The sequence below is a fragment of the Phaseolus vulgaris genome, chromosome 10, assembly GCF_000499845.2.
Source record: "Phaseolus vulgaris cultivar G19833 chromosome 10, P. vulgaris v2.0, whole genome shotgun sequence".
Lineage (NCBI taxonomy): Eukaryota > Viridiplantae > Streptophyta > Magnoliopsida > Fabales > Fabaceae > Phaseolus > Phaseolus vulgaris.
In genome coordinates, this window is record NC_023750.2 from 4,941,183 (window position 1) to 5,011,228 (window position 70,046).

The 70,046-nt window shown below is 29.9% G+C and overlaps 4 protein-coding genes across 5 annotated transcripts in view; all 4 read left to right on the forward strand.

The window, feature by feature from the left end:
• Window positions 1-6,268, forward strand: part of LOC137812656 (uric acid degradation bifunctional protein TTL) — a 16,603-nt gene extending 10,335 nt beyond the window's left edge. Inside the window, exons 5-6 of one of the 2 annotated variants that reach the window (XM_068614791.1) lie at window positions 4,031-4,181; window positions 5,561-6,268. In XM_068614791.1, the coding sequence (XP_068470892.1) occupies window positions 4,031-4,181; window positions 5,561-6,018 (609 nt within the window). In that variant the 3' untranslated portion in view covers window positions 6,019-6,268. The remainder of the gene's footprint in view (window positions 1-4,030; window positions 4,182-5,560) is intronic. The other variant, XM_068614801.1, reaches the window with a different exon arrangement.
• A 10,361-nt stretch (window positions 6,269-16,629) lies between these two features.
• On the forward strand, window positions 16,630-28,189 carry LOC137819595 (heavy metal-associated isoprenylated plant protein 4). The gene is made up of 4 exons (XM_068623491.1): window positions 16,630-16,795; window positions 17,600-17,781; window positions 26,953-27,040; window positions 27,770-28,189. Exons 1-4 carry the CDS (start codon window positions 16,675-16,677, stop codon window positions 28,138-28,140), a joined length of 762 nt encoding a protein of 253 aa, XP_068479592.1. The 5' UTR covers window positions 16,630-16,674; the 3' UTR covers window positions 28,141-28,189.
• Window positions 28,190-40,225: 12,036 nt separating this feature from the next.
• On the forward strand, window positions 40,226-41,548 carry LOC137812887 (uncharacterized). The gene is made up of 3 exons (XM_068615128.1): window positions 40,226-40,245; window positions 40,362-40,635; window positions 41,093-41,548. The coding sequence occupies exons 1-3, from the start codon at window positions 40,226-40,228 to the stop codon at window positions 41,546-41,548; spliced, it is 750 nt and encodes a 249-aa protein (XP_068471229.1).
• Window positions 41,549-44,486: 2,938 nt separating this feature from the next.
• Window positions 44,487-50,530, forward strand: LOC137819354 (MLO-like protein 1). Its single transcript, XM_068623167.1, has 13 exons — window positions 44,487-45,038; window positions 45,550-45,815; window positions 45,964-46,080; window positions 46,160-46,220; window positions 46,749-46,843; window positions 47,776-47,850; window positions 47,934-48,022; window positions 48,153-48,202; window positions 48,579-48,619; window positions 48,731-48,940; window positions 49,490-49,557; window positions 50,009-50,069; window positions 50,167-50,530. Exons 1-13 carry the CDS (start codon window positions 44,852-44,854, stop codon window positions 50,368-50,370), a joined length of 1,524 nt encoding a protein of 507 aa, XP_068479268.1. The 5' UTR covers window positions 44,487-44,851; the 3' UTR covers window positions 50,371-50,530.
• Window positions 50,531-70,046: the final 19,516 nt, after the last annotated feature.

A 70,046-nucleotide genomic window follows, 5' to 3' on the forward strand; every position in this document is an offset into this window, starting at 1 on the left:
ATGCAAGCGGACAACGTTGGCTACAAAATCCCGAGCTACACTTGAAGCAGTAAATGGATGCCGCATAGGTACAAAGTGAGCATATTTTGAGAGTCGATCTACAATCACCATTACCACTGTAAACCCGTTAGACGCAGGTAATCCTTCCACGAAATCCATGCTAATGTCTTCCCAAATTCTGTCTGGAACTGGAAGTGGCTGTAACAAACCAGCAGGTTGCATGGTGTCTGTCTTGGCTCGTTGACACTCATGACATTCTCGGATATATCGTTTCACAAAATCTTTCATGCCCAACCACCAAAAATTGTGCTTCACCTTAGCAAGAGTTTTATGAAAACCAAAATGCCCTCCTTCGGGAGAGGAGTGACACATAACCAGCACAGTGGATAAAAGAGGAGAATTGGAGCTCAACAATATAGCATCATTTCTAAACCAAACTCCATCATGTTTCACAAGGTTACCCTTAACTTTAATAGGCAAGGATGAAGGTAAATTCAAATAAAAAGGGTCTGTGTGTACCTCCTTTTGAATGGTAGTCCAAATGGTGGAACAAGGATGTGAAACATTTAAATAATGAAACTCGGGCGTACGAGAGAGTGCATCTGCGCCTTGGTTCAAACTTCCCTTCTTATATTCAATTTTGTAGTCGAATCCCAAAAGCTTGGGTAGCCATCTGGACTGAGCTGGGGTAGTGATTCGCTGCTCCATTAGATACTTGAGACTGACATGGTCTGTTTTCACCACAAAAGATCGACCCAGTAAATAGTGCCGCCATTTCCGAACTGCCTTTACAATAGCTAACATCTCCTTCTCATATGTAGACCAAGATAACATGGTTCCCTTTAAGGGAGCACTGAAATAAGCCAAGGGTCTTCCACGTTGAGTGAGAATAGCTCCTATACCCACCCCACTCGCATCACACTCCACCGTAAATGGGTGAGACCAATCGGGCAAAGCCAAAGTAGGAGGGGTTGTCAGGGCAATTTTCAACTCCTGGAAAGCCACTTCTGTCTTTTCATCCCAAATAAAAGGGCCTTTGCCAACTAGTTTATGCAAGGGGGCAGCAATACTTCCAAATCCCTTGATAAACTTTCGATAATAACCCGCCAACCCCAAGAAACCGCGTACCCCTTTTGCGTTAGTTGGAGTAGGCCATGAAAGTACAGCCTTAACTTTATTTGCTTCAACCGCCACACCTCCCGATGAAATAACATGCCCCAAATAGTTAACTTGAGAAACTCCAAAACAACATTTGGAGAGCTTGGCAAAAAGTTGATTAGTATTTAATAATCTCAAAACAATACGTAAGTGTTCAAGATGATCATTCAAGGTCTTTGAATAAATAAGAATATCGTCAAAGAATACCAATATAAACTTACGTAGGTATGGCCTGAAAATGTCATTCATTAAGCATTGAAAAGTGGCTGGAGCATTGGTGAGGCCAAAAGGCATAACAACGAACTCATAATGTCCGTCATGCGTTCGAAACGCTGTCTTTGGAATGTCAGTTTCCCGAACCCGTATTTGGTGATATCCAGCACGAAGGTCAAGCTTAGAAAAGATCGTAGCACCATATAATTCATCTAGTAGCTCGTCTATTACTGGAATTGGGTACTTGTCCTTCACAGTGATGTCATTGAGAGCCCTATAGTCCACGCAAAAACGCCAAGTGCTGTCAGATTTCTTCACTAACAAGACCGGCGATGAGAACGGGCTATGGCTGGGGCGAATTAACCCATCACGCAGTAACTCTATAACTTGTTTTTCAATTTCCGTCTTCTGCAAATAAGGTTGGCGATATGGCCGAGAGCTCACTGGTTTGGCTCCTGGAATTAAAGGTATGCCATGGTCATGGAAACGCCTTGGGGGCAATTCTTTTGGCTCTTGAAAGACCTGCTCATATTCAGTTAAAACCTGTTGGACGGCTGGACAAGGACTTGAGGTAGAAGAAAGCTCAGCTTCGACCCGATTAACCTGGAGAAGTAAGGCAATACCCTGTATTCCCATCAACTCGTTAGCCTTTAAAGCAGTCAAATCCGACCCCTGCAACCCCTGTAACTTATGTGCTGAACCAGCATGATGGAATCCAAGAGTGAGATTCTGGAAATCGATTTCAATAGGCCCCAAAGTCTTCAACCACTGAACGCCTAAGACAATCGGACAAGCTGCGATTGGCAGAACAAAAAAATCAGTGGTTATAGTGAAACCTTGAATAATGATTGTAAGTCCTCTCACTCGTCCCACACAAGCTAACTTGTCACGGTTTGCGACGACCACTTCCAATTTGACCCCATTATCCACCGTTAATCCGAACCGCTCCACTAATGATTGCTCCATGAAATTGTGGGTACTACCACCATCAATTAAGACCACCACATCTTTGTTATGAATTTTTCCCGGCAACCTTAAGGTTTGGGGAAGGATAGTGCCGGAAATTGCGTGGAAAGAAATCTCAGCGGAAACCTCATCAGGAGGGTTCTCATTGGCTTCATCCTCATGGCTGCTGCTCTCTTCAACATCATCGACTTCACTGATCATGAATAGTTGGGGCTTGGTGCACTTATGACCCGGAATGTAGCGATCATCACAGTAGTAACACAACCCCTTTTCCCGACGTTCTTTAGCCTCTGCTCCTGATAAACGGCGAACTGGGCTTGAGGCAGGTAAAGCTAGGCGTTGAGATGGTGTTGGGCCTAAAATTCCAACAGAGTGTGGGCCTTTAGGCAGGGAATTAAAACTGGTAACCCGAGTAGACGAAGTAACCCGTCGTTGCAAGTTCAATTTCTCCTCAACCAACCTGGACAACCCCATTGCATCTGTCATGGTGCGTGGCTTCTTGAGTTTCACCTCCAACCGTATCTCTTCCTTCAGCCCACCTACAAAACAACCAAGTAAGAAAGACTCCGGTAGGTTATCAATACGGTGTGACAATCGTTCGAAGGCTTCAATATAAGCTGCAACTGTGGTGATATGTTTGAGTCGATGAAGGGATTCTGAAGGGTCATCATAATCAGTCGGGCCAAAACGACTCAGCAAAGCTGTGGTAAATTCCCTCCATGTCATCGGACCTCGTGATTTAGCAAACCACCGGTGCCACTGTAAGGCAATACCGTCAAGATGAAAAAAGGCAAGATTGACACGATCTGTATCAGCGACGTTCTGAAATTCAAAATATTGTTCAGCCTGAAATATCCACCCCGTAGGATCATCACCACTAAACCGAGGAAAGTGGAGTTTCAGGTAGGGTTTCCCTTCATTACCGATTGTGATTCCCTTGCCAGAGCCAGAAGGTTTATCAGAATCCTTCTCCTTAATGTCCTGAACGTCTGTCACTAACTTGTGGAACATGGCAGTGAGCTTTTCGAGAGTCTCATTAGTGTTTTGCTGGAATTGTTCGAGAGATTGTTTACGTGTTTCCATTGGATTAACACCGCTCTGATACCACTGTTAGGTGGTCTACGGCTGAACCACTGGCCAAAGGAAATTAAGAAAAAAAGATGAAGGAGAAGAAACAAGAGAGATTGAGGCAATTTTGTCATATATCTTTCTGAAAGCAAACATTACAATTTAAAGGGAAAACGTAAACTACTTCTAATAACTGTAAATGCTAACTAAATGAAAACGTGGCCTAATAACTGTAAATGGAAACGTGGGCATCCCATTATCTCCTTTACTTCAGCACAACTAATTCTAAGACTATTTCAAAGAAGTCCACCACTCATTAGTTAGCATCGTAACATAAAACTATGGATTAATTACTTTTAGAACGCTGAGCTTGTATGTGTGCATGGTAGAGCTTGTGAGCTTCTTATTCAAAGGGTGGGGAACATTCCTTCGTTTGGGTTTTTCGCCTCCTTTGTTATCTCTTATGTGCAAAATTCAATCACTGCACTTTCCTACATTGGTTAAGAATCCAAATTATTATGAAATTTTCACCAGCAAAAGTATTTGAGTGATAAAGACAAATGTTGATATAAAACTTTTTATTTAAATTTAAGTTAATTTATTTTACACATTTTACACTGTGCAGAGACGATATACAAACAGGCCAATTGTTGAATTTGAGATTGCAGCTCAGGAGCAAATGAAAATTACAGAACTACGCCTTGCAAAGCTCTTTTCGAGTAGAGAAGACATTTCTTCTAAAACTGGCAAGTATTCCACTGCTAAGAAGGCAGAAGGTACTTCCATATTATTTCCTATTTTATGTTTGGTTACAGTTTAAGAATGCCTTTTGACATTCAAATCTGCTTAGAAAAGATATAACTTTCTGCTCAACTATTCAATTTGGTTTTGCTTATTGTCGTATTTATTAATTAAAATGTAGCATATCATCGACCTTTCATCACGAGTCATGACTTTTTGCTAGAAGTAGCATGATCAAATATTTGAGTTTTTCCAATTCTTTCAATATATTAAAGGTTGAGTTCTACTATATTCAAATCTGAGATACAAGTGATTTAATGTTAACTATTATCTCGTGTCAGAATCATGTGATTGTGACCTGTTATTAACTGCTATTTGAATGAAATAAAGGATAGGATAGAAGAGGTGATCTGCTTAAGTCCAATTGTAAGTATGTAATAAATAATATGATACCGTGTTTTGCATAAGTTTGAGATGTAATAGGTGTGTATTAGTGTTACTAATTCTCTGTGTAAGATTTATTTTCAAAGAAGGAAAACACAACTTGTATGTTTTTTTATTATATCTGCTAAGCAGTGTTTGTTTAACTGCATTAGACCAATATAGTCTAACTTGATTGCATTTTTTTTACCAGATTGAATTATCATTTTGCTGCTACTTGATCTTCTGTTTTCTGAAATTAATTTCCCTTGAACTTCTTTCAAGTTGCTAATTTTGTGCATATATGAAAAAACAATTTATAAAAATGTGTGTTTGGTGCTGATAAATAATAGGCAGACACCAATTGTGAAAATCCTGACTCATTTTATTGTCAAGTGGTGCATGTTATGTTCCATCATTTGAAGTGATCCCTAAACCATAAACCCTCATCTCATCTCCTTAATTTAAAGAAGTATGAAGAAGGAAGTCTGATTACATCTTATTTACTACATATACAAGAAATCATTGATTATTGCATGACCCAATTATTCTCTTTATGTTAGTTGTAACTTCTCACTTCCTGCACCAAACTCTTCCTTCGGAAATTCAAAATGCATACACTGTGATTGGTTACGAAAAAATTGTCGATTCTGTTTTTTTTCATGTTTTTTTTCATGTAATGTATGTGTTGAAGGACAAAATCTGATTCTAATACGATATTCCTATAATTATAAATATCCTGATTAAATAAGAGAGAAAACCCTATAACTATAGTAACTTTCACCTAAGATATTTCTTATATTTCTAGCTGTGATGCATGTGTTATCTGTGGATGGTGTTGGTTACTGAGTGCTTAATACAACCTTCCTCCTCCTCCTTTATTGTTTATAATATGTTGTGGTATGAATTTTCAAAACTCTCCAACTTCTACATCATGATATTTCCTTGTTTACAACAAGTTAACAAGCTTGGTTTCTTATTCTCCCAATGCTAGAAGATCGTATTAGCATCATCAGTAGTCATGTGATTGCTGCTCCAGAGAGTTCATCAGGTAAACCAATTCACCATCCTGCAAGAACCCGCCCTCCCATTACCACTCATGTGTTGGATGTGTCGCGGGGCTCTCCGGCTGCTGGTATCGATATACTTCTGGAGGTGTGGAGGGGTGATCAGTCTCGGCCGACATTTGGGGCCACAGGTGGTGGCAATTGGGTGTTTCAAGGGTCGTCGGCGACGGATCAAGATGGCCGGAGTGGTCAACTGCTGAGCATAGTTGACAATGTGAGTCCAGGAGTATACAGGATAAGTTTCAACACTGGGAAGTACATCCCAAATGGTTTCTTTCCTTATGTGTCTATAGTGTTTGAAATCAAGGATTCACAAAAAATGGAACATTTTCATGTTCCTCTCCTTCTTTCTCCATTCTCATTCAGCACTTACCGTGGAAGCTAGGAATGTAGGAATAGTTGCCAAATGAATGCCACAAATTTTTTTTGTGGGGTTTCTAGAATGAATCTCTGAAGATTTGATGAAGTGAGCTTCATAGAACTTTGGTAAAAAAAGGTACCAAATTTAGATAGGTAATAAGTTTAGTGCTGTTCAGTTAATGCATGTTATGTAAGTTCTTTTGAACTAATAATGGAGACTAGCAATATTTGAGACATGACTTCAATATTTAAATACCACTTTTTATTCAGTTCCATTCTAATGAAATTATATTTAAATTGTCTGCATAATTTGTAACTCAAAACAAATTACAGTTAAATAAAAAAAATCTTTATTTGAATAATTATTAATCACATGTATCTCTATTATTAGAACCAATAATTCATATTAGTGATTGACTAAAAATTATTCAAATTCTAAAGGTCTTAAAGTGAAAGTAGTGTCAAATTTTATGTACCCATTAATAAAAAAAATTCAATAATTTTCTCTCATCCCATCAAATCTTCTACCAAACAACATCACACTAAATTAAAGTTTTGAATTCTTAATTAATACATTTTAATTACATATCTTTTACTGCTTATTTTGTTTGGTCAAATTACTGCTTATTTAAATAGTTAATTATCATTTAAAATATTTTTTTTAATTTATTCCAGATAGATTCTTACATCAATAAAAAAAATAATTAGTTATGCACTAACTCTGTTTTTAAATCATGCAAATGAATTTCTTATTGACATTGAAAGATATTTAAAATTTTAAAAGAATAGGTTACAACTTTGCTTTTGAATGAAAATTGTTAAGACTGTTTTTTAGAGAGAAAAAAACACTTAAAAGAACATCATGGATAAGAATTTATGATAGGCATTAACGAGCTATGTTGGAGAAGAATTTTTGAGAGAAAAGATATTAACAAGCTTTTTAGTAGAATTTTTCTTTGATTTCAGTCACATATCAAATGATATATTTTTATTTCATTTTTTTTAATTGACTGTTACACATTGGCTTCTGTATGTTGGTCTAATAAATTTCTATACCAGGGTATTTTTATTTTGATAAATTCTCAAGAAATTACATATTCTTGAGTTTGTTGCATATGAAATGTGTATGTAACTTTGTTGATTTTAAAGAATAGTATAACAATCTATTTCAAATTGATTAAAATTAAAATTAAATATAAATTGAGAGAGTAAATAAATATAAAAAATCTTTAAGTTTTTTGATCTTTATCTTTATTCTTTGAACTCTTTTATTTATTTATTTTTCATTTCGTAAAGGTCTTTATATCAACTTCTTGTTAAATGCCTTAAGAAAAACTAAATGAAAGTTAATTGTTGTTTATTTGTTCTGGTAAAAGCTAATTGTCCTCTTCATTCTTAAAGTTTTTGCAAAGCTTCCCTCTCTTAGGGCTCTTTTGCTTATCAAAATATCGAATAATTAATTTTGAAGACATTTAATTAGTTCTACCTCTTGCAGATATATATTAGAAAGTCGCAATTCTTTTCCTTTATTATTTTTTAAGGATTATTTGGATTTGGCTAAGAGCAAGTGATACACACGATGAGGAGGAATATATATTCTTCTAGTCGAAAATAGCTCCCAAGTGGAAAAAAGTGGTTCATTTTATAAGTTAAGTTGTGATTCCAAGATATGATCATCGAGTTGATAAAAAACGATGAGAAGATATTTATCTAATGACGATTTTCCAACATTCAAATTAGTAAGATAATAGGAAATTATAAGTATATAAGTGAGTGTGAGAATTTGAGTTAGTACTCCCTGCGAAATTGATCTGTATTTATAGGCCTTTTTGGTTTACCTTTTATGTAAAATAAATAAGAGATATTTATAAATATGTCATTCAATCAATTATTACTATACGAATATCCAAGTTATGCATATGATTTGATTGGATTATGTTTGATTTTAATGGATTGCACTTTATTTGATTGGAATTTTATATTATTATTATTATTATGTGTATCTCCATACATTTTGAATGTGGGTAGGTATATAAGCCTCCGAAGCTCAGAATCTAAAAAGAGGTATAGATGGATTAATTTAAGGAATGATCAAGTTTGTAGTTTTAACCCATTTGGATATTTAGAGATAACCATTGAGGTCAGCGTTTGCATGACTATCATGTGACCGTGTTGGTTTTCTTTTTAGTCAGTATGACATGGGTCATAATAGTGCGTGTTTAAACATTTTCCAATACACATTAATGAGTACTTTTGGGTTTTGGGGGAGGTAGTTGCTTACTTGTAGGGAATTTGTAGAAGAGTTAATTTCTTCTTTCAACATATGTTCTTATAGTATAGGCGAATTTATCATTACCGAAGCTTGCGACCTTAGCTATAAAGCTGATATGAAACCAAGTACCAATAGAAAGGTTTTTTTTTTTTTTTATGTGTACGAGTTCTTCTTTAAGGAGCTTGACATACTCTTTCCTTTTTCTCCTTTTGAGTGTCAGATGTTGACAACCATGAACGTGACCCCAAGTCAACCCTATCCCAAAAGTTGGGCTAAAAGCCTTTCAAATACTTTGTCACTACCTCCAAATTTCTCCGACCATAAACAAGTTCATGTATTTTTACTAGTTAAAACATGACTCTGAAGTCGGCTAGGTATCTTTGAATAGTGTCCAACATGGTTCCCCATTTTCCATTTATATTTCTTCCTTCAAGAACTTTAAAAATCAAATTTTCAAACTCAAGACTTTAGAAAAAGAATATTTTTCTATCCTAACCACACTCCTCGGTTTCCTTGTATTGGTAAATATTTGACAAGTTTAAATCAAAGGTCGAATACCTTCTTAATGCCAAGGATATGATAGATATTAAAATCCTAAAGACCTTCCAAGGTCCTTAAGCAACAAAGGTCTCCTTAACATGCCTCTTGCTAAGGATCATATTTCCCTCTTTTTGGGTAAGATTCTTATTCTCAGTTTTTCTTGCATGATATTTTTGTAGTTGACTTATTTTTGTTGTTTTCATGGAAAAAGATTTTGATTACAAGAAGCTTTGTGCTAAAGCAAGTGCCTCTACTCTTAGAAGGATTTACTAGTTGACTTCCAAAAGCTTTCCAAAAAGAACAAGAATGGCACATTTGTATTGTTGAGAGCTTAATCGTTGCTTTCACTTCAATGTTTGCCTCGATTGTAAACACTCAGGCCCTAACTATTAGTTCACTGGGTCAAGTGCCCCCTTAGGGTTCTTCCTAATATATTACTCGTCTGCCATTGTTGCTCGAGAGTAATCCTTCCCCAACATATTGATAAGGAGTAAAGAGAGCCTCTAATCAGAGTTGACCATGTGTCAACCTTGACCCTGACCCTGAACTTTAGCTCCCTATGGCACATAAATATGAAGGAAAATCAATTAAGGGTTGGTGGGGGTAGTGATTTCCATATTCCTTATGATGCCGAACTCTTAGTGTTAGGGGGGCCGACTGGTTTTGTAAATTCAGATGAGATGACGATGGTGAGGTGCATGACTATCATTCATTATTGAAAGGGGGCTACTGTTGATAATGTTATATCAATTATCAAAGCTCAAGATTTGGAGCACAAAGTGCAAGATCTCTTAAAGGAAAAAAAGCAAAGTCTGATCTAACCATTTCAGCCCAATCTTTGAAAATTACTCAGAGTTAAGGAAAGATAAGGAAGCTAGAAGTTGAGCTAGGGCTTTTCAAAGAGAATCTTGAAGTTGCCAGTGAACTTAAAAAGAAACTAAAAGAAGCTTGTGAAAAAGAGAATCTCTTTCAAGAGAAGTTTGAGCAAATGCGTTAAAAGGAAACATATACTAAAGCCGAAAATGTCAAACTTCTTAAAGCGGGGTTGGAAGGATCTGTTGAGGGCTTCAAGAAGATTATGCGACAAGCTTTATATTTTTCTCTTTCCATTAATGTAGGTGAATTTATTTTAGAAACAATCGCTTTTGATGGAAAATTTGTTGATGACTAAAATATGGAATTTTATGTTTTATGTGTTATGTATTGTGAGTTAAGTTAATAATTTTTTTGTGTGACTGATTTGCACTATTTTGTATGACTTTCTCGATGTTTTTATCTCAAATTTTGTTGATAACTATTTGTACAACTTTTTTAGGTTTGTGTGGTAGACTCTATACCCTGTAAATTGAGAGTTATTTCTTAATATAAACTAATAAAGAAAGTTTATTTTACATTATTTTTTAGATAAGACTATGTGTTAATATTTGATAGGATATACTTTGTGGGTTATGACTCACCTTTCCGTTTTCTTGTCATAATTGGGAGGTAAATTGTCACAATCAATTGCAATCAATGGGAGGTTAATTGCCACAATCAATTGCAATCAATGGGAGGTTAATTGCCACAATCAATTGCAATCAAAGGGAGGTTAATTACCATTAATTGTATTTATTATTGTTGTCCCCTAGAACCACTATATATAGCGGCTTCCTTCAAGCAATGTAACACACAACAAACAACAACACACATTTGCTTTCTCTCTCTCTCTTTTTCCTATACTCTCTATTTATGCTCTTGGGTGTAAGTGTTTAACCCATATAGAGAGGATTTGTTTTAGGGCTATTTATCTATTAGTCTGAGAGGAATTCATTGTACTCCCAATACCATTATAGTGGAAGTTTTGGCTCTCTCGCCGGTGGTTTTTTACCTCTATTTAAAGGGGTTTTCCACCTAAAAATTCTGGTATCATTCTCACTTTACTTGTTACTTTAATTTCTCATAATCTTTTGTTGAAATTATTACGTTTCCGCACACGATATCCCTACAAATTGGTATCAGAGTTTTTCGATAATTCAACCAGGATCTATTGTTCCATAATGTCAAAATTGGATATTGAGAAATTTGATGGTAAAATCAGCTTTGCTATCTGGCGAGTCCAGATGCTAGCTGTTCTCACCCAGAATGGTTTAAAGAAAGTTTTATCAGGTAAAATGATGAGACCAACCACTATGACGGAGGAGCAGTGAGATGAGATGGATGAAAAGGCATTGTCTGCAATCCAGTTATGCTTGTCCCGTGAGGTGTTGCGTGATGTCATCAACGAGAAAACTACAGCAGGCATATGGAGTAAATTGAAGTCTCTATACATGACCAAAAGTCTTGCAAACAAACTCCAGTTAAAGGAGCGACTCTTTACACTTCGAATGTCCGAAGGTACTCCCATCCAATCTCACCTTGATGAATTTAATTCCATCATAATTGATTTGGAAAATTTGGATGTTAAAATTGATGATGAGGATAAAGCCGTTCTACTTATTGTTTCTCTACCACCATCGCATCGACAATTCAAAGAAATTATGTTATACGGTAATTATCATACCTTAAGCTTTGATGATGTCAAGACTAATTTACTAGCCAAAGAAAAATTTGATACTCAAATTCATTCTGAAAGTTCTGGTGAAGGATTAGTAGTTAGAGGGAGAAACCAAGAGAAAGGTAGGAACACTAAACATAAATCTAGGTCAAAATCTAGAGGCAAGAACTCCAAATATTGTCGTTATTGCAAGAAAAAGGGACACGAGATCTCTAAATGCTATAAATTGAAAAATAAGCAAGATAGAGAAGATAAGGGAAATGGTAAACAACCAGAAAAATTTGCCGAAGCTAGTATTGTTGAAACTGAATCTGATGGGGATTGTTTTGTAGCTTCCAACACTGAACAAAGGTCTAAAAATGAATGGATTCTTGATTCTGGTTGTACTTTTCACATGTCTTACAATAGAGATTGGTTTACCACATATGAACCAGTTTATAATGGTCTTGTTTTGATGGAAAACGATGCTCAATGCAAAGTTGTTGGTGAAGGAACAATCAAAATCAAGACACATGATGGAATTGTTAGAACTTTAACAGGTGTCAGATATGTCCCTGAGTTGAAACGGAATCTCATTTCCTTAGGCACCCTTGAATCTCATGGGCGTAGATACTCAGCTGAAGGTGGAGTTTTAAAAGTGTCTAAAGGAGCTCTAGTGTTACTAAAGGCAATTCTATGTGATAGTTTGTATGTGCTGCAAGGTTCAACAGTTACAGGTTCTGCAGCTGTTGCCTCACCCAACAAAGATAACACCAAGTTGTGGCATATGAGATTAGGCCACATGAGTGAGAAGGGAATTCTAATCCTCAAGAAGAAGGGTCGCCTTGGTAACCACTGTACTGGAAAGGTTGATTTCTGTGAACATTGCATTTTTGGTAAGCAGAAAAGGGTTAGTTTTTCTAAAGCCATACATAGAACCAAAGGTACTTTGGATTATATTCATTCGGATCTTTGGGGTCCGTCAAAAGTTCCCTCCAGAGGTAAATGTCATTATATGATGACAATTATTGATGATTTCTCACGAAAACTGTGGGTGTATTTTCTCAAACATAAGAATGAAGCATTTTCCACTTTTAAAGAGTGGAAATTATTGATTGAGAATCAGACTGGCAAGAAGATAAAGAGGCTAAGGACATGCAATGGCCTTGAGTTCTGTTCAAATGAATTCAATGACTTTTATAAGAAAGAAGGCATTTCCAGACACCTCACCATCCCAGGGACTCCACAACAGAACGAGGTTGCAGAAAGAATGAATAGAACTATCCTGGAGAGAGTTCGTTGCATGTTCTCCCATTCTGGTTTGAGCAAATCTTTTTGGGCTGAAGCGGCTTCAACGACATGTTATATGATAAACCGCTCTCCTAACAGATCAATTGATTGCAACATTCCAGAAGAAGTTTGGTTAGGTAACCCTGTTGATTATTCTAATCTTAAAATATTTGGTTGCCTTGCTTATTCTCATGTAAACGAGGGAAAATTAGAACCTCGTGCTAAGAAGTGCATTTTCTTGGGTTATGGCTCAGGGGTTAAAGGCTATCGTTTGTATGACCCAGAATCTCACAAAATAATTCACAGTCGGAATGTGACCTTTAATGAAAATGCTATGCTCTCTTCTGTAAAAGATACTGTCATTTCCTCAATTGATACAAGTGACCAGGAAAATGCTCGAGAGAAGGTGGAGTTTGAGATTAAAACACCCGCTCATGAGGAAGACGCTCCCAATTCTTCCAGTACTCAAGGTGATCAAGTCACTGCTATTGATGGTACAAATGAACATTCGAGTCCACATGAGCAATGTCCACCTAAACGACGAGGGTTACCACAGCCGTGGTCTATGGCTCAAGAACTTCCACAACATAGACCAAGAAAACCGACTCAAAGATTAATTGCAGAATCTGCCAACATTGCTTATGCTTTAACTATTGCACAAGTGATGGGTGAAGAAGGTGAACCCAAGAATTACTCTGAAGCTATCTCTGGTGATGACTCAACAAAGTGGATTGCTGCTATGCAAGAAGAAGTTGAGAGTCTTCTCAAAAACGAAACATGGGAATTGGTGAAGTTACCAGAAGGAAAACGAGTCATTAGTTGCAAGTGGATCTTTAAGAGAAAAGAAGGGATCCCTGGTGTTGAAAGTACAAGGAATAAAGCAAGATTTGTTGTAAGAGGTTTTGATCAAGAAGAAGGTATTGACTTTAATGAAGTATTTTCTCTTGTTGTTCGTCATACTTCAATGCGTATATTACTTACTTTAGTTGCCTTGTATGATTTGGAGCTGGAACAGTTAGATGTGAAAACTGCTTTTCTTCATGGTAATCTTGAGGAAAAGATTTACATCCAGCAGTCTGAGGGCTTCGTTGTTCCTGGAAAGGAGGACCATGTATGTCGTTTGAAGAAATCTCTCTACGGCTTGAAGCAATCACTAAGACAATGGTATAAGAGGTTTGATTCTTTCATGGTTGGACATGGATACTCCAGAAGTAGCTATGATAATTGTGTTTATTTTCAAAAGACATCTGATGGGTCATTTATATACTTGTTGTTATATGTTGATGACATGTTGATTGTCGCAAGAGATAAATCTTTAGTTAACAAGTTAAAGGCCCAGCTTAGCAATGAATTTGATAGGAAGGACTTAGGTCCTGCCAAGAAAATTTTAGGAATGGAGATCAACAGAGATCGTCAAGCTGGAAAACTTTTTCTATCACAAAAGAAGTATGTTCTTAAGATGCTTGACAAATTTGGAATGCGAGATTGCAAAGTTGTTAATACTCCAATTGCCGCCCACTTCAAGTTGTCATCAGATCAGTGTCCAAAATCTGACGAGGACAAAAGGCGCATGTCACATGTCTTGTATTCAAATGCAATTGGAAGTCTCGTGTATGCTATGGTATGTACTAGACCTGATTTAGCTTATGTTGTTAGCATTGTTAGCAGATTCATGCATAATCCAGGCAAGGCACATTGGGAAGCCGTTAAATGGATACTTCGTTATGTGAAAGGTTCTTCAGATCTTGGTTTGGTATTTGATCAACATAGAGTCGATCCCAGGGGAGCAGTTGGCTATGTTGATGCTGACTATGGTGGTGATTTAGATCGGAGAAGGTCACTTTCAGCCCACATTTTTACCCTATGTGGGTCTGCTATCAGTTGGTATTCTTCACTTCAAGCCATTGCGGTTTTGTCCACCACTGAAGCAGAATATATTGCTGCTACAGAAGGTATGAAAGAGGCTATATGGCTTCGAGGCTTGGTAAGTGAACTTGGTTTTCAACAAGATGTTCTTGTTATATTTTGTGATAGTCAGAGTGTTGTCCACTTAACCAGGAACAACAAGTATCACTCAAGGACCAAGCACATTGAAATTAAACACCATTTTATCCGAGACATTATTGATACAGGAGATATAATTGTTGAAAAAATTCATACGGCCGAAAATCCTGCAGACATGTTGACCAAGCCACTTCCATCGGCTAAGTTCGATCATTGCCTGAACTTAACTGGTATTATCCATACTTAAGCAAGGCTTCATGGCGAGAGAGTGCTCCAGTCAAAGGCAAGTCAAGGTGGAGATTTGTGGGTTATGACTCACCTTTCCGTTTTCTTGTCATAATTGGGAGGTTAATTGCCACAATCAATTGCAATCAATGGGAGTTTAATTGCCACAATCAATTGCAATCAATGGGAGGTTAATTGCCACAATCAATTGCAATCAAAGGGAGGTTAATTACTATATATAGTGGCTTCCTTCAAGCAATGTAACACACAACAAACAGCAACACACATTTGTTTTCTCTCTCTCTCTTTTTCCTATACTCTCTATTTTTGCTCTTGGGTGTAAGTGTTTAACCCATATAGAGAGGATTTGTTTTAGGGCTATTTATCTATTAGTCTGAGAGGAATTCATTGTACTCCAATACCATTATAATGGAAGTTTTGGCTCTCTCGTCGGTGGTTTTTTACCTCTATTTAAAGGGGTTTTCCTAAAAATTCTGGTATCATTTTTACTTTACTTGTTACTTTAATTTCTCATAATCTTTGGTTGAAATTATTACGCTTCCGCACACGATATCCCTACATACTTACTATAACTTTTTCGCAAAACATTAATTAATATTTTATTTTATATATCCATTTGATACTTAGGTCTATGTATTCATTAATATTTTATGTTATATATCCTTTTCATACTTAGCTCTATCTATGAATTAATATTTCAGTTTATATATCACTTAGCTCTATGTACTGATTTATAATTAAATAAATGGATTAGGATTTGTTATATTTATATGCATAGGACTTATTTATGAAATTGATTTGGATATAATTATCTTGTATTTTATAGTTTACTTTTGTTATTTGGAATTTATAATGATTATGCTTAGTATAGGTTGCATATTCAAGAACTAAACCTGAATAGATATTTCTGTTTCTAGATGAATTTAAATATATTATTTTGAAATACTTGTATACCCTCTCTTAAATAATACACAATATATTATGAGTGTGCATACTATAATTATTTTTTCTCTCTAGAGCTCTTTTTATTTATAAAAAATATCGAATAATTAATTTTGAAGAAAATTAATTAGTTCTACCTCTTGCATATATTAGTATAATTGACATTTATATTACAAATCGCAAATTTATTATTCTTAAGGATGATTTGTATTTGGCTAAGAGAAAGTCCCACACCCACACATATATAAAATTAAAAAAAATAGTGTAATAGTATAAGAATGACGTAAAAAAAGTGAAGAGATAATTAGATTGTAAAAATAATATATTTACGAAATTTATTGAAGTACACCCACTTATTTTCTTTTAAATGAGTAGTATTAAGAAGTTATATTAGAATATATTTAAAAACTTGTTAATATATAAATATTGAATTGTTTTTCTAAAAGTAAATTAACAATTTATATTCGAGTGTATTTTAAAATCAAGTAGTTACAATTTGTCAGTGTATATACTTTCTAAGAAAATCAATAGATGTAATGTGTCTACATCTAATTAGCTTATTTTTTTTAATATAAAGTGTAATTTTCTTAAGCTAACAAGAAATTTGTATAATTGGTATTTTATTTTATAATATTTATACAACTATTTCAACAATTCCTCAACTACTGAAACTTTCAATATTCCCAACTAACATTGCCAAATTGGGTGAAACCATGTAACAAGTTTCAAGAAATTGGTGAGCTACCATAAGCTAAACCAGCAAAGAAATTTTGTTAAGAAAACTTGTGGCTTTAAATTTGAATATGTAACATTGAAGTGTTCTTGCTCCACTTTTTTTTTTCTTAGGGTTTCTTTCATTCTCTCCACAGAAGAAAATGGCAAAAGAAGAAAAGAAGAAAGAAGAAGAGCTTGAAGTGATCACTGCAATTTACAAAGTTAATCTTCATTGCAAGGAATGTGGAAGCAAGATCAAGAAGCATCTCATGATCACCCAAGGTAATAATAATTAACATGTTTTAACTACACACTAATTTTGTTTAAGTTTAAATTAATTTAATTTCATGAGTTTTTATAATTGTCTAATATTTTACTCTTTTTTTCCTTTTTAATTTGTCTCTAAAGTCTTTTTAGAAATTTAAAAACATTATATCTTTTCATGGTTTTCTATTCTACCATTTTTGTCACTTGTTTACATTACTTAAAATTCATCATTCCCATCTCACAATAATTACAATTTAAGGTTTTTTTTTAATACAAATTAATAACAACAATCTTACTAAAATAACTTTTTTAACAAAGTTTTACAGAAATAACTTCACTCACTCAATGTAAATGCAAATGTTAATGTAATGTATTTGGAGAAAATTAGAAAATTAATTTTGTTCTTTAACTTTAAAATTACAATTGAATAAACTGAAACGGAATTTAAAAAAAAAATAAGACCCTATAAAGAGATTGAAAGAGATATTCTTGCAAAATCTCCTAATTCCCTACTTTTTACTTTATAAAGATAGTATTAAATGAATAAATGCATTTAATTTCTCAAAAATATTGAACAAAATTAAAGTATAATGAATTTCCACTAGAAGAGAAGAAAAATGAATTTATTTTGTAAATTCAAATTATATTTTATATATACTGAATAAAATTTAAAAGAGCTTTTTTACAAATTCACTCTTACTAAAACTATTGCATTAATGAAATGAGAGATAATAACAAAATTCAAATTAACTTTTCTTCAAATTTTTGCATTAATGATATGAGAGATAATAATTTAATTTCATGGTAATTATTGAACAGGGGTGCAGAGTGTGGAAATAGAAATTGAGAAAGGAGAAGTTAGAGCAAAAGGGAAAATAGAGCCTTTGAAAATATTGAAACTTATAGAGAAGAAAAGCAAGAAAAAGGTTGAATTAATATCACCAAAAGTTAAACCTAAGGAGATCACTACTATGGATAAAAAGCCAAAGGAAATCAAAGATGTAAGTTATTCTTTCTTTTATCATGTGCAAACAATTTTTTTATTTCATTATACATAAATTAATAAATTTAAAATTGAATAAACATTGACTAAAAGAAAAATAAACATTTAATAAAATAAGAAGTTTTTTTCTTTCCATAAAACTTAAATACTAGTGTTGTTGGCATTTATTTTTAAGAGTTAGAGTTTTACCTTAATAATAATAATATGTATAGTGAATAATCTTGTTAAATATCATCACATATTATTGAGATAAAAAAATATATTTAATTTAAAATAAAATATCAACAATATTCACATTGTTTCATGTAAGTATTTTTTTGTTTTCTTCTCCTGTTTCGTTTTTGAGAGGAGCATTTCTTTCTAGCTTTTGCTTTCTGCACCTCTCATTTTTTGACCTATCACCCTCTTAATTGGGTGAAATAACCCAATTGTCCTTATGGGTTTTTTACATTTTTCTCTTTCTCCTTCCTTGCTCTGCTTCACTATTCACTACTGTATGCGTTCTCCGTCTGCATCTTTCTCACTGCATCACACAACTATTGTTGTTATCATTGTTGTGTTCTAGCACCATTATCGTCGTAGAAGAAGAAGAGATGGAGAACATTGGAAAGGAAGAACAACAGAGAGAACATTGTTCTAATTTTTTTTTTCAAAATGAATAATCTAAAAGTTATTTTAAAAAAAATGGTTATTTTGAAAGTTATTAATGTGCATGAAGAAAAAGTGGCAATTTATCCGGTAGTATATATTTTTTATATCCACTCAACATAAGTTTTTAAACTCAACTTTGTCCTGGTCACATATTTGTGTACTGTCAATATTTGAAAATCACATATTTACTTATAGATATTCGCATCCAAAAGTGTCAATTTTATCTATGGATATTGGTATTCAAAAGTGTCATGTTTGCCTACGGATATTATCATCCGAAATTGTACTCTTTGACTATTATCTGGAAGGTACCATCATGCTTTTGGATATACATATTCGAAAGTCAATCATCCTCACCTTTTTTTTTGGCAGTGTGATGATTTTGGTACAGCCGCACATAAGCATCCGGTATAGTCCTGGATATGCACATCCGAAATAGAAAAAACACATATAGATATCTTATCTGGAAGTTACAGATTTTGCGAAAACTTATTGCACTGCGTATCAGTTCCCACAACTACAACTCTTCTCCTCCTCCGTGAACGACTACTCTTCTTCTCTTCTGTGAATGACGACTCTTCTTCTCCTCTTTATCGTGTGCCTTAGGAACTCAGTGGTGTGTGTTGAGTGTCATCGTGTCTTAGGTAGTCAGTGAATGCTGGATACACAAGGTTACATGTAGGGAATGCATTGTTATAGTGAAAATCTAACTTTCATTTCATTAAGGATACAATAGACATTTCCCATAGTTCATTAAAAAAAAAATATATATTTCACATATTGCTATTGGGTAGGTCAAAAATATATGTTTTGAATATGCGAGAAAAAGCCTTTCTTTATTGATTGTTGTTTATCATTGGGCTTTGAGCCCATTATTCAGCAAATACAAAATGGTAAAATAACATAAGAAATTTTGTTATATTATTACAGTTGCAAAGTGATAAACAAGCTATATATTATTACAATTGCAAAATAAATTTAAAATAATACTAGAATTTTTTATTTTCAATTACGATTAATTCTTTATTTTTTTAATAATTTGATGAAAAACAAATTTATAACACAAAAGTTAATTTTTCAAAGTAGTTGTACTATACATATGCGTGCAGGGGTGTTGGCTTAAATTAATTTAATCAACTTGGAATATAAATTAATTAGGTCCAACCTAAACCAAATAAATCCAATTGTAATTTGTTAGGTATTAGGTTGGTGGTTTGCAAACGAGATTTTTCCTTTTTAATAGAACCTTCCACACACTATTTTCCCAACTGGCATAAAAAGTTGTTCAAGGTGAGAATTCGACTTCGAAAAAATGGAATTCTTATTTGGTATCTATATTGTAGTAATTTTTATATTGAGGAAAGTGTCAAAGATTCTGATTTTGAGATTTTTATGGCATTGCAAATCTAGGTTGTACTTGTTTGTACTCGTATGTAAAGGTTAATTTCACGTGCTTAGATGTTCTTTCTTCAAATTTGAAAATGTTTCAGTTTGGAACTTAATTTTGTATGAAAATTTTAGTCATTATTTTTTTTTAGGCAAAGTGTCCTCCGTTCCTCCCCCTTAGTCTCCAAGCTCAAGGCTATGCCTTGAAGAGCCTCAAAGTTGTATGGGGTTCTCAGATCGTGAATTTTTCTTTGATGGGGATAAGTTGATGTTTTCGTTTTATTGGACTGAGAACCCCATCTATTACCATAGTTGATTGAGGTATATGAAGACCTCAAGAGACAGTAAGGTTTTTGAGGTATTGGATAAGTTGTCGTGAAGATTACCCACCTGAAAGATCCTTGCCATTTACCTTTCCTCCAATGATGGGTTGACCTTATCGATATGAATAATTTTTTTTTTCTTAAACTTTTATGATCTGCCTTAACTTTGCTTAATGCTTCGTTGAATTTTAGGTGTTCTAGATAACACTACCTCAAATTCAAGCAGGTCATTCGACAATTGCACCAACAATGCTACAAGAATGGCAAAAAGTACCAAAAGAAGCTAGACCATCCCTAACATTAGGACTTGTGCTTGTCATTGACTTTATTCCTCCCTAGCTGATAAAGAAAAACATAAGAGGAAGGACAAGTCTTCTAGGAAACACTCTTCCTCTCCCAAAAGGTCTCAACCATCATCATGCCAGGACTAGTGTGGTCATGCCTCTACTTAGTGGTGACTTGTAGTTTGTTAAGGGACTTGACATTTCCCTTACTACAGTTGAGAAGGAGGTTGTGAACTCGGTTGTTGTGCTAAAGTCAATAGTGACTTGCATGGAGCTCCAAAGTTGGACCCTTGTACTAACTCAAGTCATAAGAACCAAAGAGTCCAAATGTCTGATATAGAAATGAAGAAATTACAAGAATAGTTGGTCAAGTTCACCAACTCTTTGAAGGTTGCCCAAAAAGCGCTTGTTCGTAAAGCTTCCTAATCCATTTCCTTTTTTATTTGGGAGGGATCAATGTGAATCTTGCTAAGACAACCTGGTTGTTAGGAGGGATCACATTGAAACTTCATCGGTCAAAATGTATATATCATAATCAACACATAAGAAAGATAATGTATTTATGATCCATTGTGCCTCGTTAAAACCTTTTCGACAAAAAAATTTTCGCTTCTCATCCTTAAAACGGATTTCTTTGGTGGAACTTTCTCGGTGTTACCTTCAAATTGTATTTTCTTGATGCTCGAACCTTGAAAGCTTTTTTTCTTATCCGAAATTTATCCCTGACTGATTAAATCTAAGTTGGTCGTGAGACTCTCATTATTGATGTTCATGTCAAACAATTGTCTTCTTAGTAAAGGTTCTCCTACATCCATTGATATCATTGCATTTGTTCCATACGTTAAGATGTATGAAGTCTCTTGCGTTGTCAATTGGGTTATGCACCAGTATTCTAATAGGACCTCGAGTAGCTCTTCTATCCAATTACCCTTTAGCCACACCTAGTCGTTTTTTCAACTCATTCAAAATGACTTTGTTGGCAGTCTCAGCTTGTCCATTCGTTTGATTGTGCTCAATTGAAATCGTGATATGACGAATACCGAGATCTTCACAAAAACTAATTATTCCTTGGTTAATAAACTATCAATCGTTATTCAAGATGATGGTATGTGGGATGTCATATCGACATAAAATGTTGTGTCATACGAAATGTTGGACGTTCTTGATCGAGATAGTGGCAAGTGATTTAACTTCGATTTATTTTATGAAGTAGTTTATGACTATCAACAAAAATTTGCACTATCTTTTACCAGAAGGAAAAGGTTCCACGATATCGATCCCTCACATAGGAAATGATCAATGGGAGCTAATATGGTGTAACTCCTCAAGCTTGGAATGTAACATGTTCCTATACTCTTGACACTTCATGCATTTTCTTACATATTCTGCACAATTACGTTGAAGTGTCAGCCAATAGTATTCAACTCTAAGAACTCATGCCAACATGGTTCATGCTTTTGAATGGAATCTATAGACTCCTCGATGGAGCTTCTCTAGAATGTAGGCAATTGGGTCTATGGATATGCACTTCATATATGCCTCTTCCTTGACTTGTTGCTGCACTGGTGTCATGGTGATCTCTTTTAAAGGATTGTGTTTGTTTGTCTCATGTTTAAAAGGGTGGCAAGATACCAAGACACTCTGATGCTTAAGTTAGTTGAGTGTATTTATGAGTAGTAAATGCAAGTGAATTTAATGTTTATTTGTTTCGGACTAACCTGTCCTATACTAACCTATATAGGATTTGAATTCAACTTATGTGCGGATGAGCCTCAATCAATACAAACAAGATTGTTAATCTTGTATTACCAATAATACGAATGATTAAATATGTTTAATTGAAGATTATTGATATTCTTAATTAAATATTATATTAATTTCTCACATAATATTTTCAACAATGTTTCTAAAATCTTTTCAACCTTACAATATGTAGATTTCTCTTATCAAATTGCAATCAGTCATAGTCATATATAGGACACAACTAATAAAATTAATTAGTTAAAATTTTTGTGTGAAAATTTTCACACCCAACTTTTTTTTCATTTTTCATTGGAGAATTTATATATATATATATATATATATATATTAACATTATAATTCGGTCAATCACAATCATGGAAGAAAAAAAGTTTTTTCTTCATTTTTTATACATGTTGTGGGTTTAAAAATGACTAGATTGTGGACCCAAAAAAGAATTGAAGAAAACAAATAATAATTATTTACGTTTTGAAAACTCCATGTTTAGGCGTGCTGAAAGGTGTTTGAAGGATGTGGATGCAAATAGAGAGTGAGATAAATAAATAAATATTCCAAAGTCAATAGGTAGAATTAACTTATTTTAAATAGGTTGTGACTCTCGTATTTAAATTTTTAAAAATATTTTGAATTGTTTTTAACATTAAATTAAAAATGATAAAATTTTGAAAATATTAAATAGATTTTAGTTCCTCTTTTTTATTTGTTTAATGTAAAATAATATTAGAAAACAAAAATTAAATAGTTGTTGTAGAAAATTAACAGTTTATATACCTGAAATGGAAGAAATAGTTATACTTAAATGATAATATTTTAACCCATTGTACTGTTATAAATAATCAATTGAATTAAATTTCATAATAAATTTTCCTATCCAACTTAAACATCACATTCTAAAATTACACCGTTAGGATATAATCTATTAAAAACATTATCTATACAACAAGTCATTCAACAAATCACACAAAGAGAGAATATATTTTATCTAATGATTTGGAATGTTTTATGTGTTATGTAATTAATTAAATACAATTAACTATGTTGTTTTATATTTAAAAATTAAAAATACTTGTTAAATAGAGATTGATAGAGACATAAAATAGATAGGAATTCAGGACTATCTAATATATATATATATATATATATATAATTTGTCATATTTATCATAAAAATATTATTATTTATCATATCTTTATTATTTTATTATTCTTATTATTATTACTAAAATTATAATAATAATCACCATTAATTTATGTTATTTGAGCTTTTGGTCTCATTTTATTTGACCTATTTTCTAAATTAGCTACAAGTTTTTGGTTTGATCTAGTTTTATTCAAGGACCGTCAGTAAAAAAAAAGTTATTAAATAATAATTAATTTAAATTATAAATAGTTGATCGTATATTAATTAGTAAAATTATTATTATTACTATTATCAATTTGTTCTTTACTACAATTATTATCACGTTGATTATCTGCACTTTCACTTTTCAATATGATCCTTTCGTGTTTCTTTATTCTTTTATGAAAACAAATTCTAAAGTTCTATCTAAATATCTACTAGTCCAACCTATAATTATTTTATCTAACTATCTACTCGTCTAACCTATAATATTATGTAAAAATAAAGAGATTAGACAAAAAAAAAAAAGGACAATGATACTCTTCCTATGATTAAATGCTTAAGTAGACTAATAATTTTACATATATTATTTTATTTTAAATATTTTTTTATGAAGTCTTAGCTTTTTTAAAAATTATTTATTTTAAAAGTTCAAAGATTTATTTTAATTTATTTTTAATTATACGTGTAACACCCTATTTCACTAAAATAACATATACATATTATCATAATTTTTTCTATATGCAGTTTCTTATACAAATCCTTATGTACAAAAATATATATAGATGTACTAAGTACAATCATAATTTTCATGTAGATATCAAACAAATAAAGTAAAGATAATAATATACAAATCATTTTTTAAATATTTTTTATGAGCACAAATCAAATCATATATATATATATATAAACAATTCTAGAATCCAAACTTTCATTCAATTAATTAATCATAAATCAACATAAACTCGGTTTTTTTTATCAGCAACACAAACTCAGTATCTAAAGGATATTCAAGAAAGAATATTATTGACACTTCCTAGAATAATTATAAATTATGTTTTACTACTTTCATATGTTATTTTAAGTTTAAAAAATCCAAAATATAAACACATACACGTTATTTAGATTTCAATCAAGTTATCATATATCTGTTATATGACATGTTCCTCTAATTAATACTCTTAAATGCAACCAAGGTCAATAAATAATTCACACATATATGTATAATTATAACCAAAAATACTCATGAATATCATCAACCATATCACTATTAGGTGCATAACGCTTGAGCAACCTTGTTTTCTTGCTAGAGCGATCTTGTTTCCTCACTTAAACGACCTTACTTTCTTTGCTTGAGCGACATCTACTCTATAAAAGAGAGAATTGATGCGATCTGACTCTCGCTAGAACACCATTTTATCATTTGAGTCACCATCCTTCTCTAGTATTGATCAAATGTTTTAAAACGTATCAATTTCATCATATAAAAGTTGCTTGAGTGAAATTAAATAAAAGAAGAGAAAAAATTGGTTTATGATTGAATTTCTAATTTCAGCAAGAATTTCTAGTTGAACAAGAATATATCAAAGAAAAAAAAAATCTCTCTACCTAATCTTCATTTGAGTGAAAATGATAAAAGGAATAAATATATTTACCTTATTTTTGCTTAAGCGATAATGTCTCACTTTAATGAATATATAAAAAATGAGCATTATGCAACAACTAAAAATGAATTCAAAACTCTTCCAAAACTTTTTTTATTAGTTTAAATATTCTTAGTAGTTCATAATACATAAATGTGATCGTATATTGTCCAAATTTCATGTTCCAAACATTTGAACTAAACTGACTATTCAAAGCTCAATATCCAATTTAATAAAATCCAATTATCTTTAAACACAACTAAATTGATCACAACTAAAATTATTTGTCCTATGTTAGGGTAGTTCACTGCACTTACTTTATAATAACCTGATGCATAACCTGCCTTCAATTTTTCACCACCTATGTCTTAATCTATGTGATATGGACCATTAATAAAGTTGTGATATCTCATTTTTGTAATAGGTTCATGTACTTAATAATATGACTATTTGGATTATAATACCAACTTAGGTATTCTCCACATAACCTCTATAGGCCATAATACTATCTCAAGTACCCACACACAACCATAATAGCTCCACGATATCATACATATATTCACATACAATATATAACAGTATGTATATCATACAATTACATGTAACTTGCATCTCATCATCATCATCATCACCATCACACACACACTCACACACATATATGTATATTTATAACCAAAATACTCATGAATATCACCAAACAACCATACCACCATTAGGTGCACATCGCCTGAGCGACCTTGTTTCCTCACTTGAGCAATCTTGTTTTCTCGCTTGAGCGACCTTGCCTTCTTCACTTGAGAGACCTTGCTTTCTTCGCTTGAGCGACATCAACTATATAAAAGAGAGAATTGATGCAATCAGTTTATTGCTAGAACACCCTTTTATCACTTGAGCCACCACCCTTCTCTCGTATTGTTCAAGTATCACATTGAAACTTGAGTGAGGAGCATTGTTTAATCCAACAAGTTTCAAACACATCATTCACCACTATTACCTCAACGTTTGAGAAACCACTTTGTCCCTTGAGTGTTGGATTGGAAGTCATAGAGGAGAAAGAATTTTCACAATATCTTTCGCACTCAAGCTTCAAGTTATACCTTAAACGACATGTACTCTTGCTTTAGCATCGATGATGGTGTTTGAGTGATCTTGAGCAATGGATGCAATGATTACTTATCACTTGAGTGATATTTCAACACTCTAAGTGATAAACATCCATATTACTATAACCCAACAATATGTTTTAACTCTCCAAAACACTAATTTTACATTCAATAAGCGTATCACTTTAGCTCAAAATAATTATCTCAAACTCTAAATGCAACTTAACATAAGTTAATACAAACGTCATCATCATTCCTAAATAATTACCACATCAATAAAACTTCATCTCAACTAACAACATCAACACGGTCTAAAGTATTTAAATCAATTTGAATGAAGTAGATGTAAAAATTGATTCACCTTATGGAGGTAGTGTGTTTTTTAAGTCAAACAACTCCATTATCCAACAATTTCCTTATAGATAGATAGAAATTCAACTATCACAATAATCAATAATCCCTCCTTAATCAAACCAACATTAATTTTAGGTTCCCAATCCCACATAAAAGAAAAAAAAGAAGATTGAATCAATTAAAGAACTGAAAACTTACTCTAATCAAAATTTCAATCAATTTATCTTGATATGTTCTATGAAGAGAATGAATGACTTATCTACTTAAAATTTGAGAGAATATAGAAAAAATATTGTTTTTTATAGATAAAATTTCTAATAAAATAAATAATAAAAATGTTACAACTTATTGATTTAAAATTACACTACTTATACCATCTAATTGAATTCTTTTAAAGTATTAGTAGAAGTTAGTCAGAGAAAAGTTGTCATTAATAAAAAGAATGGCAAAACACAAATTACTATTCAATTCATTATGTAAATATTTTTTGAAACTACTTGGCAACTACATTAATTAATTGATTATGTTTCATGTGTGGTTTCAAGCCAATTATCCGCATCATCGTGGTGAAGGTTCACATGCATTGTGACAAATGTGAAGCTGACCTAAAAACTAGGTTAATAAAGCACAAAGGTACATACCTCCACAACTCCTACTGATGAACTGATATTATTATAATATATATAACATTTTGAATAAATCATATAATCACACACTACTAAAAATTTATTAAATAAAAACTAATTTTAATTATAAAAATAATTAGTTATTATATTATCTAAATTAGAAATTGTTTTAAAGACTAAAAACATTATTGATATCTAAATTATTCTAAAGTTGATAGTTAAAACTTTCACTACAAGAAAATCATGAAATAGAAACCAATTTTTAGAAACCAAAATAATTAGTAGCAATAATAACTAAATTAGAGACCATTTTAGAAACTAATAAAAATTTTGGTTTCTAAATTAGTTTTTAGTTAAAACTTTGGTTGCTAATTAGATACCAATTTAGAAACTATTTAACATTAATAGAAATTAATTTAGAAACCAATATTTTTTTTTAGTTTCTAAAATGGTCTCTAATTTAGTTACTATTGCAACTAATTATTTTGGTCTCTAAAAATTGGTTTCTATTTCATGATTTTCTTGTAGTGTTTGGTAACTAATTATATACTAATTTAAAAATTATTTATCAATAATAGAAATTAATTTAGATACCAATAATTTTGTAGTTTTTAAAATAATATTTAATTTAGTTAAAATAAAAATTAATTATTTTTGTTGTCTAAAATTAGTTTCTCTTTAATGATTTTTTTTTTATACAAACTAAAGTTTAAGGTTTTTGATTTGATGAATGAAGGTATTTTCGATGTGAAAACGGATCAGAAAGCAGAAAGTGTAACAGTGGAAGGCACCATTGAAGTGGAGAAATTGATATCATTTTTGAGAAAAAGGGTGCACAAGAATGTGGAGATTGTTTCCATAAAGGAGGTGAAAAAGGAAGAGAAGAAGGGCAAAGAAGAAGGGAAATCTTCAGAAACAACTAAAGAGAAGGATAAAGGTGAATCAACCAAGAAAAAAGGTGGTGAAACAACCAAAATAATAGAGGCTCGTGAAGAACACCAAAAAGAAGAGGTTAAGATTAAGGACAATGTTCCTTACATCATTCACTATGTCTATGCACCACAACTTTTCAGTGATGAGAATCCAAATTCATGTTCTATTTTATAATTGGAGTAAGACTATATACAAATACACAAATGAATAAACGATTTAGTTTTCTTTTATGTATTTTCAGTGTAATTAATTTTCTATCATTAATCAATAGAAATTTGTTGTAATTTATTTTTTCAAGATAATTATTATAAAAATAATAAAAATTACTGTACATAATTAACAAAACACAATATTTATTCATAATTCATATATGATCGTTGATGAAGAATATATAATTCTAAACAGTTTCTTTGTATTTAGAGATAAAGCATCAATTAAGATTAGTTAATTAAATATGATATGTGTTGGGTATGAAGTCAGAATCAAATAGGTTGAACTGATTAGACATCAGGTTTAGTGAGTGAGCTTAATCATTGTGTCTCATTTATAATTTCTATTTAAAGAGATAATTGTACTTGTAATTGGTGTAGATGTAGGTTGCAGTTGAAGACCGAAGCACGTTAAATCTTGTGTCATTTGCAGTTGATTTGTGATTATGTGTGTTGGTTCCGGTGCGTTTTTCCCTTCAACATGTGGATACTAAATATAATTTGGTTTTATGTGAAAAATTCTCTCATAGTTTTGGTTGATTACTTCTTTTATATTTAAAAGTTTCAAATTAGTTGAGAAATGAAACTAATGATCGTTTATATACATATTAATGTATTAATAGATGTCTTTTGAAAAAAATTAACAATTCACTTTAAAATAGATTATAATTAAATACAATGATTAACCATAACAATATATACCTCATCACACTTAAATTTAGAACATAAAAAAAGCTAGGACGTTGTTTGCTATAAAAGAATTAATTAATTGAAAAATCAACGAAAATAAACGTTGATTCACTTAATTAGTGAAATTTTGGTGTGTATTATTTGAAATAATGTATATATTCGACATTTCAATATGAATATTATAATGTATATATTTTTATACAAATTAAATTAGATTTTTATATTAATATTAAAACTTTTTGTTAAATGAGGGTGCTTATAATTCAAAATACTACATGTACACTTGAATTATTCATCTGGCTGATGTATCATAGCATTATTTATTCAATAATGTGTTCGGTCAATTCAAAGGAGTAACCATGTAAGATGCAAATAATACTGTGCATTCGACTTCTTAATTTGATTGTTCTATAATCAAATTTTTTAAAAAATGAAATACTTTTTTTCTAAATTAAAATTATTTTATGCATAAATTTAAATAAAGAAGAAGATTCTTGCATCAAACTTTCTAGAGTGTGTTGAATTATTAAAAATGTTTCTAATGGGTTATGTAGTTCTAGTGTCAATTTTAAAATGATTTTTTTTAAGAAGTCAAACTACACACATGTATTAAGTATGTTACTTAAAGACAAATACTTGGTTTATCATAAACACTATTGGTAATAAAATCTAAAATTTCTATATTAGGAAGATTATTTATACTTACTCTATAAAGTTTTATGTAAGAACTTCCTTCAATATCTTACTGCTTGTTATCTTTGTAGATTTGATTTATACTATCATTGAAATCAAAATGTTCTCTTTTCTTAATGGATTCATTTACTTAATACCACAATCACAATTGGCCTTAATACCATCATAAGTATCAATGCAATATACAATATCATGTATATTCATTTATCATATCTCTGAATCTAAATAATCTCATCACATGCATTCATCTATTTATATGAAAGAACATGTTAGCTTTATAAATGGGGCTTTGAAAAGAGTTGGATAAAACATTTTTGGAAAACCTTTTCACAACTCACAAACACTAATAGGGGGTCAATCATCTTATGGTTTTATAAAAATGTTCACAAACATTTTCAAAAGGAATTACCAACAAGATATATTTGTGTGATAGAAGGTTAAGTAAAAACACGACTTTTATACTAGATTATCCCAACCTGACCTGTGTCTATTTCTCCAAAGACAACGATAAAGAATTCTACTAAACAAATTAGTTTACAAGTATCATTATTATCACTTTTGCTTACAAATAGTACATAAAGTCTCTTCAAACTATCAAAGTACATAATGTTTCTTCAAGATAAGTACATAAAGTTCATAAAAAATGTACACTTAACTCCTCGTGAATTTAAGCACAAGTGCACAAGGCCTTTCTAGGAAAAGTACACAAAACATCTTCAGGCTATAGAATAAAGAATTGTTGTTTGATTATAAGGTTCAAATTCACACGAGTGGTTGTGAAAATATACACTCCTTGCTATAGAAATTACAACTTCAAAATAGTGAAAAGTTTACAATAATGACCAGTCTCTAATTCTACATCGTTAAGAAGACGGACTACAATTATAATAGTTGAAGGCACATCTATAAGCACTTTTCACATACACATGTGCATCCTTTTATATATAGAAGCCTTGCTTTTTTTTTTCATGGAAATCCTTCCTTATATATAGACATCTAGAAAGAATCGTTATTGGTTTCCTTATATAGGTATCTAGAAAGAATCGTTATTGGTTGCATTCTTCAAAACATCTTAGGTTAGAGCTTTTTCAGAGGTTCATGACCTTTTGTTGGCATCTTCTGCTTTGTAGTATGATGAGGTGGTTAGATCACACTCTTTATCTTTATGATGTCTCAGTATAACTGAAAATAGCTAATAGAACTTACACACATAGATGAATCTTCCTTTGTGTCAAAGTCTTTATAGATAGTCATTTTGAAAAACTCTTACAGAATAGGCAATATGGCATGTCAAGGATGCATCTAGTGTTAATCACTTTCATCAAGTAACTATTCTACATTATTTGAGTTGTTTGTTGATAGGTGTTTCTTATAAAGTTTTATGTTTTTTATTCTCCTTAAAAAATTGTCTACTCTTAGTTCTTAGGTTTTAATGTTACAATTGTCTTATTGTTGAGAAGAATATTTATTTGTTTCGTCTTACACATGTTACCTTGCAACTTCTTTATATAATATTATTTTTGAGTAACAAACTTCATATCTTTTAATCTCTCGTCTTATGACATTTACATCTCATATCGTATGAGATTAACTATAAGATCATGCAAGATAATCATATGTTAATAAAGATATATATCATAGCATATGTCTCCTAATAACATGGTTGTTTGAACTTGCTAGAGTTGTTTAGAGCTTCTAAGGAATTGATCTATTTTTTTGTAACATATGTAAAAAGTTTATTCACTTTTTGTTCTTGTACTTTAAACATGACTTGTATCTTTATCAACGACTTGTTCCTTTGTGAAGACTTGTTATTTGCTCATGATCAACATTTTGACTTTTGTAACGCTTGAGTGAACATACATTATTTCAGTAATAACAACTTTAGAGGAGAGAGAATTTGTTTGACATTTTCCTTCCTCAAGTGTCAAACCAATGTCATCCAATACCTAGAGGAGAGAGAATCAACATTGATTCTCCCTTACTTAAGCATTATACTCACACTCAAGTGACATGTCTTCATATCTCAAGGCACAACTTCCCCCTCAAGTTTTTGAATTTTATTACTTGAACAACCATGTATCACTTGAACAATGAGAGTTCTAAATGAGAGATAATTGTTATATTATCTCTCTTAGTTACACTCCAAGAAAATCATTAAATAGCAACTAAATTTAATTATCTCCGCTTACTTAAAGGTAATTTAATTTGCAAGAAAAGCAACTCCTACACCTAAAAGCTTACAATTCAAGCATATAATTCTTCAAAATTTCAACCTAAATAAATCAAAACCTTCACTCTTCTGACCTCAAGTCCAAGAGATAGCATTGCTAGGGTCAATCACCGCATCCAAGATATTGTTCACTTTGGAGATCGGTGCAAGTTCGATAGATAGCATCGTTAGGTTCAATTAATGCATCTGAGGTATTTTCCGCTTTGGAAATCGGTGTTTCGTCACGATTTTATCCTTAAAAGGTGTCTGGTGGGTTGTTGGATGAAGGAGTATATAAAATGTCATTGACATCGACTCCTAAGCGACGTGAAACTATATTTTTACTTATTCAAATTACCAAAAATTTATATTCTTCAATTGATTCAAACAAATATAGTATAAAACACCAATAACCTTTTAAAAAAAAAGATAGAATCAACGGCAGAGAATAAGAAACTTATCTACATCAAAATTTTGATTAAACAATCTATCTTATCTATTCTCTATCTTATCTATTCTCAACTTTCTCCTCAATTGTGTAACCTGAATTAGTACCAAAGCGTAACGAGAGTTTAAGGATTTAGAAAGATGGAGTTTATAAAGAATTGACAAATAAACTATATTTTTCAAACTTATTTATAAAATTTTCAAAAAAATATTTTAATTCTCCATTTACTTTAATTTCATGATTTATTTATTTAAAATTAAAAATAAAAGCGTCTTAACAAAAATACATTTGAAGAAGTATACGTTAGAATGGGAGGTACTATTATTAATATATAATACTTATAAATGATAAATAAATGTGAGAATAACTATTCCTAAAATTGAAGGAGTGTGGGTATAAAGACAAACAAGTGCAACAAGAGAAAATTAAGGTTATATATTGAGTGGAGGATGTTACATTACAATAACATGAATTTGAAAAAGAAACATCTCAAATTAATGTTATAAATGAGATCAATCATTGTTTTTTTAGTAGGGAAACTAAATTATTATTAACAAAGAAATGTGCATACTATGAAACCATGGATACATTATTTCTAGTCACATGCAATTTTACAATTGTGGTAAGTTTTCTTGCTCCATCAGATGAGGTCGATGGTTTGATTTTGTTGGTTAAATATTTTGTATTTTTGCTCTTTGAACTTCACTTGTAGAACACTTCAAGAGAGTAACGTAAGGGTAGTGACAATTCCAAAGTCATTTAGATAATTACTTTACATTCTAAATAATTTTCAAGGTCCAAAAAATCATACTTTTTTAATAATATTATTTATTATTAATTTAAGTCATTAAGTGATAAATGTTATTATGATATGTGATATATTAGTAGTTTTTATGAGTAGAACTGTCAAAATTTTATGAAGATAATGTATTAATTTTGAAAACAAATTTATTTATAGTAAGTATTATAATGTTATATTAATATGTAGTTCCAACCATCAATTTCTCTCTGTTTTTTTTTCAATCGAATCATATATTTAATATTTTTTTAAAGTATCATAAATATAATATATTCATTGAGAAATAGCTAAACATAAAATATATATATATATATATATATACATATATATATACAAAATATACAAAATCGAAAGTTGATAAAAAAATTGTGAATTTTTAAAAATTCAGAAACTAAAACCTAAAATAATAATAATAATAAAACTAAAATCACGGATAAAATATTATGGAAGGCCAAAATTAAAATTTATTTATTTTTAAGTAATGAGTTATTTTTCCAAAAAATATATTAATAACACTGATTGTTCTAGGAAATAATCACTTTGAAATTAAAATTACTAAAATAAACTGATATTAACTATCTTAAATGTGTTAATTGAATTTTTCTTAATTTATATATTAGACATGAAATAATATAAATACTAAAAAAAATTATTAAATATCAATTAATTTAGAGAAAAAAAAAATAGTCATTATATTAACTAAATTAGATACAATTTTATAAAATAAAAAATTATTGGTATTTAAAGTAATTTTTATTATTAATAAAAATTTATAAAATACTTTAAAATACTTTCTAAATCAGTATTTAATATTAACTATCAAAATTTTAGCTACTAACTATTTTAGATTAAAAATTAATATTTAATTAAATTAATAATTAATTTAAAATTTAAAGAAGTTAGTGGTTAAAATCTTAGTAGTTAATGTAAGATACCAATTTATATTTTAAATTAACAAATATTTGTTGGAGTGAAATATTTAGTTATTTTATATTTTTTTATACTTTTTCTTTCAATACAGAAATTTTACAATTCATATAAAAATATGTAAAAAATCCTTTTTTATGAATTTTAAAAATAAAAATTATTTGAAAAATCCTACAAAATATAAAAGATTAAGTAGTATATGGAGTGATAAACCTTGAGAATTGAAAAGTTATTAAAATTTAAAAAATACATTCTTAATTGTTTTGAGAGGCCTTTGTGAACTCTGGGACTTTACAAGCATGAGATTGTGAGAAAATAAGAGTTGTGGAAAGATTGTGTGGGAAACTAATATATTCACATGCATCACTATGTGGACTTATGCATCATTGTGACTGCTATCAAACAAAAACTCAAGAATTTTGAGTGGGAAATTGAAGAAATAGTTTAAGAAGTTTTCTCACAAGATCATTAATCACCTTGTCTTCTTTTTCTTTCCTACCACATGTCAAAAAATAATTTCATTTGTGATATTTTGATTCAATTTGTTGAATAAGTTTTAATGTATGATGAATTGTGAATTGGTATCATTTTTATATATCAAACTATAACATGTTAATTTTTAGTATCCAAAAATTAATTGTGAATTGAAGTTATACATTAGATAAAAGTAGCAAAGATTAAATAACTATTTTCTAGTGAAAAGCTTTGTTTCATTTTGTGCATATAAAATTTAAAGCATTAATTATATATATATATATACATATATATTATTCAATTAAATATTTATTAAAAAAATTAATTTATTGAATGTTTAAAATATTTTTTTTTCTATATATCATTTCATTTTATCTTTATCAGAATGACTTAATTGTTATTTTGTTTTCCTATTTCAAATATTTCAAATTTATTAAGTGTGTTTTTCTTCTATAATCTTTTCAAACTCACTAGTTAACTTGCTCTTTTCCTTTTTAATAACAATTTGACTAGTAAATTGAGATAAATTAGAGAAGAAAGAAATAAGTTTATGGATGAGTTAAAATTAGGAAGACAAAATAAGTTATGTCCTCTATCTCAATAAAAAAATCAAATCATAGGGTATTTAGACAAAAAAAAAATTGAAAAAAAATAAATTTATGAGTTACTATTTTGAAATGGACTTTAAGAATGACAACTCATATGTGAAATAACATATGATGGATAGTCCGATAACGAGTATCATGATAAATTCAACAAATACTCATTAAGATAGACTCGAAATGACTCTATACCATATTATAAAGTGACTTTTAAGTCTAACTCAACATCATCAAATCGATTTGAGGTTACTTATATACAGTGAATTATACCAATGTCATAGTCGATATAGGATTTCCAACAATTATTTAAAATTTAATTGAAACAACATAATGGTTATTTAAATATTTATAAATTATTTTTTGTATTGTATTTCATTTTTAATTTAACAAATAAAATAATAGAGCAGTTTTTCCATTCACTCCATCTTTCTTCCTCACGAAATTTCTCTTTCAGTTATGTCAATTCCATCTCTCATGGTGTGCCATGTATTATCAACTCTAACATAAACATTATTTAAGTGAAGCATTATAAAGTTTAAAAAATAAATATAAATAATAAACAAATTGAGTTTCACATTATTTATAAAAGAATTGAGTCACTTAATTATTTATAGTGACAGTTATTAAAATGATTAATTTTGGTTGGTTGAAAGAGTAACCAAACACGGAATATACGCGGACAGACTCGTTCCAATTTGTGGGTACAGATAGTTAACTACACCACATAAGTATTCACACATACGTCAATACTTATACAGTACTTGACAACCTTAATTCATTCATACTACTTGCACCAATAAAAAAATAAAATATGACAAAATGACATAACTTTTTGAAAAAAATCATATTTCAATATTCCATTTGTCAGAAGTATAGTCAAAATAATAATATAAAAATCATTAAATAAAATTTAATTTTAAAAATAAAATAATTAATTATTGTATTAACTATTTTAGAGATTAAAAAATTATTAGTATTTAAACTAATTTTTATAATTAATTAAATTTATAAATTATTTTTAAATTTGGTATATAATAGCTATAAATATTTTAGCTACCAAATCTAAAAATTAATTTATAAATTTTATTAAATAATAGAAACTACTTTAGATAACAATGATTTTTTTAATCTTCAAAATAATATCTAATTAATTTAGTATAGTAATTAATTATTTTTTTTTCTACAATTAATTTATATTTAATGATTTTTGTAAAGATATAAATGGTGTAAATTTTATTTTTTTAAACCAAATTTTATAAGATTAAGTTAAATTTAAATATTGTATAATAATATAATATCATAATTACTAACTAAGATCAATTGAACTTATCATATCGTCTACTCTTTATAATCAGTATATAAGAATGTATTTTATGAAGATATTAAAAAAAGTTAATATATAAATGAGTAGAAAGTTCACTTTAATAAAAAAATTGAGATTGAATAACCTTAATATATTACAATTTTTTTATAAAAAAAAATTTAATAGGTTAAAAAATTATAATATTTATAAAAACGCTTTTTCTAATTTTAAATAATGAGTTTTGATGAAATAATATAAAATAATATTTTTTATTATATTTAGTTAATATTTCTAAAATTCAGTTTCATTTTTAGCATGACATAGTTTTATAAAGTAAATAATAAAAGGAATCGTTAATTCAACTTTTAGTAATATTTTTTAAAACTTTTGACAAAGTATACTTAAAATTTTGTTGTCATTCAAATATGGTCGTATTTTTTCTCTCTAAAATATGATTGTTTTATTTTATCATTATATTTTATATTTTGATTTAATATATATTTAGTTTTACTTTATGTAAAATATTCATTTATTTAGCCTATATGACCTTAGTTTCAATGAGATTCATTCAAAATTGATAAAATATTATAGAACTAAAAAATTAGCAACTAAAACAAAATAAGAAGGAAACAAAACTTTTACAGAGACTAATTTTGAATATAGATATTTTTAACTTTATAGACATTATTCCTTTCATTTTACCCTAACCTTTATTGATAAATTTTATTGTATTATTATGTATATTTTTATTTTCTGAATTTTTATATTAAATATTTGAGTAAAATTTATAGTTGGGTGATTTAAATGTACCAACAATTATTTGATCCAAATAAATGAAAAGGTTAACCGAAGTTATTAATTGGCAACGGTGCGGGAAACGTACGCAAGACGTAAGATTGCGGGATATTGAGGGAAAATGTTTGACAGCTTTAATTAAAAGTTTTCTTCGTGAAAAATTAAGGACATTTTTAAATAAAAATTAATAAAGAAAGTGTATTTATTTTTTTTATCATTCAGAAAATAATGAAGTTTACCATTTTTTTTTTAATAAAATGTTAATATTAGGAATAGTAAAACGGATCAAATGCTCCATTTTCATCCGATCAGTCATTAATTAATAAAAAAATGAATGGATCAAATTGATATGCTAAATTAACATGGATTGAAAGAGTTAAAAAAATTAATTTGTCCTGTCTAAATGATATATATATATATATATATATATATATATATATATATATAAAATTTTATTTAAAATTAGAGACATGAATTTCACATAATTTAAAGTCTTTTTTAAATTTGGTTTAGAGAGAATAGATGAGGAATGCTTTTAATTGGTGAAGGATATTATAATATTTTTTTTTAATTATTAAAAACATAATATAGAATAGTAGACTTTTTCTTAGGATGTAGAAATGTAATCATATAATCGGATGAATTTTTTTGTATTGTTCTTCTATTTATAGTAAGTAAGAAAATATGATTGTTACATGATTTAATATTTAATACATTGTTTGGATAGGGGTGACATTATAGTTGAGGACAGATAAGACGATGTCATTCCATTTGAATCAAGGAAGAATGAGGGTGAGGGAGCGAGGGAAGAGAAAGTGGCATGGTTCAATGATCTTCTGAGGGTTGAAGAGAAAAGAGAGACGAGTGAAGAGAAATCACGTTATTTTGTGTCGAATACCATTGTTCCCTTTCTTTTGTTTACTTTTTTTAGCGTGAATTGATTTTACAGTGCCTAATCGATTATCACTGCAAAAGAGCACAACAATTAATCGATTATGTTATAAAAAATAGTTGATAATCGATTAGGTTGAATACATAATCCATTATGTGTTATTTGTTAGATGCATAATTGATTATCTGATATGTGTAAATATGAGGTTAATTGATTATGCTATAGCATAATCAATTATGTTTTGTTTTCTAATTGAAAACATAGTCGATTATGCTTCTGAAATTTTTGGCTAATCGATTTGGTAGTGTTTTTAAGACATAGGATAATCGATTATGTTCATATATTTTTTTTCAGGTTTTTTAAATTTGTGTTTTGCTTCATTTTTGCTTTGTTTTTTAATAAATTTTGTTTGACATCATTTTAAATTACTGATTTGTATATGTTTTTTTAAATTATTATTATTAATATAAATTAATTTTGTCTTATTAATCAAAATTAATTAAATACATTATTCAACATCAGAAATATTAATATATAATCGAATTTATGTTATATTATTGATAATTAAATTCATAAATTAAATATATTTATTATTGAGAATCTATTTGAATGATTTTTTTAGAGTGTTAAGTTAAATTCCATTTTAAATATACAATTAATTATTGTTTTTTAATTGATTAGTAACAATTCATTTTAATATTTTTAATATTAGTTAGAACATATCCAATTTTCTTTTCTGTTTAACATTTGTTTTAAAGTCTTTATCTCTTTCCAGATTAAATATAATCACTTTATATATTTTTGTTTTCAATTATTGACTACTTAATATTCATTTTATGCTTTAAATACTCATTTATTTTTTAAAACATATTAATTCTTTTTTAATAATAATAATAAAAATCATGATTAATATTAATTTATATATATATATATACTTAATATATAATATAATTATATTTAATATTTTAAGTTTATTTATTTATTTTAATTTTACATTATTTTAAATTTTTTATTTATAATTGAAATTTTTACATTATTTTAATTAACTAAAATGTGCACAAAATTAATTATTATTTATTTTATCTTTTTTTATACACAAAGGTAAATTTGTAATCTTACATTTTACACAATTAAAAATAATTCAAAATATCCTTACAACCATCACATCAGTCATATAATTCAATAAACTTTTCTCACACATTCATTCTATCATATCCCAATCAAAACACCCTATACTTTCTTTACACTTTTTTCTCAAATCTTCACACTTTCACTCTCCCACACCCTTAATTTTCCACTCCTTAATCCAAACAAAACATAAGTATAAAAAGTTTAATTTTATAGTTATAAATTTTGTTAAAAGATATTAATAATATTAATATGAATGAGTATATATATATATATATATATATATATATTATGCCTATATATTAATTTGATAATTATTTTAAATATTCTAATATTAATTGTTAAATCAAACATTTATTATTAAGTTAGGATAAGAGGCAATTCTTTCTACGTAAAAACATAGCAGTTAAAGTCACAAATTTGAATTTTAATGGAACAACTAGAAAGAGAGAAATTATTAGGTTGTATCAATTATCTTATATGATATAATTGATTACATTCTTTTAAACAAAAGAGAGTTGCATCGTGAACATATTAAATGTAATTTTTAGCTTAATAGTAAATGTTTCATTTAACAATATCAATATATTAAACAATTATATCAATTTTTTCACATAATAATACTAATAATTAAATCAAACATAATATTTTTAATTATTTAATCAAAGCACCTACATCAATTAAAATCAAGTTCACTTAAGATGATGATAATTGTCCATAAAAGTTTCAAGCTATCATAAGATTGAATACAAAATCATTCAAGAATTTATATAGCCTAACAACTTTTAAAACTACATTGAATTCAAACTTTTGGGACAAACACCTAATTTATGAATGTACATGTTACCCAAGTACAATTATTTTTATCTCAATTAAAAACCTAGACAAGATCAAGGTTTGCACACTCATTCAACAAACTAGATCGTATTGTCTCTACGCTAGAAAAAGGTAATTAGTAAAGTTATTGATTTGAGACAGTCAGCTTTTCTTGAAGGTAGGGGTTTGCTGGACAGTGTGTTAGTAGCTAATGAGGTGTTGGAGGAATATAAAAGAAAGAGGAAGAGTTGTGTGTTTTTCAAAGTCGACTATGAGAAGGCGTATGACTCGGTTAGTTGGGAATTCATTTATTATATGCTTGATCGGTTGGGTTTCTGTGCTAAATGGATTCAGTGGATAAAATGTTGCATATAATCTCCTTCAGTTTTTGTGTTAGTGAATGGTAGTCCTACTAGGGAATTTACTCCTAGGAAGGGTCTTCGCCAAGGTGATCCATTAGCTCCGTTTCTCTTCCTTTTAGTTGCAGAAGGGTTGGCTGGTGTTTCTAGGATGGCAGAAGAGAAGAATTTGATTGATAGTTTGGAGGTTGGAAGAGCTAAAGTAAAGGTGAATATGTTGCAATATGCTGATGATACTTTATTCTTCTGTGAAGCTAATACCAAAAGTATCTTCAATATTAAGGCGATTTTGCTTTGTTTTGAGCTTGCTTCTGGGCTTAAGGTGAATTTCTTAAAAAGCAGATTGGGCGGGTTGGGGATGGATTCGAGTTCGCTTCAAAGTTTTGCGGCTATTCTCAATTGTAATGCGATGGTAACTCCATTTGTTTACCTGGGGCTACCGGTAGGAGGGTGTCATAAGCGCAGTGCTTGTTGGAACGGGGTGTTAGAGAAAGTTCAGAATAAACTGTCTAGGTGGAAAGGTAGGTGTCTGTCAATGGCAGGGAGGATTTGTTTGATCAAGTCTGTTCTCTCTTCAATCCCGTTATTTTTTATGTCTTTATTTAAACTGCCTTCTGTGGTGACAGACAAGTTATTTCGGATCCAAAGGAATTTCCTTTGGGGGTGGGGCTCTGATGGAAGGAAGATCGCTTAGGCTTCTTGGGATAAGGTGTGTGAGCCTCGGGATTCTAGAGGTCTTGGAATCATTGATCTTAGGAAATTTAACTTGGCTTTATTAGGAAAGTGGAATTTGGAGTCTGGGTACGGATAAAGGAGGTTTGTGGAAAGAGATTCTTGATTCTAAGTATGGTGGTTGGAGAAGTTTGAGAGAAGGCGGTAAGTCTAGAAGGGGCTCTCTCTGGTGGAAAGATTTGAAGGAGGTGTGGGATTCAGAGGGTTGGGGTAGAAGTTTTGAAGATGGGTTTAAGTGGAAAGTGGGGGATGGTAAGGAGATTTCTTTCTGGGAGGACAGTTGGTTGAGCTGTGGTACTCTGAAGGGAGTTTTTCCGAGACTTTTCTCTCTAAGCTCGGCTAAAAACGCAAAAATGGCTGAGCTTGGGTATTGGTATAATGGTGAATGGGTGTGGAATTTGGTCTGGCGTAGATCCTTTTTCGACTGGGAGAAGTCTTTGGTGGAACAGCTGTTTCAGAGTCTGCAAGAGGTGAAGTTGGTTTTTGGGGAGGCGGACAGTTAGGTCTGGAAGATTGGGGAGAGTCAAACTTTCTCAGTCAACTCTGCCTATGTTCAAGTAAGGCGGGTTAGAGGGGAGTATTCTCCTGTGTATAGTAAGTTGTGGAGGTGCAAAGCCTTGCCATCTGCTTTGTTCACTGCTTGGAGGGTGTTGGAGAATAGGATTGCCTCTAGGGTTAACTTGGTAAGGCGCGGAGTGGCGGTAGAAAATCTCTTGTGTTGTTTGTGTGGGGAGGAGGAGGAGGAGTCTTGTCACTTGTTCTCTGTTTGCAGGTTTGCTTGGCGTGTCTGGTGTCTGTGCTTTAAGTGGCTTGGTGTGTCGTCTGTAATTCACAAGGAACCTAAGTCAAATTTTTCACAATTCAAGATGAGTCAGGCTTCTGTTTCGGTTAACGAAGTTTGGGGTACAATTTGGGTTGGCATTGTGAGCGAAATCTGGAAACATAGGAACTCAGTCATCTTCAATAGAGGTGTGGCAGATGTGTCTGAAGTGTTCGCTTCGGTGCAAGTAAAGGTATGGTCTTGGATTTATGCAAAGTCTCGTTCTGCTTATTTCCCTTATTCTAGTTGGGTTTTAAATCCTCTGGCTTGTATGAGGTTGATTCATTAATATTGGTTAGTGTTGGTATGATTATCCCTTTGCTAATTTGGTAGACGTTCTAATAGGAGATTGGTGTCAAGTATTTCTGTATAAGGGTTGGATCACCCCTGAAGCGGTCCCTATTTATTTTATTTTTTTTATTGCTGATAAAAAAAAAATGAACCTCTATCAACTTTTCATCACTTAATACATTTATCTATATGATTTAAGTAATCAATAAAACCTAGGTATCTCGTATCTTGAATTCCTAACTCAATATATACCCACACCCAAACATTACTAGTATTATCTCACTAAGATGTGGTAAATTAGTTGATAATTATTAATTTTAAAAAATTGAGTTATAATATATTGGTCAACTTATATATATAAAAAGTCTAATGGAAACAATACTCAAAATATCAATTTATAAAAAAACACTAGTATTTAAATTAGATAAAACAAAGTAATAGTCAAATAAGACTAATGAACAACTTAATATAAGGGATATGAGTAATATGTATCGTCTAAAACTAAATAAATAAATATCTCTTCTAGATGGAATGAGATTTTCTTAAGTGAGGATTAACCGAATCTTTCCTCACACATCTAAAAAATTATAATTTATGAAAATATTTATTTGATATTAAGAGTTGTATAGATTGTGTATTTTTCACATAAAAAAAATGTATTATTGGGAATGTGAAAATGAAATTGCTATAAAGAAAAATAATATTGAGTGAATATTAGAAAAGTTTTTCAAAAAGATGATATTAGAAAGAAACCCACTTAGAAGAGTGATGTTCACATGACCGTTGACCGTAAGCAAAAAACAAAATTAATGACCGTTGGTTGCGGATAAAGTCAGGTTCTTTTCGTATTATTATCGTTATTTTTATTTTATATTCATATTTTTAAGGTTTATTTATTTTCTTTCCAAAACAAGTCGTTTTTTCTGTTGAAAGAGTCTTCTCGGAATTTCAGACATAAACGACAGCATCCAGATACAACCTCTCAAGAGTTGTTCATAGGTACACATCACTTTTCTTTTTTCTTTTTAATGATTAATACATCCATTTATAGTATATATTTTTAATATTTATTGAATTATCTTAACATTTCAGTTATTTTTTAATTAAATTATTTCATTGTCATGCCATCAATATTTTTAACTTTGAATACAATACAAAATATAAATATTATTTTTAAAAAAATTCCGATTGTTGAAAAGTAGCCGTATCTAATCCCTTTTCCTAGATTATCACATCAGAATCATCTACCAAATATAATGGATTAATCTCCATAAAAAGTCTTTTTTTTTTAATTCTGTTTTGTTTTTTAGGTAAAAACATTTGATAAGAGAAATTTTTAATTTCTTAGGAATATGAGATTAGAAGACTAAAGTTTCCTAAAATGGTTTTTAGTCAAGTTTTTCCAAAAGAGCACTATCATAATAAACGTTTTTCGAGTTGAAATGAAAATTTTATTAAAAATTGACTGAAATTATTTTTTATAAAAACTTTCATGCTAGATATTATTCAATTTAATTTTTTAACTAAACCTTAAGAAACAACAATATTATATATAAATATAATATATATATATATATATATAAATATGAGAAACTATACTAAAATTTATATGTTAATAAAAATATACATAAGTACACTATGTTTATTTATAAAAAATTATAAAATCAGACTAAATGTATTGATTTTTTTTAGTCAACCAAACCTATTTTAGTTATTTTTAAAAAATTATAAATCTCATAAATAATGATTCTCATATGTATGAATAAATTTATTTTGTAGAACCCCACACAAAAAAAATAATAAAAAAAGAATATATATATATATATAGAGAGAGAGAGATAATTGTCCATTCCATTTATACTTACATATTTTTAATGTTTAATATTATTGAACTTAAAAAATGAAATAAATTCTACGTGTTTAGTACACGTTTTGCTAGTTAGTATCATAAAAACATTAGCTAAGAAATTAATATTTTTTTTATAAAAAAGTAACATCTAAAAACTTATAAAAGAACACCCTTTATGATTTTAATAACAAAATACTTTTAACTTCTTAACCGATTCTTTAAGGACATGTATTAAAACTTAATTTATCCAATGAATTTAAAGCCCCACTAATTTAAAACCACTTTTAAATTAAATTTAACTTATTTATTAAATAACTTTAATGCATACTTAATTAATTAATTAATTTGAGTGATTCAGAGTGAAAAGACAAGCATACCCCCATAAAATTTAAGATACAGAATCAATCAACCATGTTCCTAGAACTACGTCACACTGTTCTTTTTCTTTGTAATATAAGGAAGTTAAACAACGTGATGGACCAATCACTTAGTCTTTTGTACTAATTGATCAAGAAGCGCGTAAACAAGGTTTCAGTAAAACTATAAAAAATGGAAGAATTATGAGATACATAACATAACATAGAATTGAATCTTGAGAGTGTAACACTTGCAAATTGTTCATACGTCAAAAGTTGCCAACAAGAGTTTTTAAGGCATCATGTCCCAGAAACAATAAAGTCTCGAGCTTTCGAAGTCCAAAACTCAGCACAATTAATTTTGAATGTGACGAGTTATTGAGCCAAAAGGGTCTTCGATAGTTGTTTCACACAGCAAATTCAAGAGAGAAGAAGGGCTATAAATAGGGAAAGAGAGAAAATTTTCAGAAGGGGTGAAGAGAAAAACAAAATGGGTGGTGGTGGTGGTGAAGAAGGGAACAATTTGGAATTCACTCCCACTTGGGTGGTTGCTGTTGTTTGTTCTGTGATCGTTTCTGCTTCATTCGCTGCAGAACGGTTTCTTCACTATGGAGGGACTTTTCTCAAGAAGAAGAATCAGAAGCCACTCTTTGAAGCTCTGCTGAAGATCAAAGAAGGTTCTTCTCTTCTTTCCCTTTCTTTTTTATTGTCTTGGTTAACAGATAAAAGTGGTCAACAATGCATGTTTCTGTTGTTCTTTCGGTGTGGCTGTTGTATTAGAGTTTTGCAACACTAACTCATTGATGATGTCAACAGAAGATATTGAATATGTAGTTTTGATTGGCGAGTGTGTCCAATGGTGATTTCCTAAATTTTATCTTAATGTCTAATAGGTATGTAGATATATTTCTGATAAGAAAAATGGAATGTGATCAATTTTTTAGGCTTGAATGTGATCAATTTTACAACAAAATTTAGGTTCCTAGCCATATGCTTTTGGGGTTTTGGTGTGGTTCTCAAACTAGAACTCCACCACAATTTATAAGTAGGGATGAGTTATCGAGATAAAACTCTTATTTTGCTTCAAGAATGTTCCTGTTTTTGCTTAATGTGTAGGCAGGGATTTCTGATATGAAACATGAGATGTGATTAATTTTTAGTGTATTTTTTTCTCTGTTTTTGTTTCAGAGTTGATGCTGTTGGGATTTATTTCTCTGCTACTGACTGTAACACAAAATGGGATTATCAAAATTTGTGTTCCTGAGAGTTGGACTCGCCACATGCTTCCTTGCAGTCTTAAGGACAAAGAAGAGTTAGAATCAGCGAAACTCACATCACATTTTCAGACTTTTTTCTCTTTCACTGATATTCCAGCCACTGTAAGGCACCTTTTAGCTGAGAATGAGAATGAAGATCACCAATCTGGTGAAAAACTTGGACACTGTGCTAAGAAGGTATTAAAGCTGTAGAATAAAATGCATGTTATGATATGATCATTTATCTGTTTCTCAAAATTATCATACTCAGTTCCTTTTGGCAACTTTTATCAGTTCTTCACTGCATATATGCTTAACCAAAGTTGTATGCAATTTTTTTTTTCAGGGCAGGGTTCCTCTATTATCTGTGGAGGCACTGCATCACTTGCATATCTTTATTTTTGTCCTAGCCATAGTCCATGTGACATTTTGTGTTCTCACTGTTGTTTTTGGAGGGTTAAAAGTGAGTGCATAATTTGTTTTTTTTACAAGATGTGCTTTTTGAAAGCTCTTTTATACTAATAATTTACTCTACTTAACAGATACGTCAGTGGAAGCACTGGGAAAACTCTATTGTAGATGAGAATAATAGAAAACAACCAGGTAAGCAGAGATAAGCCATTGTATAACACAATAAAGGAAGAATTTGTTAATTTTATTCAAAGGGTACTTTACAGTGTTCCCAGTTGAAATAACATGCACATAATTTGTTACTCTCACATCTTCAATTATTTTTCTAACCTATGATGTATTTTATAGCCATCAAACTCAATATGCCTTTCAACTCCAATTTCAGTTGGTGTCACTGTGAATTATTAAAACATCTATTTATCATCATCATACATAAATTCCCAATGTGAGTGAAATCTCACTTGTCCAATCAGCTTAAATTTCAATCTCACATTGTTAACTCGATATATTCCTTGATTTGTGCTTTTATATTGATCTCTCAGTTTTCAGTTGTTTAACATCTTTAGTACATGTTTTTTGAATGTCAAACATGAACCTTCAAATGCAAATATGAAACACATTAGTTTAGATAAGCAGAATATGCTTGGTATTGAACATCATGAAAGCTATTCATTTTTTTTCCTCTGCTGAGTTCTTTCTGTGCATATTGGCTTCCTGCAGTTTTGGAATCAATAGTGACTCATGTTCACGAACACGCTTTCATCCAGAATCATTTTACTGGTTTTGGCAAAGATTATGCTGTTTTGGGTTGGCTGGTAAGTTATTTACAAGTATTTAATAGTCTGATGTGTGTGTTCCGATACTGCCAATAGTCCACTTAAGAAGTGAGGTTAAAAGAATAATTTAAATACACTTTCACTCTTAATCTTTTGAGATGCCTTTTAGAGAAAAATTGTGACAGAACTTCGAGTTTCAAAGCGGACAATACTTCATATACAATGATTGACCCTAATTATGTCAACATACTTCAAAATATTAACACAATCCTCCCTCACCGAAGGCCAATAAAACCCTGCTCGAATCACCTTGGAAGCCAATGATCTTCCCCCCACGTGACTTCCGCAAATCCCCTCTAAAGCCCCTTTTAAACGTTTAAAGCTTTTAAAGCGTCTTAAAGCGAACTTGTGAACAAAGAGAAGAATTAGGTCGTTTCCATCAAATGATAATGGATCATGTGGGGCCCTCAAATGCACATTGCATGCAACCAGAGAGTGTTATTGGATCTGTTCTGAAAACACTTACACAAGTAGATTCATATGTGGTTTGTATCCAGTCAAGGAGGCACGTCCAAAAAGGAAACACGGAAAAAGATATAAAGAAGAAAAGTCAGGACGTTCTGTTTTCGGAAAAACAAGTTTTCCAGTTTTGTTTGCTTTCGGTCTGGGACTTATTACTCCTTAGGAAGTTGCCATTCCTTTTGTTTTTGGCAACTTCTCATAATATTTCTCTATTTGTTGTTGTACTTGTTCTTGAATCCTCTCGTGCACTTTTTTATCAAATTCTGGTATTGAAAAGAGGTTCCAAAAGCGACCCATGCCACATTTGCATTACAAGTTATATAATTCAACCACACACATGCTACTTTGGTTCATTGTATCTCATCCTCTCCAGCTTCCTTTACCAATTAACAATTTTCCTAAGGGGTTAACATTATATAGTTGTTACTAATTTTTCATTTTTCTTTCAGAAATCATTTTTCAAGCAATTTTATGGATCTGTGACAAAGTTAGATTATGTGACATTAAGGCTTGGTTTCATTATGGTAAGGTTCTAAATGTTCTGTCAACTAAGCTGGTATTGCTATGATTGATGCATGACAGTATCTACTTTATATCTCTGTTTTAGACTCATTGCAGAGGAAATCCAAAGTTTAATTTTCACAAATACATGATTCGTGCCCTTGAAGACGATTTCAAGCAAGTTGTTGGTATAAGGTATGTGCCTCTGCAGAATAACTATTTGGCAATTATTTTAGCTTTTATCACATAACTTCATCAATAAATTTTTCTTTGTTCTTTGCCTGGGCCAAGTTTTTTATTCTTTGTAGTTACAATTATTATGCAGTTGGTATCTTTGGATCTTTGTGGTCATCTTCATGTTGCTTAATGTCCATGGTAAGCTTTGGAATTTCGGTAATCTCATACCTGAACTGAACTTATTGTATAAAAGAATTAGAAAAAACACTTAATTTAGCACTAAATTTAAAGAAATCCATTTAATGCCATGACCAATTTCGTTGGTAATTTTATATCATATGAAGGATTTTGTTTTAGTATGTGATTAATTTTGGTCAATCAACATCGTTAACAACAATGATTAATTCCATATAAGAAAATTGTATATAAGAAGAAAGAAGAAATTTTATTCTCTTATGTATATATTTACATCACTCCATGTATATGAAATATACTTTAGTGTAGAGAAAATTCATGTTTTGTTTTTTTCTAGTTGTCTAAGAATATTAACTTGATTCCCAAATTACTTTTCCAGGTTGGCACACATATTTTTGGATTTCTTTCATTCCTCTCATTGTAAGTATAATGTGTATAGAAAAGAAGCAAACCAATTTAGGGTTTGTAAAAAAATTCTTCAAATTTATGTGTCTTTTTCTTAGAGGTAATTATTTGTGTGGCATTGTTCAGCTTCTACTGGCTGTGGGTACTAAGTTGGAGCATGTGATAATTCAATTAGCTCATGAAGTGGCTGAGAAACATTCAGCCATAGAAGGTGAATTAGTTGTTCAACCAAGAGATGATCACTTTTGGTTTCATCGCCCCCACATTGTCCTCTTCTTGATTCACTTCATCCTTTTCCAAAATGCTTTTGAGATTGCATTTTTCTTTTGGATATTGGTAAGCATATTCCACCAAACCACACTTTTTTCTTCTTGCTTTTCTCAATATAGTAGGACTAATTGCCAATTACTTCCTCATCAAATCAAGTTTCAAAGTGCACCCGATTTAGATGTCAAATAATAAAAATACCCTTAAATAAAAGGTGTGAATAAAAAATATTTCAAGAACTCCTTTTTTGGAACACGTTTCTGGAGTTGGATTTTCAGAACATTTTTCTGAATTTTTGAAACCCTTTTTCGAAATGCATTTTCAGATTTTGTTTCTTAGAATTTTTGTTCTGGAACAATTTTTTTTTATATTTTAGATTTTCTTTTCTAGAACAAGATTTTAATTTTCAAATTCTATTACAGTATTTTATTTCCAGAACACAATAATCTATTCCAAATTTACTTTTTCAGAAAGTATTTTTAGAATTTTGAATTTTCAAATTCAAAATAAAGGATAATTTTGAAAATCCATCAAGTGCATGTCACACTTGGTAAGGTGGAGGAAGAATTTGTTTTAATAATTTAAATGATTATAACCTTATTGGTTGATGTTTTTCAGTTTACATATGGTTTTGACTCATGTATAATGGGACGCGTCCGTTACATTGTTCCAAGGCTCGTTATTGGGTAACTACAATATATCTCTTTTCTTTGGACAAGATATATACATCATGTTTTATTTTATAAAAACTTTTAGGATAGATATTGTTAGGTAACTTCACATCTAAAAAAATATATTATTAAAAAAAATAAAAAAAATAGAGAGATTAGACAAAAACTCATATATTAACAAAAACGATATATAGATGTTAACAAAAACGATACACAGATAACATATTCACAAAGAATTATAAGAACAGATTAAATGGAAGTATACCAATCAAATGTTTCTATACGTACATCATATTTAAATTAGGTTTTTTTTTAAGTTTAGTAGAGTAGAATCACTTTGTTGTTGATTAGATTATTCAATAATTTCTTTACATTTTGGCTCCTTCATGAGCATTCTAAATTTCAATCTTTTTCATGCAAAACTACCTTTTCCTTAACTTTTTTTTGTTGGGTTTGTACTTTGTAGGATATTTATTCAAGTACTATGCAGCTATAGTACCCTACCACTTTATGCAATTGTAACACAGGTGAGTTTTGAGTTTTGTTTCAAAGTACCAATTTTGTTATATTTAAGGTTTGTTTGCATTCACATCATTGTTCTAAGTTATGTTACATACAATGTAGATGGGAACTCACTTTAAGAAAGCCATATTTGATGATCAAGTGCAAGCACGTCTTGTTGGTTGGGCACAAAAGGCAAAGAAGAAAGGTTTGAGAGGTGATAATAATGGCCAATCTGTTCAAGGAAGTCCTCATGTGGGTGCTGGAATTCAACTAGGACCAGTCTTCAGGAAGCCATCTCCCCCAGAAGACACTGTTTTACCCTAGAAATGAAAGGCCTCAATGCCCCAAAAAATATTATATAATTGTAGGTGTTGTGATTTTGGTTAGTATCAAATCAGCAAAAGAATACACCCATTAGAAGAAAAATTAGTTTTTATGATTCATAGTTATAAAAATGTTACTATCAATCATTAAACTTTTACTAGTATTAGTATTCTTGTCATTGTATTTATGATAATATTTTCAAATGTCACTAAAATTTAAACTATTTTAACAAAAATAATTGTCACTATTAATTAAATACAATAACAACAACAATAAACTATCACAAGAGTGATAAATTAATTGTTACTAATATTACTACAATAAAATTATTAAATAAAATTAATTTTAAAAATTAAAAATATTAATTATTATATTGACTAAATTATATATAGAAAATATGAATTATTGATATTTAAAGTAATTTATATTATTAATAAATAATTTTTAAATTGTACCAACTTTAAAATCTAAAATAATTAATAAATAAAATCTTGTTAATTAATTTAAATATCAAATTATAAACTATTTATTAATAATAGAAACTATTTTAAATATTAATAATTTTTTTAATGTCTAATTTAGTTAATATAGTAATAACTTTTTAAAAAAAAAATAGTTTCTATTTTATTTCATGATCATCATTAATTATTTTTTATGATAAATATTTTATCATTACTATTAGAAATTATATGGATGCTAAATTGTCACATATTATTTTTATACCATAATAAATAGGCAAATCATTTTAAAATGTTAAAATAAATATCAATTAAAATAAATAAACATCAAATATAAATATTAAAATAAAGGTTCTAAAGATAAAACTATGGCACTAAAAAGTTCACAACACAAAATAGACTATAAAATAATTCCTAACATTCCTATAAATATGTCCAGAAGTCACTCTACATATTTTAACATAAAAAATTCTACCAAGAATTCAAATATTTTAGACTCAAACTTTACAACTTTAACAAGAACAAATAACTTCTAAATGTTAACTTGTGTCAACTATAAGCTCAAATCTATTAAAATAATTAGGAAATTATTTTACTTACCATAATTTATTCTCCATTTGGAACACCAAGTTTCATGAGATCTCATTCACGTATCCTTCCGTATCAACAACACTAGGAGACTTGTTATATAATTCAAAAAGTCCTAAAACAACTATCTGAATACTTGAGTGACCACTCTACCATTTGAACATTTAAAGTCTAAAAAATATATAATTAACTTAACATTTTTGTTCAAATCTCAAGTCATAGCTTGAGTGACATGTACTATTTCATGAACGTCTGTTATGGGTGGTTGAAAAACATGTTTGAAAAAAAATAGAATATTACAATTTTAGATGTTTTGCTGATAAAAAAAAAAAATTAGATATTTTTTTGACCATCATGGTTTTTTCTTTTTTTTTACCAAAATGGGGTCGGTGTCAAAAAAATTACAAATTTGGGACAAGTCGTGCCAACTTGGCATGACTTCATATGTAGAAGTCGTGTCAAGTTGGCACCACTTTGTCAAGTTAACCTGAAGTTGTGCCAAGTTGGCACGACTTTATCCACATCATATTTTTTAAAAAAATTTCTTGTTTTTAAATAAATATATATTATAATTATTTAATTGAAATTATAAGTTATGTAATATTTGAAATTAATTTGATAAATTTTTTATGAAGGAATAAATACTTAGGTAAATAAAATGAGGAAATTAATAATCAAACTTGAAATTGAATTTTATTATCAAGCTTGTCTGTGCAGACAATTGCTTCTATTGTGACATTCGGTTATGCAATATGAACATTTTTTTTGTTTATTTAGAATTGAATAATCTATTTCATGGTTAAATTATACCTTATAAGCTTGGAAATATTGTGGAGATTGTACACTAGGGCGATAAATGTCGTTAGCTGTAAATGACAAAATGAGCAAACAACAATTACATGTGGACAATGTATAGCTTGAAACTCCCCACAATTCTCTATTTATTTTCCAAATAATTAATTCTCATTTCTATTTATTTCCAAATGCAATAACAATTTTTTCATATTTTTTATTAATCTAATAACCAAATTAATATATTATATTACCGTCAAACATGATCCATACACAATTATTCATTTTTTTATTGCTTAAAACTAACACCCTTAGAAAATTATGTATCAAATTAATTTTAAACATTACATAACTTACTACTCAATATATAAATAAGAAAATTTTACAAGAAAATTAATATATATATATATATATATATATGACGTGGACAAAGTTGTGCCAAATTGACACGACTTCAAGGGTTGACGTGGTAGAAGTCGTGCCAACTTGACACGACTTTTACATATTGGCACAGCTTGTTCAGATTTGTAATTTTTTTGAAAACAACCCCATTTGGATAAAAACGGAAAAAAAAGACTCATGATGATCAAAACTCCCAATTTTAGAATATTACATTTTACTCAACATTATAATCATTGATATGATAATGATACAAAAGATAAAAAATGTCACACTCAGTATAGATGTTACCTTATTAATCTTCCAAAATATTTTTATAATACCACCATATATATATATATAAATATTAAAATATTATCATTATTTTGGATATTTCAATGTTTGATCTTTTGTTTCAATTTTGAACAAATAATCTAAAATATGAACTCATAAAGTATTTTTAGTTTTTCGTAAATCATGTATAAATTTTATTGATTTATCATTGTTCTCAAAAACTTTTTTTTCTCTTGCAATTTTTCGTGTGCTTGCATAACATTGTAGATAATGAATAAGAACGTGCTATTCAAAGGGATGATACATAGAAGAATTAACCATAAATATATTCATTATCATATTATTTAATAAACACTGACTTCAATAGAACAAATTATAGTAACGTATATAATGATATATCAAAATTTCCTTCAGCCAAATAAGCATTTGGACGTAATAAGAAAATTTCCTAAAAAAAACTAATCAAAGTTTCCAAAAAAAATACACACCAGAAAAATAACATACGCTAATAGATTTTTATGGACGCTGATAATATGTAATAACAAAATTAGAGTGGATACATGGGACGCTAATGTTTTTAAAAAATTAAAAAAAAAAAAAGTGTGTGGGACAAGCCCACACTAAACTGCTAAAAAAGATTAAAAATTATTTGAGATGGTTAAGCATATTTAAATTTAATAAAAAAAATGATTTTGTGTACTTATCACATTAAAAGAAAAAGAAAATGATGTTATTATTTTGAATGAGTTAGTCAAATGTTAATTTTAAAAAAATATAAAAAAAATGTGTTTGTGCGAGTTTAGTTTAAATTAAAGAAAAAAAAATTTAGGAGTTTAGACTTATAGTAAGATGAATGGAAAAAAATTGATAGATAAAATTGTATTTATTTGAATGATGAGATTGAACTTACCTGGACGAGAATCCTTGTAAGAAAACATAATTTTTGAAAGATAAAATCAAAACAAAAATAACAAAATAACATAAAACTAAAATGTGGATTAGGTTGTCTTCTAATAAGCGCTCGTTTAATGTTATCTAGCTTGATGTTTGTTTATTTCAAAGTGGACAACGGTCTTTGGAGCATGATGATGTATAACTTCCTCAATTAAATTTGAGAGGTCCAATTGCTCTTTAGTGTCATGAATGACTTCCTTTAATGTATCTTTTTGTAAACATTCATTCCCTGCATTAAGATTTTTTAAATCATAAAAAATATTAAAAGTTACCTCATCATCTTGAAGGAGCATGAGGATATGATAAATATTTTTCCAAAACACCTATCTCTTTATTTTTATTTTTTTATTCCTCACTTCTTCTTTTCTCTCTCTCTTTCTCATCTCTCTTCCCCTCAGTCTCATTTTTTCCTTCTTTTTCATCCACTACATTATTACCATCCCTTTCTCTTGCTATTCTACCACTTTCAGAGGCAATTTCATTGTAATGCTCTCTTGGGTTGGTCTAGGTGTTGACTCAAAATTGACCATTTTGTCTCTCTACTAATTGTTTGGCAATCTCTCCCATCTTAATTTCCATATTTCTGATTGTCTCCATATTATTCTCTTGGCTGGCCATAGTAGCTTGCATGAATTTTTCCAAGGTATCTTCAATTTTATTCAGTCTTTTAGTAACTGAAGGATAAAAGGGTTGTTGTTGTTCTTGTTGGAAATGACCTTGCATATTGGATGAACCATGCTCTTGCTTCCACCCAAAATTTTGATTTTAATTTTGATTGCTTCTCCAACCTCGAGAATAATTGTTGGAGAAACCACCTTACCTTCCCTGATTGCCCATGTAATTTACCTCACTTCAGGTGAATTGTTTTGATAAGAACAATGACCATTAGGATGATCACCTTCACAAAAATCACACCAGATTGGTTGACTCTGGCTTTGAGATGAATGAACAACATGTAATTGTTGGGGAAAATTAGGCATTTGTGCGGTTAATTTCTCAATCTGTTGCGTTAGAATTTTATTTTGAGCCAAGAGTGCATCTGAAATATTTAATTCTAACAATATTTTCTTTTGAATACCTCGTGTATCATGTTGGGCCTGATAATCAATACTAGAAAAATGCTTTGCCTTTGGTGCATGGCATAATCTCTAAATGTTCTCCTAGGAGGTGATGCTTTCTCTTCTGCCAATTTGCTTTCCTCCTAAAAAATATTAGTGGAAAAAGAAAAAGTGGTTGAGGATTACATTTTAATGTCTCTTTGTCTCTCTTTTATCTTTGTCTTGGTGTTTCTTTTGAGTACCCTTTCAACCTCTGCTTCAATAATAATTGGTCTTTGGAAATTTGACATCTTAATATCATATAAGACAGTTGGATCAAGGGTTAGCACAAGGATTCACTAGTAGTAACAAAATATTTTTTAAAATTTAAAATTGAAAAGAAAATAAATTTAAAATAAATCTGAAATAAAATAAAAAAAACAAATATGCAAATGAAATCAAATAAAACAATAAATAAAATAAAAACAATAAACAAATATAAGCAAAAGCTAAAGCAGATTTGCAAATTAAAATAGAATCAAATCAAATCAAACTGTAATAAAATAAAATAATCAAAATAAAAACAAATCTATAAGCAAAATAAAACAATAACAAATATAAACACAATAAAAAAAATATAAACAAAAATTAAGAAGTATTAAAAAAATAAAAACAGTTAGAATATTTAGGAATTCATACTCAAAAATCAAATCAAATTGTTCCCCGACAACGATGTCAAAAACTTGATGACTTTTTTACAACAAGTGCACCGCGTTGTCAGAAGTAATAATGTGTTCATAAGGACGGATATCAAACCCAAAGGAATAGTTGAACAATCAAGTAAATTGTTCACTAAATATAAAAACAGAACAATAAAAGTGTGTTAAAAGTGGTTGTGTTGGCAATGATTAATCAGAAAACAAACAAAGAATTGGTTGCTTCAAGTTGAAAAATAGGGATTATGTTTCATCTTTCGCACTCTTATGTATTTTGATTAGTATGGTAATATTATGTCCTTTTATTGATATTGATGCCCGTATAAAATTTATTTATATCGATTTCTCGCATATAAAATTATTAAGATGTTTCATAAATATCAATTCCTCACATATAAAATTATTAAGATGTTTCATAAATATCGATTACTCGCATATTTATTAAAACAACTTATAATCAAGCTCAAACGTTGATAGCAATTAACATTTCATTTCAAGTCTATTCCTACCACTTAAATATGTTAAGTATTATTGTTTAGGTCATAATCATAAAAATACTTTCCAGTCAGATTTAAGATTCTATATCAAGAATTAGAAACAAAACAACAATACCAATAATCAATCAAGAACAAAATATTATATTCAAGTATCACCTCAATACATAAGAGTTCAAACAGATTACTCCCAATCTCAAATGGTAGAATTAGCCACACGTCTTCTAACACCTTCTGTTCTCCCAATTGAGTTACAAGTCACTCAATGGTGTTTTCCTCTCAATCTTGCACACTAGGGTTGTGACCCAAGCCCCCTATTTAACCTAATTTGTTTGGGCTTAAGTGATTTCTCGCTTGGGCGTTAATGGGTTCGCTTGGGTGAGTAAAACATAAAAAGGTTCAATGTTATTGGCGTTATCTCACTCAAGCGAGATTCTACTCGCTTGAGCGAGATCCACTGGTGGCATCTTGTCATTTTGCAAATTTGGGAAACTTTGGTGAGTGTTGATGTATTCCAACTTTCTCTTTTTAGCTTTGTATATTTTCCTTTAGCCCAATTATCTCCATTCTTCCCTATAAACTTGAAATTAACACAAATTTGGGAATAAAATATTCTTATTAAAAAAATCATAAAATATGTAAAAAGGTATAAATTCATAAATTAGGGGTTATTTTATACTTATTTTAGCAATTAATACTCAAAAGTGCCTATATTTTAATATGAAATATTACTGAAATTTGGCACTTATCACACCGTTAGATCCCCATCCATCCAAGGGTGTATAGTGCTCGACGTTTGAAACAACACGACTTCACCACCGTTTGATCTCTTTGATCAAACAATAAAAGCTTGAATGGCGCGTTGAAAAGACGCACGTTGCGTCTCTGACAAACATTTAATGTATCCATTTCACTTCTCACCCTAGGATACCCAACATTCACATCTCAACTCTTCTGAAGTAAACGTTCCTCGAGCCTGGGGGCAAGTGTACCAGTGGGTACCGGACAAGCCATGTCACTCAGTCTCAGTGACCGACCGACCCAAAGACACATTTAAAGCAGATACAATAAATAACAGTTAGGGTAGTTGCAAGGACTCCTTGAGAATTAGGGATATGTCCCACCAAATCTGGGTATCACCCCGAGAAATCAAGGAACCTCCCTAAAATAAGCTAATGATGATATATGATAGATTTGACGCATTATAATAAATGGTCCATGACTAAACACTATAAATAGACCATCTACAGAGGAGTAAGATATGTTTTGATTCAGTTCTTAATTATACTCTGAATACTTAGTACTTACTTGATCGTCGGAGTACCTTTTGTAGGTCACCCCCGATCGAGCACCAATGAATTGAACAAGGAGACTTAGAGTGTTGAAGAGCAAGGGAATGACCGAACGACCAACACCTTAACAATTGTACAACCAGTTCCAGATACTATCTAGACCCATTTTATCTATACAAATACAATTATAATGTTTTTTATTAATTTTTTCACTATACAATTTAAACAGTTACAAGGATTACTTTCCTTCATAATGTAACGTACTTTTATACATTCACTAACAATTGCTAGAATTAAATTTAACTAAAACAATTTTAAACTGTTTTTTGTTCTTAACATCTATAATTAAGTATATGTATAGTGTTTATTCTAACATTTCGAACTTAATAATATATATTATATAAAAATTCATTAATAAAATTTAAAATAATTACTTACTATATTAATTAAATTTTACACTATTTTATAGACTGAAAAATTATTGATATCTAATGTAATCGATGAAATACTTGTTTTAATTACTGTGAAAAAGTCAGGTTTATGGTTACTCATATTTTTCGTGAAGGGAATGTGTGTGCTGATAAGTTGGCTAATTTAGGATTTATTCATAAAGAATCATTTCATTGGTATAATAGGCTTCCATCTAGTTCTGTTCTTAGAATTCTTTATAAAGATGTATAGTCTATCTATGCATCATTTTTTTTAACATATGGGTTTTGATCTAGTCCTCTCATATTTTTTTGTATTTTTTTAATAATAATTTTTTTCATGTGATGCCAAATGATTGATGTTAGTTGAGGTGTTAGCCTAACTGAGATGTCAAGTTGCACAGTGATACCTAACATGAAAGTTTTTATAAAAAAAAGTAGTCTATTATTAATAAAAAATTATAAACTAGTTTCTAAATTATTATCTAATTAACTATTAAGTTTTTAAAAATTAGTTTATAAATTTTTATTAATAATAAAAAATATTAATAATATTTTAATTTATAATATCTAATTTAGTGAATTTATTAATTAATGTTTATTTACTTTTAAAATTAAGTTTTATTCAATAATATTTTTGTAGTCAACTTTAATGAGAAAAGAAAAATTTACCCTAAAATAAAGTTCTTATTTGTATAAGCTAAACATACTCTCAATTATCTCTTCACTTTGTAAGCACGAAAAGTGAAAGTAGAAGAGGATAATCTAAAATATTCAAAGAGAAGGTAGAGAGGAATTAATTCGAATCTAGACAATTTGTAGAAATGATGATTTTAGATAAATAAATAATAATAATTTTACAATATTATATTATATAAATATTGATATAATATAAATTTATAGAATATTATAATTATCATTTTAAATCTTTGAATTGAAACTAAACAAAACTGAATACAAAATCAACCCCATCTTTTATTTAGTATAGTATTCAACTGTCTTTTAAAATTGAATTGGATGGTTGATATAGTGGTTGGACAATCTCTCCAAGTCTTACTAAGTTGTTAAGCCGATTCATCATCATGTAGTATAAAATTTGTGTTTGTTTTTCACCTTTTTCGAAAATTTATCAAACTAATGACTTAATCTTACCATTAATTATTGTTTTAGTTATAATTATAATTATTATATATATAAAAAGAGATAAACCTTCATAATTCTTTTTATAAAATTTTTAATATATACAATTATTTTCTAAAATTTATATTGTACTCCTAAGCATATAAAAAATCATATAACACTAGTAGGGAGATAGAAAGAGATTTTTAAATAAATTCAACTTCGTTTGTGATTCAATTTTATGAATAGAGAAATTATAGTTGTTGGAGAAAATTTAATTAAAAATTTCAATCGTATTCCTTAATAGTTACTAATCATGAGTAAAATAAAAATAAACAGATATTTGAGTTATATATCAAGATGAGTATTAAAATAGAAGAGGGTTAAATATATTTTTCATTCATATGTTTTCACGTGAAATTGAATTTTATCTTTAGTCTAAACTTTAGACCTCCTCAATACTTGTAAAATGGAAACTCTTGATATGGATCATTGTTAGAATTTTTTATGTGACAATAAAATTTTCGATGTGGATTAAGATGTTAACATATTTCATGCTGACTAATAGTTGACGTTGATGTTATAATATTATAATACAATCTACGCTGAAAATTCGTTTGTTATGAAAACAAAAATACTGGTAAAAACTCATTTCAATTCTTGCTACAAATATCTAGAAGGTCTAAAGTTTGGACTAAAGACAAAAAACAATTTAACATTAAAGTGCAAAGAGAGATTATACCATGTTTATTTTTTGTGTCAAAATAGATTATACAAAAGAATGAAGAGCAAGAAGAAGAGCAATGTTCCGAATCCGAATTCAAATCCAACAATATCATGGTTGGAGATGGTGGCATGACGATTTCCACCATAATTGGATGAGTTGCCAAAGGGAAAAGAAGAAGGCAAGTGAATAAACACATATACCAAAAGAACAAGAAACACCAAGATTAGGGTTGTGACACTTTTTTCTTCAATTTCTGATACCCATTGAAATGAAGATGATAAGGTATCTAGAATGGGAAACAAACTAGGCCAAAAAATTAGGAATCCCAAGCAAAGCAAGAATAGAGAAGGCATCAATGGTGATGGCCCTCTTTCCATCTTCTCACTAACTAACATCTTACAATGTTCAAACAAGAATTCAAATGCAATTTATAAGAAAAATGTTATGTGTTGTAAGATGTTTTGCACATAGGAATTATAATAATCACATAAACTTTGTTCTCTTATATTTGGTGATATGTGTCCAATAATTGGTTGAGCTATCCCAACTCCTCATAATAAATACCACTTTCCAATGTTTATCATATTCTCATGACACAATATAATATTATCAACATGCAATTCATATATATGTGGATCTCTCTACTTTTAACCTCAAAACCTAAAATGGTCAATTATTCAAAACAATGGTAGTTTTGACTTTTCTTCAAACAAGTTTTTTTTTTCATTAAATTGAAAAAGAAAATACATTTTTTTTTCTGATTATGATTCCCAGATTATCCAGTGAAACAAGAACAGTGTTTAATTTTCTTGGTTAGGAATTTTCCCTTCCATTCAAAGCAAGAACAATGTTACGTACGAATAAAAAAAACTCTTAACTTTTTTATCATTAATTGAAAATTATAAGATTGTATAAGTCTCTCATCCTATCTAATAAATCATTCGCATGATTACATAGTTTTAATAAGTTGTATAAATTCTAAATTCTAACCTTGATCCCCTTAATTAACCATCCTGTGCATCTTAATTTTTTTTATGATCAGTTCTTCAATTTTAGAAAATGTCTAATTTTTGTCTAAAATATTTAATTTTGCAGGCATTTATTTTACTTTTTTATATTTAAATAACAATTTTTTTCTTATGGCGTCTTAAATGAATACGTTATACCTAATTATATAAAAATGAAGAATTAAAACGAATACACAATCATGAATTAAACCAAAATTTAAGATTTTTGTGTTTGAAAAAAAACAGATAAATAAAACAAATTGCATACTCTAATGATCTTAAGAACTTACTACCAGTAATATCAGAAATAAATTGACTTACATCATAGACACAGTAAAAGATAAATATTGCAAATATGTTGGTTTTAAAAATAAGTATAGTTTAATTATGTATTTAAGATTTTTGAAAACTTTTTTGTAAAAAAAAATTCTAATAAATTTGAACAGATGAAATTTAAAATTGGACAGATGTACTATTAATCTATTTCTAATAAGAGATGGAATTAACGAAATTTGTTAAACACAACTTCAATAGGAGATACATACTCTCAAAAAGCTCTGTTTAAAACTTGTTTTCTTAAACTCTTTATTTTCGATTAGTTGCAAATAAATAACATGTAATATAAAATGGTAAGATATTATAGAGATTTATGTGTTATTTTTATATTGGTTTTTCTGAATAAATTCATTATACTTCATTTTAAGAAAAATCAAACACTCTCAAATGAATAACACTACCCAAAGTTGTCAAGAAGTAGAAGAGAGAGATCTTCACGCTTAGAATTTGTCATATCCTTATATCTAAAATAGCTTCATGAAAGACACTGTGAGTGTTTATTCAGTTAGCTACGAAAGTGAACTTACCCATTGTATTTGTCGAAAGATACAACCCTTTCCTAAAAAAGCAAAGAAAATTATTTGAACTAGGAGAGAAAACTTAAACCTTATACTTGTCGAAAGACGTTATCCTCCTTAGCGGTAAGATGAAATGATCTGTTGATCAATCATTAAAACCTTCAACCTTTCTACATTAGTTAAGAGTAGATATTTGGAAAACAATACTCATTGAAATAGCCAAGAGTGATTAGGGGCCCAAATAATGTTCATTAAGTCAGAAGCCTAAAGAATACTCATTAAACTAGGAGTAGATAAACTCAAGAATACTCAAGAGAATATCTAGGAGTGGCTAGGTGACCAGATAATACCCAGTTAGGCTAGGAGTGATTGAAGTCAAGAATACTCATTAAGTTAGAAGTGGTTGGAGTCAAGAATACTTAAGGGAATAGTTAGAAATGACTAAGTTCCCAAAGAATACTCAAGGGAGTAGTTAAAAATGACTAGGAGCCCAAATAATACTTATTAAGCTAAGAGTCGTTGGAGTCTATGTCTTAACCAGATTCATGACAGGATGATGAAAAAAAGAATGGAGGTATCGCTACCATAGTTTATTAACAAAAACTATAGAAAAACCGAAAGTAATGATCTACAAAACCAGATTTAGGGTCAGAGAGTCAGTTAGACATAGGAAAGGAGATAACACTTTTTTTTTTATCGACAGGGTTAAATGGTTAACACCCTATAACATCTTTCTTAAGACGATACCCATAATTAAATGTGCAAAATGAGTGTGTTTTTTAAAATATTTTTTTCCTAAAAATCAAACAAAAATACATGTAAGAAAATAAGAAAAATATTTTTAAATTTTTTTATTCGAACCCTACATATTTCCATTCAAAATGAAAATCATAGTTTTTTTTATTAAAGATTGTTTCATTATTTATTAATTTTTTTAAAGAGTAATTTTTGTATTGAAAATTTTAATTGTCAAGTCAAAGACTTAAAATAATAATTAAGAAATTCTTGAACTTTTGTGAAAAAAAAAATAACTATCAAGCAATCCCGATACTCGACATGATAATTTTTGGAATTTATGGAAATGAAATCCTAATTATCAAGCACGTCTTATACTCAATGTGATAATTGAAATTATTGTTTCGTCCTTTAATAAATAAGTTAAAATCCAAAATCCTAAACATTTTCACAATTACAATTTCTCTTCTTGGATAATCTCCTTTCTTCTCTCACAATTATGCGAAAAAAAAAAAAAACTCTGCATATTATTTTCCTTTTGAATTGGATAATCTGTAAGTCATTTAATATTGAATAATCCAAAAGTCATTTTCATACCAATGATAACATTTGGAATTACATAATCCGAAAACAATCCATCAATATTTTTACTTCATTTTAGGCACCTTTTTGGATTATCTAATTTGCAAGTTAAAAACATTAGCAATTTTATTTCAGATTGAATAATCTGAAACTTACTCCCTAATTCATATTAACATTCGGCTTATTTAATCTGTAACACAAGTATGAATTATGGATTACATAAGTCAGAATGTTAATCCGGACTCAGGAGTGAATTCTAGATTACTCAATCTAGAATAGAATTACTAATTTTTTTAAGTTACGAATTAGATAATCCGTAGATAACCGAATTATTCAATCCAAAACACAATTAAACCATGATACCTCTGCGTCAGAATAACGAAACAAGTTGAAAACTCATTTGAAAATGCCACCATTACAACAAACCGCCACCAACACAACCCACCACCACACAACAACCATCATCACCACCTTCAACCCACACACTCTCTTCACTCACCAACCAACAACTTTAACACCTCCATTGTGAATGCTCCATGTTTTTTACTTTTTACAGAAGAGTAATTATGAAATTTTGAAATTTATGGTAGTGCCTGAAGAACACATGGGGGCAGGAAGAAGAAGCCTTTTATTTTCTTCTCTCCAAAAAAAAAACCTTATCGGATGAAATATGTAAGCAAGATACTTGCTCTTCAGTCAAACAAAACATATAGGCTTGTGTTTGTTATAACAATAATATACTTTCATTTATTCATCCAAACAAAACATTTATTTCTCACAAATTAAAAGATGATATATTTTACACTTTGTTAATCACCTAATCAAAATCAAATTAAAAGATTTGTTGAATTTTGTTCTAACTGTTGATAATATATAAGGAAGTTTCTAAAGAAAAAAGAAACTTGTTGGAGACACCAGGAGAAACTCCAAAATATTTAATGCACTTATCTCTTATGCCCTTTACTATATATTTCTTCATTTTCTCTCACCTTCAAAGGTTTCCTTATAATATTGTTACTCTTTTCAAAGAAATTTACATCACTTTCCTTATCATCCAAATCTAGTGACACATTCATCTTGGTGAGTCACAAATTTTGAATTGTACATGACGTTATTCTCCCCATCAAGCGTGACCTTATCGCCAAGGTCAAATGAATATAGGACAAAGATTCCCAAGTGTTGTTGTGATTAGAACCAATCCACTCTATAAGGACTTGGACTTTCCAGGAGTCCCATATTCATCCCAAATTAAGTTAGGTTGTAAGGCTAATATATTACATGGTCAAATATGTGGGATATTGAATCTTTTTCTAATTGATATAATAAAAGATTTTTCGATGTTGAATCTTTTACTATTAACAAGTTATGTAGATGTGATATTTATGTTTTGTTAGAAATTTAAAGGAAATAATCTCAAGATATTGGGATTTTATAAAGGTGGTACATGCTAGTTCGACCTATTTTAACTCAATTTATTGTTAGTTCGTTGAAAATGGGATGAGGCGAATAGACGCATCATAATAAAACGGGTTGTAAAGTTCGGTTTGCTTCATCAAAAGATAAGTCAATTCACCATTTTTTTTAAAATTTTGTATTTTAAATTTATTATATATTAATATTAAAAGAATATTTAATCATACAAATATATTCTAAATTTGTAATTGATTCATTAGTGTCTTCATTAGATAAATTAAAACAACTTTTACCTTTACAAGCTAAATTATTTCATTATAATTAATAATTGAAACTTAATTTGTAAGTGTTAATGATTTATGTTACACTACTATTTGCATATTTGCATCCTTCAACTAATATAATACAAAAAAAAAGTTAATTTTTTAAACTTTTTTAATTTAAGCTAGTCCACCCACCCCGCCTTTGACCTTCCAGTTTGATAGATTATACGAAATAAGCCGAAGTGAACTAATAAATTAAAAACATCAATCGAACCTATCAAATTTTGTGGCAAACTCTCCCTGCACCTTCCTACCTTTCTCCTGTACTTTTATACTCTTTTTTTTTTAATTTACCTTATAAATATAGTGGAGGATGTGAGGTCTTCTTCTTCGTTTTCAAGTGGTGGTGGTTGCTTGTGGTGACTAGTGGTGAACGTTAGTGGTTGAGGTAAGTTTTGCAATGTTTTTAGTAGTGATGCTTGTGTTTTCGTTCGCTTATTACAAAATCCAAAAAAGTATCAGCAAAGTGCAAAAATGGAATACAAAACTTAAAAAAAAATTATCTTCACACGATAGAAGAAACTTTTGGTTCCAAGGGTTCACAATTTGCTTCAGGTTGCAATAACAATCCACTTCATGGAACCATTGTAGGTGCAATAATAATTATTCTTTATAAAAAATTTGCAATGTTACCTAAGGAAAAACTTTTAACTATAAGAGATCCAAACCCTCAAGTAAGTTTGAATTTATCTTATGAAATAAATTAAAACATGTCAAATGATGAAATTTCTCTATAAAGAATATTTGCATCTAGAAGGAAGAAAGATATAAGGGTTCCAGAGTACAAGTGATATTATTTAAAAAAGTTTATAGTTAATTTATAATTATTTAAATTTTTTTAAAACGGTAAGTCATCCTCACCCTTTTGTTCCTTCAGATCACTTCAACACTTTTTCCACTGTTCCATTTTTGCCTTATTTTTAGATTTAAATTTAGTTCAAATGTTATAGGATTTGGAAGAATTAGGAGATTGGTGACTCGTTGTAGTTAATGATCCCTTCCTCATCACCGATTACACTCAAGAAATTATCAAACTCTTATAGTAACAAAGGTGTGTAGTAACAAACTGATAAGTGTCTAATTTCAGTAATATTTCATATTAAAATATAGACACTTATGAGGATTTATTGCTAATTTACATATAAAATAATCCCTAATTTATGAATTTATACATTTTTTATGAGCTTTATTTGAATAAGAGTATTTTATTCCCAAATTTGGTGTTAATTGCATATTTTTAGGGACGATTGAAGATTTGGAGAATAATTTGAGCTAAAAAGAGAAAGCTTGAACGTCCCAGAATGGAAAAAAGATGCAAATAAAGATTGGGCATTTTTTTATGTTTTATCACTTAGCCCATTAGCACAACACAGCAAGCCACCTAACCCTAGAAAATTAGGATAAATAGGGGGCTAGAGGTTCAACCCTAGTGTGCCAGATTGAGAGGAAAACACCATAGAGTGAATTGTAACCCAATTGGGAGAATGGAAGGTGCTAGAAGTATGCGCGGCTAATTCTACCCTTTGGGATTGGAAGTAATCTGCTCAAACTCTTATGTATTGAGGTGATATCTTATATATTAATATTCAGTTCTTGATTGATTATTGGTATTGTTGTTTTACTTTTAATTTTCCGTGACAAATTGAGAATCTTAAATCTGACCGGGAGGTATTTTTAGGGTTTGGACCTAAACAACAATACTTAACATATTTGAGTGCTAGGAATAGACTTGAAATGTTAATTGCTATTAACGTCCGAGCTTCATTCTAAGTTGTTCTTATAATTATGCGAGGGATCGATAGTTAGGAACATTCTTAAGGATTTTATATGCAAGGAATCGATATAAATGATTTTTATACGGGCATCAATTTCAATCAAGGAACTTAATATTGACATGCTAATCAAAATACATAAGAGTGAGAAAGATCAAACCTAATCCCTATTTTTCTAACATGAAGCAACCAATTCTTTGTTTGTTTTCTTATTGATCAACACCAACACAACCACTTTCAATACACTTTTAATTGTTTTGTTTTATATTTAGTCATTATTGTACTTGATAATTCACTGTTCCTTGTGGGATCGATATCCGTCTTTAGGGACAATCATTACTTCTGACAAAGCGGTGCACTTGCCGTAAAAAGTCATCACAAACTTAATGATAAAAAGGAAACAGTTATAAATTAAAAACAATTTGATTGACCTGTATTCTCAATTGAAACCAGCTTGTTATATGTATAAATAGTAATAGATTTGTTTAATGCCTTGCATAACTTTTAACTATTTTCATTTAAAAAACTTAGCTGGGAATTCAAAACACCTATTACAACAACCAAAAGAAAAAAAAAACTTCACATGTATTGAATATACATTTAGATATGCCAGATTTATCATTACAAAATTTTCTTACTATAAAAGCAACAAAAGAAGCATTCATATGTTCATCAACTTTTCTGAACAATTGCTCACACTTTCAAAATAAGATTGAATTTTCACAATGGTCAATCCTTCGTATTCTTCACATCTGACATGTATTAGTTGTCTTTTTTTTAACTTACATAATTTACCTACTTTTAATCATTTCTTTGGATTATCACTTGCTTAAGCGAATAACACCATAACTAAAATTAGTAAGAAATGATGTAACATTTCTTTTTGCTTATGTACAGGTGAATGTGAAGTTTATCTTCAAAACAATGATATTTTCATTGTCAATACTCCTTATGTTACCTAGCACATCATTTTCACTATATCAAAGTCCTATAAATCTTGTCAAGAAAGCTACTTTTGTATCTGAAAGTTTTGAAATAGGACCAGGAAAAATTTCATCAAAAACATTTATGGATATAGAGTTTCCAAAAGGTCATGTTGGAGTTAAAAGTTTTGATGCCGAACAAGTTGATGAAGAGGGGAACTCTATACCTTCGTATGAAACATACCTTCACCATTGGTTTGCGATAAAGTACAATCAAAATATTACCATTGTTGAAGATGGTTGCTGCCCCTTCAAGATTGTGTTTGATGAAGACTTCAATGTAGATTTCATTTGTATTTAGCTTTGCTTTAAGTGTGTCTTAGGTAGTACTTAGAGGTTGTCTAAGAGTGGGCTTTTTGCTGAGTAACTCACCTCATAACCACTGGCCATGTGATAAGAACAAGCATAAGTTTTCTTAAACTGTTTTTCACATGTTTTACAAAAAACACGTTTACTGCATAAAAATAAATCTGTTCTTTTCTAAATAAACAGATTCATTTTTACACTGATGCCTTGGCTATGTCTTGTGAAAATTAGATTTTGTGCATCAGGTATTTTGACTAAGTCTTCTACCTTTCAAAACGACTGAGTTTTAAACAGTTAAACTTTCTCTGTTTTCGTTTTGAAAAATAAATCTGTTCATCTGTAAATGAATAGATTCTTTTTTTTGTCTCTGGTGCCATGTCAAGCTTAAACGTTTTCAATTTTATCTCTGCACCAGAATGGTTGACTAAGTCTCCTCACTTGACAAATTCTCTAACTGTTTTTTGAAAATAAATCTGTTCATTTTATTTTCAATCTGTTCATTTTATAACAACTTTAACTGTTTTTCAAAAATCTGTTATAAGTTGGTTTTCTATAAAATGCAAACTTGTTTCTGAGTTTAATAACAATTCAACAGTTCATACATTTGCAAAAAAACAAGTTTTACAGCAGAGAATCAAAAGTTTACAAAGGATTAGCATTTGTTCTTCAAAGATTTCAAAAATCACAAAGTGCTTGTTCTTGGTTTGGTTCCAAAAGCTTGGTGTGAGGTGCTGCTACTGTTCTAGCAATCTTGCCTACTGGTTTAAGGCAGATCTTTGTATCCTCAATCAGGTGTAGTCGTTTCACTTCTTATTTCTTGTAATAGTTTGGTTGAACACTCTTCTTGATAGGTGTTCTTGAAGAGTGGGTGTGTGTGTGCTGAAATAGGTTTTTTCAGCAAGAGTACCTAAGTTCTTGTAGGTTTCAAGAACAGTGGGAATTGTACTTGGTTGTACTGTGTTTTAGTGATTTCCACCTGGTGTTGGTGAAGACTGGATGTAGCTCAGTTGAGTGAACCAGTATAACTGCTTGTGTTCATTCTCTCTCACTCTCTGCAATTTCGTTTCTGCATAATTGATAAAACAACAAAGAAATAAATCTGTTCAATTGAAAATAAATTTGTTCTTTCTGGGCACTGTGCATACTGTTCTTAATTTCTGAAAAAGTTGTTTGAATCTGATAAGAACATATATAATCTGCTAAAAGCCATTGGAACAGATTGATTGTGATAGGTTGCTCAAGAAACTGTCAAAGCTATTAATTGAACCTTAAACAATTGCTTAAAGTTGAAGCTTGCTGTTCTGTGATTCATTGTTCTTAATTTCTGGAAAATTGCTTGACATCAAGAAAAACACTCATAGTTTGTTAAAAGCCACTGGAACAGGTTGTTTGTAAAGGTCACTCAATTAATTAGCATGCTATCAATTGAACCTTAATCACTTGCTTGAAATTGAAGTTTGCTGTTTTGTGTTTCACTGGTTTTCAATCTGATATCTGTGTGTGTGCATTTGGAAAATCTATCTGCATAATCTTGTGATTAACCTTGCTGTATTAAAAGCGTTTCAAACAAAAACAATGCTGAAATAAATCTGTTCATTTTCACATAAATCGATTTATTTTCTGTAAAGCTGGGTTAAACACTGTTTCTGCGAGAAAGTTTTAAAAGGTCAATTCACCCCCCCTTTTGAACTTTGGCACTATTAAACCCAACAATTGGTATCAAGAGCTAGGACTTGTATTTTAATCAAGTTTGTTTGTAATAATGTCTGAGTTTAATGTGCTTTTTGCTGAGGGTTCTGCTGTAAATAGACCACCTATGTTTAATGGAATGAATTATGCATTTTGGAAAGTTAGAATGAGAATTTTCATGGAATCCATTGATGCATTAATTTGGGAAGTTGTGGTCAATGGACCTTATGTGCCAATGCAGGTTGTCAAGGATGAAGAAAAGGTAAAGCCAAGATCAGAATGGAATGAGACCGAAAGGAGGAAGGCTCAACATGATCTTGTGGCCAAGAACATCATAACCTCTGCATTGACAATGGATGAGTTCTTCAGGATATCTCAATGTAAGTCAGCTAAGGAGATGTGGGAAGTCTTAGAAGTGACTCATGAAGGTACTGAAGATGTGAAGAGGTCAAGGAAACATGCTCTCATCCAGGAATATGAACTGTTCAGAATGCAACCCGAGGAGAGCATTGCTGATGTGCAGAAAAGATTCACCCATATTGTGAATCACCTCACTGGCATAGGAAAAGAGTTTGACAGAGAGGAACTCAACATAAAGATATTGAAGTGCCTCGACAGAAGCTGGCAACCAAAGGTGACAGCTATCTCTGAAAGCCGTGATCTGTCAAAGTTGGGAACTGTTGCACTGTTTGGAAAGCTGATGGAGCATGAGCTAGAGCTTAAAAGACTTAAAGA

What these genes read in the sequence shown, in the direction of transcription:
- LOC137812887 (XM_068615128.1), top strand. Translation starts at nt 40,226, where the DNA reads ATGAGAAGGCGTATGACTCG. An exon ending in ATGAGAAGGCGTATGACTCG is followed by an intron (nt 40,246 to 40,361) that starts GTTAGTTGGGAA and finishes AGTGAATGGTAG; the next exon opens with TCCTACTAGGGAATTTACTC. An exon ending in AGCTTGCTTCTGGGCTTAAG is followed by an intron (nt 40,636 to 41,092) that starts GTGAATTTCTTA and finishes TGGCTTTATTAG; the next exon opens with GAAAGTGGAATTTGGAGTCT.
- LOC137819595 (XM_068623491.1), top strand. Translation starts at nt 16,675, where the DNA reads ATGGCAAAAGAAGAAAAGAAGAAAGAAGAAGAGCTTGAAGTGATCACT. An exon ending in GCATCTCATGATCACCCAAG is followed by an intron (nt 16,796 to 17,599) that starts GTAATAATAATT and finishes ATTATTGAACAG; the next exon opens with GGGTGCAGAGTGTGGAAATA. An exon ending in TAGGTTAATAAAGCACAAAG is followed by an intron (nt 27,041 to 27,769) that starts GTACATACCTCC and finishes TGATGAATGAAG; the next exon opens with GTATTTTCGATGTGAAAACG.
- LOC137819354 (XM_068623167.1), top strand. Translation starts at nt 44,852, where the DNA reads ATGGGTGGTGGTGGTGGTGAAGAAGGGAACAATTTGGAATTCACTCCC. An exon ending in TTTCTTTCATTCCTCTCATT is followed by an intron (nt 48,620 to 48,730) that starts GTAAGTATAATG and finishes GGCATTGTTCAG; the next exon opens with CTTCTACTGGCTGTGGGTAC. An exon ending in CATTTTTCTTTTGGATATTG is followed by an intron (nt 48,941 to 49,489) that starts GTAAGCATATTC and finishes GATGTTTTTCAG; the next exon opens with TTTACATATGGTTTTGACTC.